The 72089-nt window shown below is 40.5% G+C and overlaps 1 protein-coding gene across 1 annotated transcript; it reads right to left on the bottom strand.

Moving 5' to 3' along the window:
- Positions 1 to 23810: 23810 nt before the first annotated feature.
- On the bottom strand, positions 23811 to 56355 carry LOC127582189 (uncharacterized). Its single transcript, XM_052037263.1, has 13 exons — positions 56132 to 56355; positions 55510 to 55564; positions 49798 to 49902; positions 43634 to 43748; positions 41087 to 41134; positions 40530 to 40577; positions 38972 to 39028; positions 31835 to 31885; positions 30741 to 30789; positions 29569 to 29618; positions 27758 to 27831; positions 26072 to 26144; positions 23811 to 23928 (listed from the first exon to the last, which is right to left on the bottom strand). Exons 3-13 carry the CDS (start codon positions 49839 to 49841, stop codon positions 23905 to 23907), a joined length of 633 nt encoding a protein of 210 aa, XP_051893223.1. The 5' UTR covers positions 49842 to 49902; positions 55510 to 55564; positions 56132 to 56355; the 3' UTR covers positions 23811 to 23904.
- Between the last annotated feature and the right edge of the window lie 15734 nt (positions 56356 to 72089).

Genomic DNA, 72089 nt, shown 5'->3' with positions numbered 1-72089 from the left:
AGGAGAACTGGGACAGTGAGAAGGGAGTTGATGGAGATGTAAGAAGAAAAATTGAATTAGTATTTGATTGTTGGCATTGATTAGCCTCTCTTATCTTATTACTAGGCAGATAACAGACATTTTAAGTAGGGATTTCTTGCATTTGCTAAGTTTATCAAATGTCCTGTTCTCTTTCTCAAGCAGTATACTTTTTCCTGATCTGTTGAACAACATTTTAAATGTCTCCTATTGCTGTTCTCGACCATTGTTTATCAATATTGTTCATACTATTTTCCCAAGTTCTATTTACTATTCCATCCAATCAGCTTTTCTTCATTCTGGTTTTCCTTACATCCTTCATGATTATTTTCTTAAAGGATAAATGTGAGCTGGGAAACATTTCCTTTTGGGTAATATTTCACTGTCACTGGGTAATACAAGTGGGCAATCCTTTAATTTGAAACATTTCATTCCTTCAGTGTAAATCACAATCCAGGATTACTTAACCCTCATTACCTGTGGTCTGCTTGGGTCAGAATCCCCTTCACCACTTCTGGGAATTCATTTCTATGCTCTTTATACAATGGGTGCAGTGTGTCTTTCCATCTCTTGAGGCTCTGCTGTTTTCTGGCAAGGTAAGTGTACGGCTGCCCTCCAGTTGCTGGTTTCTTTTTTGCCTTCTTTTTCTGGGGAGCAGAAAAAATGTGATGTCTGTTCTATGACTCTTGCCAAGGAAATTATAGAGGCAATTTTGGGAAGGCTAGAGGATTTATTTTCACGTGAGGACAAATATATTGATTAATGTGAGACATGAAGGTTGGAAGGTGTAGGATGCATGGAAGGAAAATGATGATAGTCAGTCTTAGAAAAATTAAGTTCCATTTGGTGCTGTTTTTGTGGGGCTAGGAGATAAGTATTTGATTGCTTTTGGCAGAAATACAAAGTCCTTTTTGGCATCACCACAATAGAAAAATGATTATTTAGCGTAACACTCACTGGCAATGCTCTTGGTTGCTGAGTTAGCAGGATGTAAATTTAAGATTCACTCTTGTACAGGGCAATATAAACCAGGCTGACATTCCATTGCAATGCTAATGGAAAGCCACATTGACAAAGTAACATTTTTTTGGTTAGATATCAGACTGAGGTGTCACCTGGCTTCTTAAGTGGACAGAAAAGCAAACCAGGGCCAGTGTTCCGCCTAATATTTATCCCTCAATCAACATCACTGGAAGAGGTCTTTACCTCAATATTCATGGAACTTTGCTGCGTGGAAATTAGCTGCATGCTTCTTTACATTTTATCAAAAACAAAGGTACATTGTTGACTACAAAGCATTGCAATACCTTGGATTTGAAAGGAGCTACATAAGTGTAATTTTTATTTAAAGGAAGCAGCTGATATGCAGTTGCAAACATGCCAGTTGTGCTGAAAGTAACAGAAAACAGCAGCGAGTCCATGGTGGGAGATACTCACCATCTTTTGTTTTTGTTTCTGTTCCACTGACAGTCCAACAAGCTCGTCATACGGCTGACCCTGGAAGCTGATTTCTTTGACAGATACGGATTGTGGAGTTACGATGCTATTTGAAACAGGGAGAAAACTGAAATAAATATCTGTACCCTTAGTTCTATTTTAAAAACGGCCCCGTGGAGAGCTGATCTTCTTTGTTATTTCAAGATTCTGTGTGAAAATACGTACGGCATCACACACTTTTACATGTTCAAATTTCACATTTCGGAAATGAAAAGCAAATAACTGCACATGCTGGTAACTGAAAATAAAAACCAGAAAGATGCTGGGGATTGTCAGCAGGTCAGGCAGCATCTATGCAGACCAAAACAGAGTTACCATTTCGGGTTGATGACCCTTCATCAGGGAAAGAGGGAAATCAGCTGTGGTTTAAAGTGCAGAGAGGGGGGAATGGAGGGAACAAAGGGAATATATGTTTATTTCCTTATGACATAAAAGGAGGCCAGTTCCACCCATATCTATAGGGGCTCACAGAGCAATCCTATTCTCCACTAATTTTCCCTGAAACCTATTCTCCCCACATTCTCATTAACTTCCCCCTGATTCTACCATTCAACTACACACTGGGGCAATTTACTGGTCAATTAATCTACCAACCTGCACATCTTTGGGATGTGGGAGGAAACTGAAGCACCGGTGGGAAACCCAGGTGGTCACAGGGAGAACATACAAACTCCACACATAACACTGGAGGTCAAGACTGAAGCCAGGTCATTGGAGCTGTGAGGCAGCATGTCTACTAGCTGCACTACTGTGCTGCCTTTGTCTGTGATAGGATGGAGACCAAGGTGACCCAGGTGAAGAGGTGCTTTTGGTGCCTTCTACACTGGTAGTAGATCCGTCTGAAGGAGAGTAACTAGAGGCAGGTACATTAATGTTCGAAAGAGAGAAAAAAACCATGTTGGAATTGTGAGATAAAGAACACAGCAGTTGCTGGAAATCTATGCAGAGAGAAGAGATGAGTTAATGTTACTGGTGGATAACTTTATGTTATAACCAGCCAGTTCTGACGCAGGCTGGAAAGGCTGGTTATCTGAAATTGTGGAGTTCAATATTGAGTCCAATGTGCCTAGGTGGAAGATGACATGCTATTTCTTGAGTTGATGTTGGGCTTTGTTGGAACAATGTAGGAGGCCAATAGCAGAGAGGTCAGAGTGGGAGTGGGACAGAGAGTTATAGTGACAGGCAACTGGAAGGTCAGGGTCACCCTTGCAGATGGAACTGAGTGTCCTGCAAAGAGATCACCCAATCTGTGTTTGGTTTCTCCAACCTGGAGGGGAAAACATTCAGAACACCTAACGCAATACATTAAATTGGAAGAACTGCAAGTGGATTATTGCTTCACCTGGAAGTTTGGGAAAGGATTTGGTAACAGTGCAGGTGTTGCCTCTTCGGTGGTTGCATGGGAAAGTGCCATGAAAGTGGGAGTGGTAAATGGAGAGGGAAGAAAGAAACAGGGAGTCACAGAGGGAAGGGTCCTGTCAGAATGCTGAATGGGAAAATGCTGGTGATGGAATCTTATTGAAGACAGTGGAGGATTATCCATTGAACATGGAGACTGACAGGGTGAAAGGCTAGTCCTTCCAGGTGAAGCAGAAATTCACTTGTACTTCAACAATTTAACCTATGGTGTTCAATGCTCACAGTGTTCTCCGTCTCTACAGTGGGGAAACCAAATAAGGATTGGGAGACTGCTTTGTAGAACATTTCTGTTCAGTGCACAAGGGTGACAATGAGCTTCCAGTCACCTGTCAACTTAACTCACCATCCCACTCCCACTCCGACCTCTCTGTCTTTGGCCTCCTATGATGTTCCAATGAAGCCGAATGTAAGCTCAAGGAAAAGCCTTTTATCAGTCTTATAGAGTCACAGAGTCAAACAGCATGGAAGCAGGACTTTTGGCCCACTGAGTCTGCACTGACCATCAAGCACTCTATCTACACAAATTCTATGGTAATCCAATTTTATTCTCTCTACATTCTCATCAACTCTTCCCCCAGGTTCTACCATTCACCTACACTAGGTGCAATTTATAGTGGCCAATTAAGCTACTGATCCGCACGTCTTTAGGATGTGGGAGGAAACTGGAGCACCTGGAGGACCCCTATGTGATCACAGGGAGAATGTGCAAACTCCACGCAGACAGCACCCGAGCTGAGGATTGAATCTGGGTCACTGGAACTGCAGTCCTCGGAACTCGGTATTGAATTCATCAACCAGCTTTTCCTGCTTGTCCAGTCTGGGGTAAGATCATCCCCCTACAATGCTGACTCAGTTTCCCTCTCCACAAATATTACCAGATCTGCTAAGTACTTTCAGTATTCTCTTTTATTACAGATTTCCAGCAACCACTGTGTTCTGCTTTTCAGTTCCAGCATGTTTTTTTTCCGTTCACTGCTGCCCTTGTTTACCTGGCTCTATTTACGCACCTCTAGATAGATTAGCTCCCTCACTTAGACATCACCTGGACCTCGCCCTATAGCAGACATTCCCTCTGTTTTCTCTATTCCTCCTCCTCTGCAACTTAAGCTGTGTTTATTTTCTGAATTTTCCAGTTCTGATGAAGCATGTGGCTGATCATTACCTCTGCTTCTCTCACCACAGATGCTCCCTCACCTAGTGTATCCTCAGAATTTTCTATTTTCACTTCACATTTAGCAAAACTTAATAACAAAAGCAGCCAAAAACCCAAAGCAAAATTAAATCATGTCAACTTATAAAAAATAATCTTCCAACATAATTCAGAGCAAAAGTTATCAATAAAACAAAGAAATTCAATACATAAATTATCATTTTTTGTCCAAGATAAACATTTGTCCAGTAGATAAATTCATTGTCAATTACATGAGTGAATGATGGAGACCAAAGGGTCCAGAATCATTCAATTTCATGCTCACTTGGGTATGGACAACAAATGGGGGCCTTGCTAGTAGTGCCCATATCCCTTAAACAAAAGTTAATTGGAGCCATGATTGTGCCTGAGACTGTAAGGTGAGGTAATAAGGCAAGTTTTCTGCTCCAGTTCACTGTCCTATGATGCCTACTAGAAAGAACGGATGAATGGAAATGATGACTAGCTTGCGCTGTGGTGATTTCATTATTTGATTAGCTGACCATCAGAAAAGTTTAATCTTTATTTAGTTAGAAGGTGTGAAGAAAATGGGAGTAGCTAAGCAGGCTTGAAATTTCAGGTGTGTACTTAAATACAAAAAGATACACAATTAACTCTTGACGTGAAGGTGATATTGTGCTTGTTCAACACAGTAGATAAAAGGATCAAGATCCAGACGTTTTTATATTTTAAAAAAAATCCAATCTCAGTGAGTTCTCACTCAGTGAGCCCTGGGCATTAGTGCTATTATCTGACTCAAGTCACTTCATCTTGTGAAATGGGAAATTTTCACATTTCTGGGAATAATTTCTTAAGCCTCAAGATCAAAGGCACAGAAGGCCCATTCACCCCTTGAACTTGTTCAGCCATTCAACTGGATAATTACTGGACTGTATCTTAACTCAAGTGCTACCTGATATCATTCCCTTAGGGCCTGCCTCTAACTTTAAAGTAATGCTCTCTTTTTCTGGAATTCCCACCAGAATAAATAATTTCTCTTCATATCAAGTCCTTTAAATACCTCACTTAGGTCCCACTGTAATATTCTGCAAGTAAGGGAATACAGGGCTGGTCTCTGCATCCTGCCTTAATTTAACCATTGTAGCCTAGATTTATTCCACCTCATTATGTTGATTGATGGTTGCTATGGACAACCACTCTAACAATTTCATGGTGGCTCCTCCACGCCAACTTGCGTGTCCAGTTTAGAGAAAACAAGCTTGCTGTTCGTCCTTACGATTGTGTGTGCTTTTTTTGCCATTTCCTCTTGTTCAGAAGGTTTGGAACCCAGATAAACATCGTCTTCCCCAAGTACTGGTCACAGCTCGAAGTCTGTTGCTCCAGCTCTATCACCTCAACCTGCAAACAGAGTGAACTCTTAATGGGATCTGGTGTTACTTTTACACTAGCCAACGTAAACTTCTATATTAAAATGGCTGATACTGATTGTTTGTTTTCTTCCCTTATTTAGGTGACAGCCCGGCTGAGAATGATCGATCACTGCATGGAGACTGTACATCCAGCACCTGTGGTACCAGACAGAAGACTGGTGGATTGGCATTATTCTGTCTTTCCCAGTCAGGGAAAACTCTGTACATATAAATACACCATCAATAAAACAAGTCAGTTTGTTACAACATGTGGGAAATTGGGCAGGCATGGTAGTATGGCGGTTAGCGTAATGCTTTACAGCGCCAGTGAGCTGGGTTCAATTCCGGCCACTGTCTGTAAGGAATTTGTATGTTCTCCCTGTGTCTTCGTGGGTTTCCTCCGGGTGCTCCGGTTTCCTCCCACATTCTAAAGATGTACGGGCCAGGAAGTTTTGAGCATTGCTATCTTGGCCCTGGAAGCGTGGTGACACTTGCGGGCTGCCCCCAGAACACTCTACGCAAAAGATGCATTTCACTGTGTGCTTCGATGTACATGTGACTAATAAAGATATCTTATCTTATCTTAAATTGCTGAGTATAGATTGGCTGCCATTTTGTTTTATATATCACAGCAGTCACTTTCTTAAGTATTCCTCTAGCTATAAAATATTCTGGGGGCATCCTGAGGTTGTGAAATGTGCTATAGAAATGCAAGCCTTGTTTTTACAGAATCACACTCTCTTGGGTTGTGTTACATGCCTTTCAGTCACAGAATTTTTTTTATATATTGGTAGACCTGAAATGTTCAGTGAAATGTAAGAGCATGGAACTAGCTCCATTTGCAAAATCATAAACTATTCTGGTAAACTCACTTTTTTCTTTTTAAAATATTGATTCTAGCACAATAAAAATCATAGATTCCACACAAATCCTTCACTAGTATAAGTATACAGCAAATACATCAAACTTTGCTACGTATGACATTTTGATTATGCTTTTCTCAAATACACATTTGGTTCTACAACTGCATTAATCTGCATAGTGTCAGGACATGGGTTTGTGACCACAATATCATCTTTGTCAAGATGCTGATCAATCTGTCAACAGGTGATAGATGGGAAATGCATACCTGAAGATAGATTTTAAGCTTTAAAATAGTTCATTATTTCTCCTTAATGAGTTGTCAAGCATGTCACCCATGGATTACCTGGTCATTAGACACATTTATGTTTGTGGGACAATGCTGTGAAAAAATTGCTGCTGCATTCTCTGCAATTCAACAATGGACATATTGTTTCCAGTGAAATCAATTTATTATGAAATGATTTAGGTTATGAAATGCACTATAGTCCTTCTTTACATTGCAATTGACAAATGAATAATGCATTTGCCTGTTGATCATAGAGAGAAAGCAAAGAATATTAAAGAAAATAGAAATAACCATACCAAAGAATGCAGGAACTCAAAACACAGATGACCAGCATCTTGGGCACATTGCCTCACTGTGGCTGCACAGAAACACAGTAAGAACCCTGCCTACAGAATGAGGCAGCAATACAGTAAACAGAGCAACATGGTTCACATCTTCTTGGTCCTATCCTTTCTCCAATCGGGGACTTCACTGAATAAAGTATACCATGCCGGCAATAGTTTCCCATTTGCTCTCTGAGGTAGTAAGAAGTACCTCCCAGGTTGTCATCCATCCAACATTGTGTATTTCATAATAAATTGAATCCATTTTGTCCAGTGAAAAGACTGTTGAAATGCAGAAAATGCATCACCAATTTTTCCAAGGCATGGTTCCACAAACGCAAACATAACATTATAGAAATTCAGGAAAAAAGTTGACAGGGCAATAAGAAATTGTGCTCTTAAAAATCTCCCTTGAGGATTTTAATTTATTAGTTATAGAAATACTGCAGATGGTTGAAAATGCTACATAACTGACAGTGAGATGGTAACAGCCTACTCACTCTCCAACTGGTAATGGGAGGGCACCTAAAAAGACAGCAATATGTCGATCTGGAATGAGCAGAACCCTGTTGACCCAGGGCTCACCAACACATGAGAATCCCAGTTAAAGGTGAACATGCCGACCTCCAATTTCCAAACAGAGAAAGAGGGGCACCTACACCATGTATCAACCTACAATATTCCAGCCCTCACAACAAGCCCCCTTCACACTAACCTTTTTGAGATTGACAGGTCTGTCCCTTGTTACAGGAGAACAAGAACGACTTCTAGTAAACCGCATAAAATCCAAACTGTAAAAGCAAAGATGTGACATTAGTATCGTAGAAACAAAATACATACCAAACTGAGAATTAAACCTAAACTAATACAGGCAAAAATAATACAGACTGAAACAAGATCTGTTTATTGTAGAGTTCCAGGTCACTGTTTTCAACTACTGACTGCACTGGGATATGGATATTAATTTTTCTAAGTATCCTAAACCAGATTTATCACTTCCAGTCCTTAGATCCTATGAGAACCAGCAGCTATGATCTCCACTGATAATTGCTAAGTTTCTGTGCCTTGGTGGATAGCATGCCTTGATGGAGTGCCTGTTTATACTTTATTTACATGGATGTTGATGGCAAGACCAGCTTTCACTGACCATTCTTATTTGCAATGGAGCCACCTTTTTAACTGCTACATTCTGTGTTATGTTGGCACCCCACAGAACTGTTGGGCAGTGTTCCAGTATGTAGATCCAGTGAAGGAACAGTTACACGTATTTTCATGGCTGGTGCACGATTTGGAGAGGTGTTCCTACTTGAGCACATGACTGTGTGCTTGTGTGAGGTGAGACAGAAGTGTGATATTCCATATGTGAGACTGTATGAAATATGTAATACAAAGATTGGTGCTACACAGATGTAAAGGTGAGCATCACTGCAGCGAAGCAGGCAGAAGAATACAGGCGCTAATCACTTCAGTGAGTGGATAGAATAAAGACATTCATGACCACAGCAAATGGAGAGTTAGAATTAAGGCATTCATGATGGCAGTGAGTAGAAGGCAGGACTAATACAGACATAAGCACATTGAGTAAAGTGGTAGATACAGGCATTTACAACCACAGTAAGTGGAGAGGTAGCATTAAGGCATTCATCAGCACGTGAGTGGAAGGGAAGGTACAGGCACTCGTCACAAAAGTATGTGGAGATATAGGTTACAGAGATTCATCACTGCAGTGGAAGGAGTTGTTGGATAAACACATTCATCAGTGGGATGAATGGAAGTGTGGTACAACAGGCATCCATCAGTACAGTGTGGAGATGTAGGACACACACATTCATTGCTACAGAGAACAGAACTGTAGGATAGAAAAATACATCATTTTAGAAAAATAGAGCCGTATAATGCATTTAGAGTTTATCCATTCTCTCAGATATTTAAATTTCAAGATATCAAAAAATGATATATGAAAGTTTGCAGATGACACAAAGGTTGGTGGTGTTGTGGATAGTGTAGAGGATTGTCGAAGATTGCAGAGGGACATCGATAGGATGCAGAGCTGGGCTGAGAAGTGGCAGATGGAGTTCAATCCGGAGAAGTGTGAGGTGGTACACTTTGGAAGGACGAACTCCAAGGCAGAGTACAAAGTTAATGGCAGGATTCTGGGGAGTGTGGAAGAGCAGAGGGATCTGGGGGTTTATATCCACAGATCCCTGAAAGTTGCCCAAAAGGTGGATAGGGTAGTTAAGAAAGCTTATGGGATGTTAGCATTCATAAGTCAAGGGATTGAGTCTAAGAGCCGCGAGGTAATGATGCAGCTCTACAAAACTCTGGTTAGACCACAGAGTCCTGTGTCCAGTTCTGGTCACCTCATTATAGGAAGGATGTGGAAGCCTTGGAAAGGGTGCAGAGGAGATTTACCAGGATGCTGCCTGGTTTGGAGAGTATGCATTATGAGGAGAGACTGAGGGAGCTCGGGCTTTACTCTTTGGAGAGGAGGAGGATGAGAGGAGACATGATAGAGGCGTACAAAATATTAAGAGGAATAGATAGAGTGGACAGCCAGCGCCTCTTTCCCAGGGCACCAATGCTCAATACAAGAGGGCATGGCTTTAACATAATGGGTGGAAAGTTCAAGGGAGTTATCAGAGGGAGGTTTTTTTTACCCAGAGAGTGGCTGGGGCATGGAATGCGCTGCCTGGGGCGGTGGTGGAGGCAGGTACATTGGTCAAATTCAGGAGATTACCAGATCTATATGGGGGATTTTAAAATAGAGGGATATGTGGGAGGAAGGGGTTCGATAGTCTTAGGCGAGGTTTAAAGGTCAGCACAACATGGTGGGCCAAAGGGCCTGTATTGTGCTGTACTGTTTTATGTTCTATGTTATGTTATGAATCTCAGTCAGACCTGATTGCTGTTCAAATTCAATCCCAGTGAGTGGCTGATGACATTTTGTCCCAACCTCTTTCAGGCCTCACCTGCTTCCCATGCTGGTCCCCACCAAACTGGCAGACTGCAGGTTATCTGGATGGGAGGAAGGTTTATAGGATTGCGAGCAGGCAGCTGTTTTCCTTGGAGTTAGGGGTACAATCGATACATCAATAGCTTGATCTGCACTCCACTGTGGGAGCTCCAGTATATTCAGTGGTGGTAGATCACCTGTAAATTAAAGCAGCAGCTACAGACAGGCAATCACTGATGTGGGTGTCTTCAGAACCCAACCCCTGCTCCAACTTTCTCTGATAGAAAACTATACATCAAAGAAAGCCATTTGGCTCATCGTGTCTGGTGATACTGTGAAAGAAAATTAGCAGTCATTCTATGAAAGAGACATCAAAACAAACTCACTCCTTCACTTTGTCCATAGCCCTGCCATTTTTCCTTTTTAAGTATTTATCCACTTCCTTTTTGGTAGTTATGATTGAAACTTCTTCCACCACCACTTCAGACAGTATATTCCAGATCATAATTCCATAAATTAGAATACCCTCTTCGTCGCTTTTCTGATTCTTTTGCTAATTCCCTTAAATCTGCATTCTCTGGTTGACACTTGTCCTGCTAATGGAAACAATTTTCTAACTATCCACTCCATCAAAACTCTTCACAATGTGATTTGCAGTATCTGAAACATCTGTACATGGTGAGCCGAAGGGCCTGCTTCTGTGCTGTATAACTACGATTCTATGAGAAACGTGTAAATGCCTTGATTGCATGTTCAGAATGGTACTCAACCAGTTCCAAAACATTTACTTCCGGAAATAACCAGCAAATAGTCCTTGCAGAGACAAAATCCAGACTTCACATTGAGGGTATTCTTCATTGCCTTCTGACCATCAACTCTGGTTCCCCTTCCATGAGGACTAACTAACCTGCTGAGTATCTCCTGTATTTTCTGTTTTTATTTTCTTATCCATTGTGTGACATGGTAGCATTACTTTGCGAACTGGAGAAGATTTGGAATAGATTTAACAGCTCAAAATCAGATGTTCCTGAGATGTTTGGGTTGAACAGTAACAGCTGAATCATGTTCCACTGCAATCTGTAAACTTATCACTTGACATATCACTCACTAGATCATTATCATCAAACCAAAGAATCAACTTTGGTTCAGTGAAGAGTGTAGAAGAGCATGCCAGGTGCAGCACTAGGAGTGCTTAAAAGAGGAGCCAACCTAATGGAGTTATAACTTAGGACTACACACATACCAAACAGACAAAACACCATGCAAGAGACAGGGCTAAGTGATCTCATAACCAATGGATCAAATCAAAGTTCTGCAGTCTTGCTACATCTGGTTGTGAATGGCAGGGTGGTTTATTAATAGCTAACGGAAGAAGGAGGCTTGAAGAACATTCCCATTCTCAACAATGGCAGAACCAGTATTACAATGCCAAAGAGAATGCTGAAGTGATGTAACAAGTGTTTGAAGGTTTCCAAACCACAAGATACTGCAAAGGTTATAGGGCTCTCGCATATCCTGGTTAAAGTGTTAAACTCCTGTGGTCCAAGATCAGTTATTCCTCTAGCTTAGCTGTTCCAGTACAGCTACAACACTGGCTCCTTCCTGACATTATGGAAAATTACCCAGGTATGCCCTGTTCACAAAAAGCAAGACAAATCCTATTTCGCTAACTATTTTTAGCTAATCTAGTCACTGACCTTTGTCATTCATTATATGTGAAACCCACAGCACCGAGACACACCAGGAATGTGTTAACACCTCTTCCTGTAAGTTTCTCTCCAAGTCACAAACTGTGCTAAGAAATATGTTGTTTCTCATCCACAGAGATCCAAAACCCAGGAATTTCCTAACCAACAACACCATGGGAGAACCTTCAGCACGTGACTGCAGTGGTTTAGGAAGGTGGCTCACAGAAGATAGGCAATAAACTTCAGCCTTGCCAGCAACAATATCCTATAAGGGAATGTTAAAGAAATGCATAGTAAAATGAACCATGACTGTCTACCAAAAGATAAAAGGTTACAAAAACCCTCGGGAGACATAGTGGTGCAGCTAGTAGAACTGCTGCCTTACTGCTCCAGTGACTCATGTTCAATCCTGACCTCTGCTGCTTTCTGTATCTTGGGACATTGAGGGGTCTAGTTCCACTCACTCTCCATTGCAGAATTATCCTCCCTGTTACTGCACCTTTGTTGTTGTTAGTTCCCTTCCCTCCCAATTCAATTCAGTAACTCCTCTCCCTGCTGTTGATGTTAATCCAACTCAGTAACCTTGTGTGACTAACTGCATCTCTGATCTAAATTAAGCTCAAACGTTGTTGCATAATAACCAAATCTGTGGTGGGAGTGAATCCCTGGGCTGTGGTGGGAGTGAATATCTGGGCCGTGGTGGGAGTGAATCCCTGGGCCATGGTGGGAATTGCTCCATTTACTCTTACCCTCACCAACTCCACCTTATACCTTTACCTTCACTTTCTGGAGGGAGTTTGGGCTCAGACTGCAATCTCATGCGTGGAAGCCCACGCTCCAACCGCCTCATGGTTTCCCAGCACAGCGGGTGTTGGCAGACAACGTGATCACAGAGGGTCTCATCCACAGCGCTAAGGAATCGTTGCAACTCGGCCATGGCTCTAGGAGAAAGAAGAGGTCATATAGCATTTTATCTTATTGTACTGGTTTTCAGAACTCATCCAGCTGGACTCTTAGCTTCTGCAGTCATAAATGGGAAATGAAGGAGGTAGGGTCTGAAAACCTGAGATTAGAATGATCTCTCTACTCCTGTACCATTCTGTACACATTTATTAAAAACAGGTTATCGCTGTTGCTGCCTGCTAAGATGGGCCATACACAGTAGATCAGATATTATCTGTGGAGAGAGAAAATCAGAGTTAATGTTTCTCTCTCCACAGGTCACTAACCTACCAGAAATGTTAGTTCTGTTTCTCACTCAACAGATGCTGCATGACCTTCTGAATATCCCTAGTATTCTGTTTTCATTTTAGATTTCTAGCATGTATGTTTTTTTTGCACATCAAGGATATGTTCAGTCTTTGCATAATAGGATGGATGAATCGAGCCCCCACAGAGTGTACAAATAATTAAAGTAGTTCCCTTGGAGAATGCCAATATTTTCAGGGGTTCATCAGAATGTACCAATAACTGTGGGGGTTCCCTCAGGATCATAGAACAGTACAGCACAATACAGGCCCTTCAGCCCATAATGTTGTGCCGACCTTTAAACCTCGCCTAAAACTATCTAACCCCTTCCTCCCACATATCCCTCTATTTTAAATTCCTCCATATGCCTATCTAGTAATCTCTTGAATTTGACCAATGTACCTGCCTTCACCACTTTCCTATAATGAGGCGACCAGAACTGGACACAGTACTCTAAGTGTGGTCTAACCAGAGTTTTGTAGAGCTGTTTCACTACCTCGTTGCTCTTAAACTCGATCCCACGACTTATGAATGCTAACATCCCATAAGCTTTCTTAACTACCCTATCCAACTGTGAGGCGACTTTCAGGGATCTGTGGATATAAACCCCCAGATCCCTCTGCTCCTCCACACTACCCAGAATCCTGCCATTAACTTTGTACTCTGCCTTGGAGTTCGTCCTTCCAAAATGTACCACCTCACACTCCTCAGGATTGAACTCCATCTGTCACTTCTCAGCCTAGCTCTGCATCCTATCAATGTCCCTCTGCAATCTTCGACAGTCCTCCACACTATCCACAACACCACCTTTGTGTCATCTGCAAACTTGCCAACCCACCCTTCTACCCCCTCATCCAAGTCATTAATAAAAATCACGAAAAGTAGAGATCCCAGAACCAATCCTTGTGGGACACCGCTCGTCACAGCCCTCCAATCTGAATGCACCCCCTCCACCACAACCCTCTGCTTTCTACAGGCAAGCCAATTCTGAATCCACACAGCCAAGCCTCCATGGGTCCCTTGCCCTCTGACTTTCTGAAGAAGCCTACCATGTGGAACCTTGTCAAATAAACTCAGGAATATTTCAGAATGTGTCAATAAATTCAGGAGTCCCTTTGCCATAAGCAGATGTGGATAATTTGCTGAGTATTTGCAGAATTTTCATTTTGCATTTCAAACTTCAAGTTGCTCAGTGAAAAAAAACTTTTTTCATTGGACAGTAGGAGAATGAGGGGTGATCTTATAGAGGTGTAAAAAATCATGAGGGGCATAGATAGGGTGAATGCACTCAGTCTTTTTCCCAGGATTGGGGAATCAAGAACTAGAGGCCATAGATTTAATGGGAGAGATTCAGTGGGAACCTGAGGGGCAACCTTTTCACCCAGAGAGTGATCAGTATATGGAATGAGCTGCCAGGAAAAGTGGTTGAGGCAGTTACATTAACAACATTTAAAAGGTACTTGGACAGGTACATGGATAGGAAAGGTCTAGAGTGAAATAGGCCAAACACAGGCAAATGGGACTAGCTTGGTTAGGAATCTTGGTCGGCATGGACCAGTTGGGCTGAAGGGCCTGTTTCCGTGCTTTATCACTCTCTGACTCTATAATGAAATCAGTTAATGTGCATAATTACACATAATGACTAACTTCCTGACAGTGGTAAAATGCTTTAACAACTGGGGTATCATGGGCTCTATGCCAATAACTGTGAGGGGTTTATCAGAGTGTGACAGCCTTTGGAGTTTGTCAGCATTAGCTGTGGAATGTAGGAATATATCCAGGAAGTTGTGTTGGATTGTTCCAGTAATTGCATGGATTCCAGAATCTGCCAATAGTTGTAAGCATTCCCTTGGAGTTTACCAATACTTGTAGGAGGCCCGTAATGTGTGGGAATATTTGCAATGGTTCTGGAATGTGCCAGTGTGCCAGTAGTTGCAGACTCCCTTGTTGGAACATTTCATTATTTGCAGGTGGTTGTTGGGAGTCTGAATACTTGCAGAATTCAGAAGGCATGTGAAGCAAAGGCTAAAGAAAGAAACAACATAAGTGTGTTTAGCATTATATACCATTGTGGTAGGTAGGTGAAAATAGTCGAGTCATGGGAACCAATAGGTACACGGACATTTGATACAGCTGTTTCTGATACATGACTTAAGGAAGGTCAGAAATATTAGCTTAGTACATTCCTGGTCACAGGTTTTTCAGAAAATTTAGAAAGGAAGTTTAAATAAGAGGAGTTGCAATACTGGCTAAAGAAACAGAGCTCCAAGGAAAATGATTCGCTAGAAGGATGAACAAAGGAAATTGAATGGGTTGAACTAAGGAACAAAAAAAATGCAGCATTCACACTTCTAGGAGCATACTATAGATCTCCAAATGGTCAGGGATAGAAAAAATATGTAAGCAAATTTCTGATAAAGAGAAAAATAACTGGACAGTTGTAATAAGGGATTTCAACTGCTCTGATACTAACTGGTATAGAACCAATGTATTAGATGTGGAAGATGCAGAATTCTTACAATACATTCAGAAAAACCTTCTTTTGGTCAGAAAGTAGCAACCCAGCAAAAGAGGGGGCAATTCTGGACTTAGTGAATGAAGCAAGACCGACAGAAGAGTTATAATGATAAAGCATCTGATGGTAGTGATTGTAATTTAATTACATTTAAAAAGACTATGGAAAAGAACACAGATAGGCTAGGAATAAAAATGAGAGCCAGCTGATTTTACAAGGTTGAGATGCAATTAACAAAAGTGGGCTGGAAATAACTGCAAAGATAAATTGGTGTCAGAGCAGCAAAAGGCACCTAAGAAGTGTTCAAAGCAAGTATGTTTCCACTAAGAAAAAGGGTGAGATTCCTAAATCTTGAACCACCTGAACATCAAGCTGCCTGCAGGTTAGGAAGTTTATATAAAAGAGTGAAAGTTTAATACTGCAAGAAGCTTAGAGGAGTGAAATTATAAGGAAATTAGAAAGGCAAAGCGAATCTATGAAAAGAATACTGGGAAGTAAATCAACGAATATAAGTATGTAAAGAATAAGAGGAAATCAAAGGAAAGAGTAGATCTTATAAAGGACCGAAACGATAACCTGTGTATGAAAGTGTAAGATATGGATATGATTATTAATTAAAACTTTACATATCTCAGAATCGAGAGATGATGCAGAGAGAAAATGAAGGTAAAATGTGAAACATTGCTTGAGAGTAATGCAGGGATTGAAGAACTTCTAAATGTTGCAGGGAGGGTGGTATCTTTGAGAGAAATCTCAAGTCTTCATCTTAGGCTATTACAAGAAGCAAAGAGGCGAGGCTCTGACCATCATTTTTCAAATCCTGTCCAGCCACAGACAAACTGCTAGAGCACTAATGGCCTACGAGTACAGTCGTTTAAAAAGGGGGAATGAGTAAGACTTTAATCTGTCAATTTACATCACTAGTGGCCAAATTAATCAAAACAAATACTGAGAGCAGTGTTAATTGTAAACTTAGACTGATCAAGGAGAGGGAGAGCATGGATTTGTTGAGGGAAGTTGTATCTAATTAATTTGATTAGAATTTTAAGGAGGTAAAAGAAAGGGTCGATGAGAGCAGCAAGGGTGAATGTAATCTACAAGGATTTAGTATGGCTTTTCACAGGATCCACATGCCAGTCATCAGAAGAATAAAAGAGAAAGTAGCAGGCTGAGTTCAAAATCTCACCTATAGTAGAAAGGGAAGGGTAATGGTGTTCTTCAGGTCTCAGTGCTAGGCCCCTTGCTTTTTTTTGCAGAATATACAAATCATTTAAATGTTAGGAGCCTAAAGTAAGAACACTGCAAATAATTCAAAAGTAGTCTGTGGCACAGTACTGCAGCCATTAGTGCTGCTGTGACACAGCTCCAGTTGATGTGGGTTCAATCCTGACTTTGACATGTGGAGTTTGCACATTCTGCCCAAGTCGGCATGCATTAATTCTGGTTTCCTCTGGCTTTCTCCCACATTGCAAAGATGTGCTGGTAGATTCACTGGAGTGGGACAGATGGAATTGCTCTGCTGGGAGATGGCATAGACTTGATGGGCTGAACAGCCTCCTTCTGTGCTAATAAGTAAATAAGTGATTGATGGTGAAGAATGGACTGGTTAAATGGCAGAAAAGTGGCAGAAGGGATTCAATCCAGAAGTATGCTATAATGCACTGGCTATGCAGGTCAGATAAGGAAGTATGGCTTGGAATTTCCTAAGTGTCTGTGGAGACATAGAACAGCACAGCACAGGAATAGGCCCTTCAGCCCATGATGTTGTGCCAAAGTAATTAAGCTAGTAATTAAATGCTTAACTAAATTAATCCCTTCTGCCTACACAATGACCATGTCCCTCCATTCCCTGCACATTCATGTGCCTATCTCAGAGCCTCTTAGACAATCATATTTGCCTCCACTACCACCCTTGGCAGTGCATTCCAGGCACTAACCACTCTCTGTGTGTAAAAAAACTTGCCCTGCACATCTCCTTTGAACTTACCCCCTTTTACCTTAAATGCATGCCTTCTAGTATTAGACATTTTAACCCTGGGGAAAAAGATACCGGCTGTCTATCTATGCCTCTCATAATCTTATAAACCGCTATCAGATCTCCCCTCAGCCACTCTAGAGTAAACAACCCGAGTTTGTCCAACCTCTCCTTATAGCACATGCACTCTAATCCAGGCAGTATCTTGGTAAGCTTCTTCTGCACCCTCTCCAAAGCCTCCACATCATTCCTATAACGGAGTGACCAGAATTGAATGCAGTACTCCAGATGCAACCTGACTAGAGTTTTATAAAGTTGCAGCATAACTTCCTGACTCTTGAAGTCAGTGGCTCAATTATAAAGGCAAGCATGCTATATGCCTTCTTTTCCACCCTGGCAACCCATGCAGCCACTTTCAGGGAGCTATGGACCTGGAGCCCTAGATCTGTCTGTACATCAACACAGTTAAGGGTCTGGCCACTAACTGTGTACTGTCCTTTTACATTTGATCTCCCAAAGTGCAATACCTCACACTTAGCTGGATTAAGCTCCATCAGCTATTTCCCTGCCCATATCTGCAGCTGATCTATATCCTGCTGTATCCTTTGGCAATCTTCTACATGTTGAATGTTCACTGTGGAACACTCCTAGAACTGTTTTGATTATGGATCTGATGCATGGAAATTCAATACTTTCCAAGGCTACAGACAACACCTAATAGACCTCATAAGATGGGGTGAGTGGGAGGGTGATGCACGATGTGAGGGTGGGAAGGGAAGTAAATTGGCACTCTAACCTACAGTTGGTGGAAGGAGTCAGTGGACAGGTGAGGATTGGGATGTTGCAGTGATCAAGTCAGTTGGGAAACAACTGATCAGTGGGTGGTCAAACAAGTGTTCAGAGTTTCTGGGAGATTGGGAATCACTACCAAGGGTATATGGGGATCAGAAGGAGAGTTGGCAAGTAAATAGCTTAAAAAGGACCTGAATAAAATTCTGTGACAAAATGGAAAAATTATCCATCCACAGATGTACATATTCCTAACTGAATATAAAATGTATCCAAATTAAATTCTTAACAAAAGATGATTCTGTTGGTTTGTTTCTATCACTTGTGTCATTCAGAATATAATAAAGGGAGTTATTTTGAATTATTAATGACACAATTGAAGCACAGCCTTGGTGTTGCCACTTGTGACCTGCCACATAGATATCAAGGAGCAGCTCATCCAATCACTTGATGGTTATCTTGCACTTTATCTTGCACTGAAGCATAATTGGCCAAAAGCTGTGAGTGCTGACAGGGTAATGTCACAATGTCTGTATGATGTCACAGACACGTTTTCAAGTGGGTGAAGTTGGTCAGGATCTTCTGACATGAAGTAGCAGTGTAGCAGTGAGAATGCAGTGTAGTAAAACTAGAGTGCTACACTTTCAAATGTGTGAAAGTAAAGAAAGTTTCAAAATCAATAAAACACAATTGAAATATAAAGATTATTGAATGTAAAATAATAACCAACTGTGTTCCAGAACAAAGAGTAATGAAGCTGAAATTGATCTACAAGTACTTATCCCAAGTACAAAAGAGACTTATTTTCATATAGTGCCTTTCATGACATCCCAAAGTTCTATGTTTTCTCAGCTTACCTACATTTTTGAAATGTTGTCCCTAATGTTATGCAGGAACAATGACAATCAAATTTGCACACACCTGGGTTCTGGCAAAACCATAATGACCAAATGATCTCTTTTAGAGATGTTGGTGGGGAGATAAATATTGCCAAATTCACTGGGGAGAATGTCTCTGCTATTTTTCCAAAATGTTGCCATTGGATTTTAATGACTCCCCAAGGACGCAGGCAGGGCAGTTTCATGTCTTATCTGAAAGGTGACACCACCTGATGGGGCAGCACTCCCTCGCTCAAGAAGCAGAAATGTTGCTACTGAATCAGAAAGCGAGAGGAAAGATCCCACAGCTGTAGACCATATAGACCAATGACAAGGATGACCAATACTATTGAAAGAGCAGCAAGGAAGTCCTCCCAAGGTCCTGGCCAATAGTTAACCTCAATCAATAAGACAAAAACTACTTATTTGGTCGTTATGATGTTTTTGGACGGGGTTTCGCTGTACCCAGTCATCCATTCCACACATCAGTGACTGGACCTTCGCTGGCTGGGCAGCTCTTCGGGAAACCCTGAGGACACCCGTCAATGAAAGTCCTTCCTCTCCTCTGGTCTGCAGCAGGCGGTTGCTTGTCGTCGGTGTTTAAAGGGAATAGGAAACCCACGGGGTCTCGAATACATGGAAAAGGCAACCGGCCGCTGACGTTGGTTGAACTTACCGAGGATGGCGCGGGATCAGACGGCGGGCCGCCCGGCTCCACCGCCGCGCCTCACGCCGTCGCCTAGCGACACACGACGGGTCTCTGAGCATGCGCGCCTCGCCGCCGTGGCGGGAACCTCCCGTTCCTCCACGGAAGAGGGAATCCCTCAGTGTAACACTTGTGCAAACCCTCACTACGCAGTGTTTAACAAGAGGAATCGGGTAACCCTTTCACCAGCGCAAATGTATTTCTTTTCCTGAAGAGTCCTTGACTTGTAACCTTAGCTTTGTTTCTCTCTCCATAGATGCTGCCCGGCTTACCGGGGGTACTCAGCATTTTCGGTTTTTATTTCAGACTTCATGCATCTGCAGTTTTATTTTTGCTTTCCAGTTATTTCCTCACTGGAGCACTGGGAATAATCCCTCACCAGTGTATTACAGAAGAACGTAACGTAATAAACTACCCCTTGTGCCTGCTCCGTGATTCAGTAAGATTGTGGGATCATTTACCTTTGTGCTATTTCCCTTCACAAACCTCATATCTCTCGATTCTCTTAAAAAAAATCAATCTCCATCTATTCCAAAGATTCGCTACTTTCTGCGGTCAGAAAATTCTTCTCATCTGTACTGAATGTCCAACCCCTTATTTTCAACCCCAGCCTGTGGAAACACCGACTTCCCCTCTATTCTACAAGCCCTGTAAGAATTTTGTTTATTTCAGTGAGATTATCTCTCATTCCCCTAAACTCAAGAGAGGGCAGACATGGTCTATTTAATCTTTCCTTACGTGACAAACTTCATCCCAAAAATCTATATGGTGCATCTTCACTGCACTCCCTTTATTGAGCTCCCTGCCTTCCTTGGGTAGGGAACTCAATATTCCAGACTTAATTTCACCCTTGTACTCAAATCCTCTTCTGACAACGGCTAATAAACCATTTGCCTTTGAATTGCTTGCTTACTTGCACAGTAAATTTGTGATTCACATACAAGGGCATCCAGGTCCCTCTGAACATCAAGCATCTTTCATTCTCTCAAGATTTAAAACAAGTACTCCACCTTTCTAATTTTTCTTTCAAAATGGTCTTGTATTTTTCCACACTATAAGCTATTTTCTGTTACTTGCCCCTTCATCTAGTCTATATTCTCCCGAACCCTTCCTGTATCCTTGTCACAGTGTGGGCTGTGAGGAGGATGCAGAAAAGTGTTATGATGGCACAGCCATGGAGCTGCAGTGACCTGGGTTCAATGTTATCTTGTGCAGTTTGCACAGTCTCCCTGTGACTGCATGGATTTCCTCCAGGTGCTTTGGTTTCCTCCACATCCCAGACATGCAGGTTGGTAGATTAATTGGTCATGTAAATAGCCTGTCTCTGCAGCAAAGACAGTTACAAAGGCTGGGATGCCTGCCAGGTAATAGGGTTAAGGATATCCCTTCTGGGCTGGAGAAAAACTTGCAATGGAAGGGGGAGGATCCAGTGGTCATGGTCCATGTAGGTACTAATGACATAGCTAGGACCAGGAAGGAGGTTCTGCTGAAGGATTATGAGCTTGGGCAAAATTGAAAAGCAGAACCACAAAGGTGATAACCTCGATTATTATTTGAGCCACAAAGAAGACACACCAGTGGCTCTACTTCATTAGGAGTTTGAGGAGATTTGGTATATCACCAAAGGCTCTTGCAAATTTCTATAGATGCATGTTGGAGAGCATCCTGACTGGTTGCATCATAGCCTGGTATGGAGGCTCCAATGCACAGGATTGCAAGAGGCTGCAGAGGGTTATAGACTCAGCCAGCTTCATCATGGACACCCCCCCCCCCCCACCATTAAAGACATCTTCAAGAGGTGGTGCCTCAAGAATGCAACATCTATCATTAAGGACCCTAATCATCTGGGACATATCCTCTTTCCATTACCATCATCAGGGAGGAGGTACAGGAGCCTGAAGACCCAAGCTCAACGATTGAGGAACAGCTTCTTCCCCTCCACCATCAGATTTCCAAACCATCCATGAATCCTACCTCATTTTATTTTTTTTGCCCTATTTATTTTTGTAATTTATAGATGTCCTTGCACTGTACTGCTGCTACAAAATAACAAATTTCACAACATATGTCAGTGACAATAGATCTGATTCTGATATACCAATTGGAAAGGGTAAATAGGATCAGATAGGTAAATGAGTGGATCAAAGCTTAGTGTGGGAGAAATGGGTTCCGATTCATGGGACATTGGCACTACTACTGAGGAGAGAGCTGCAATTTCATTGGAATGGGCTCCACCTAACAGTGTTGGGACCAGTGTCTTGGTGAATTGCACAACTTGAGATGTAAAGGGGACTTTAAACTAACTCAGAGGGGGATGGACCAATAATGGAAGCTTTAATAAATCAGGAGGAAATGAAAGAGCAGTGGCACAGGATAATGAGGGGGAAACTGACAGTTACAATCTGACAGGCCAGAGAACTACAGGTCACTTAGTTTAACAGCTACTACTGGAAAGATGCTAGAGCCAAAAATCAAAGAGCAAACAGCTAATTGTCTAGTCAATATGGTTTTATGGAAGGACAAATTTGTTTGACAAATTTGCTCTAATTCTTTGAGGATGTAACAGGGAGAGTTGATAGAGTGGAATCTGTAAACATAGTGTATTTAGAGTTCCAAAAGGCATTTGACCGGATGCTGCATAAGAGGCTGGTACATATACTAAAAGCCCATAGTATAGGAGGAGGTGTGTTAGAATTGATTGAAAACTGCCTGTCTCATAGAAAACAGAGTTGGAATAAACGGCTCTTTTTCAGACTGAAAGGAATTAACTAGTTGAATACTGCAAGGATCAGTTCTTGGCCAACAATTGTTCACTATTTACATTAATGACCTGGAGGAAGGAATAGTATACAGGGTTTCTAAATTTGCCGATGATAGAAAAAATAGATTGAAGGGCATGTTGTGATTCTATGATGGGATATAGTTGGAGTGAATGGACAAAAGTTTCATGTGGGAGAAGTGTGAGGTCATGTACTTCAGTAAGATAAATCAAAAGGAAGATTACCTAAATGGAGGGAGACTGCAAATGAATGAAGAATGAGGGTGGGGGGCAGGGGTGGATCTAGGTGTCCTAGTACATGAATCATAAAAAGCTAGCAGGCAGGTCCACCAAGAAGTTAAGAAGACAACACATTTTGGCCTTCATTGCAAAAGGGTTGGAGTTTAAAAATAGGGAGTGTGTTGGTGAGGCCTCACCTGGAACATTGTACACAGTTTTAGTCTCCTTACCTAAAAAAGACATAATTACATCAGAGGCAGTATAAGGGAGATTCATCAGGCTAATTCTAGGAATGAGAGAGTTATTCCATCAAGACAGAGTAAATAGTTTGGGCCTGTATTTTTTGGGAGTTTAGAAGAACAAGGAGTGACCTTATTCAAACATTTAAGATCGTAAGGGGGCTTGACATTGTAGATGTTGGGATATTTCCACCAGTGGGAGAATCTTGAACAAGGGGACACAACTACAAGGGGCTGGTCATTTAAAAGTGAGGTACACAGACATTTCTTCTTGTAGAGGGTGGTGAATCTCCGGTATTCTCTGCTCTGTAGATGGTGGACAAGTGGGGCAGGATAAATATCACTTGAGTAAGTCACTCATTTTCTGCACTCTCCCCCTGCTTTGTACCCCATCTTTGCCCTCTTACAACATCCAGTATTGCATCAATAGAAAATCTCCCCTGTTAGTAGTGGGAAGACCAAAGCTATCACCTTCTTTCCTTGCAGCAAACTGTTCCTCAGCCATCTACTCCATCCCTCTTCTTTCATCCACCTGAAATGGAACCAAACTTTTTGCAACTTTTGAGATATATTTGACAAAAGGAATCAGACTGGACATTGAAAAAGTCCTGTGGCTGGCACTCTGCTGAGGGAAAGGCTGTGCTCTAGAATTGGCTAGTTATAGGCATATCTGTCAGTTAATCTAGTGTGGATGTCAGCGTTAGGTTTGCCCCATTTTGTTCAGGCATAGACCCTATGAAAACTAGCTATCACCAACACAACCTGGGAGGAAACAAGAAATACTATGACAGTGTTATGGAAATAATGTTTTTATTAAAGTTAGCTTAAAAGTTATAACAGAGCAGCTAAATGTATCAACAATCAAAACAATTTACAACATTTTGTGGAACTCCACTTATTATAAAACAGGTTAATAGTTCCATCTTAACAAATCTCTACAGGCAAGAAGTTATCTCTCAAAGAAGTTGGGGGTCTGTTGAAAAACAAAAAAAGGTTCTGAATTTGTTAAAAGTAAACTCAGATATCATAACTTGTCATGTCATACACTAAAACAGTAAACCACCATAAATCTGGCAAGCTTGGCACTTTCGTGGTATTGGACCAGCAGATTTTCTGGACCATCAGATGTTATTCTATTAATACTCCAACACCCTTTTAATTCACTTTTTATTAGATGTCACACAGTAGAATAATAATTTTTCCAGTGAGCCTGGCAAGTTTAAAGGGAGCACAGGAAGTAGGTTCACAGTAAAATTTCAAGGGAGCATGAACCTGGATGGAGGAGTGACAGATTTGAAGGTATTTACCTACAACTGATAAGTGATGCCAAGACAAAATTAACTTAAAATATTTGTGCATCTTAAATTAATATTTGCACAATTTGACTATTATTGGAGTTCTACAATTTGCGATATAGCAGAGCTGCATGCCCTGCTACGTTAAAACAACAGCAAAGACCACATCACTGAAAACTTCCTGGATCATAAGCTATGATCTTAAAGCTAAATTTGTTATGCACCTAAAAGCAAATGTTCAGAGATTCCATAATTGTCCTTAAGTTTTCAATTTGCCAGTGTGAAACAATACAGTATGAGATAAAGGGGTGAACAGTGGGATGGTTGTACATTTTACTAATGACTTTGCTTCAATAAATATTGGTAAAGTAAATAATTTATGAACTTTCACCAAAAAATGGAGCTTAATGTGCAAAAAAATCGACAAGAGTTCTATACATCATGAAAAACCTAGAAACTGTAGTGAGCACTACGGAGATAGCTAGATAGTCATAGTAGCAGCTAGGTTGTGGCCCTGCCACTGCAAACTGTAACAGTGCTGAGGGTAATGAACCTTATTCTGGGACCAAAAATGTGTCACAAGACCAAGGCTGGGGAAGAGTCACAGTCAGTAGCTGCAGATCTGATTATGGTCTGGAATAAGATTGTGGATTGTATAAGTGTTGGGGCAGAGATATGAGGGGTGTTATGAATCTATTGGAACTGAAGACCTTCGTTGAGGAGCAGAGAATTGGAGGATCTTTGGGCTGATTGGAGGGGAGATCACCGAGTTAGTGCTGAGGGGGCCAGGGCCCAGATCCATTAGAGGTTAAGAGAGGGTAGATAAGTAAGACAGAGGGAATCATGGCTTTGGCTGGTTGGAGGGGCCGGGGAAGATTGGAGGGTTGCTGTCCTCCAATCGGAACATCAGGGGAGACTGGTGGGTCATGGAGTTTAGTAACATGGAGTGTGAGGGCCAGAAAGATAAAAATGAGGGTCTTACCTCATCATAGTCATAGTCCATTGCTTTAAAGACCTAATTATCCAAGGAGTACCAAATTATGGTCACTCCTGGGACAAGTTGGTCAAATTTCCTCTAAAATGGTCCAAAAGGAGTGTTGCACAGGGAATGATGCAAGTTGATACGTACATCTGAAGTACAGAATGTGTCACATGTAAGACTATAACAAACACTGGCAAGAGCTCTGTTGAATTTCCAGAGTGACACAAAACAGCCTACATGTAGCCATTATAGCAATTCCATCTGTGTCAAGTCCTCTGAAATAAACAGTCCTACACAATCCACTGAAATATCAATATCTGGAAAAAGACCCCAGTTAAAATTTCAGTTAACAGCAGAAATTAAACTTAACTTTCAAAAGGTATACCTAGATTGCAGATCTTCAGTGTAAGGCCTGTATATTTATATACGATGTACATTTATAGCACCCTATTTGCTTGGTCTTTAAATTCAATATGCTAACAACTAAAATCATCGCAATTTTCCACCTTATACAAAATATATTCCAGCATTCAAATTAAAACAGATCCCTATTCAGTGTGAAAGGGGTCAGAAAACCTGGTGCAAAGCTTCCATCAACTCCTTATTCCCTAACTCTAGCCTGAAGCCTTGAGTTCTGTCAGTAACTTTCAGTGGGACTCTAATGTTAATGGTTCATCATAAACAGAAGATACAGGTGCTAGTCCCCAGACCTACAAATCTATTATATCCTGAAATCAGGTCAATTTTGTTATCTTTTACATTAGTTAAAAGGCAGATTAGCTTTTTATTGTTGAAAATAAAGGTAATTTTACAAAAACAAATGCTTGCCTTTAGCTCACCTTCTGCTCCTTCTCATGCTTATTTCTCCTTCTCCAACATAAGAATGGTAGGCACAGCATTGTTCTTGTCTCCCTAAAAATAAACAAAACTGTGCAAAAAAACACACTACAAAATACTAAGACTTCAGTCAGTGCATATGATCTTTTTCTAAGACTTCCCAAAATGACCTCCCAAAAGCTTTAAATGTAAAACCAAGAATGTTGGAACAAAGGGACAGTATACAAGAGGGAACAACTCAGAAGCTGCCATTTAACTAATTAACATTTAAGAATTTTTCTTCTTTTAACTACCATAAGAACATAAGAAACAGGAGCAAGAGTGGGCCAGCTGGCCCTTTCAGCCTGCTCCGCTTTCATCAAGCCCTTGGCTGGTCTTCTAACTCTGCACCAGTTTTCTGCACTATCACCATATCCTTTGATTCCCTTAATGCCCAAAAACTATCAAACAAACAACAGTCTCTAGGGTAGAAAATTCCAAAGTTCACAGCCCTCTGAGTGAAGATAGTTTTCATCTCAGTCCTATCCAACCTATCCCTTATTCTCAGACGGTGTCCCCTGGTCCCAGAATCCTCAGCTAGAGGAAACATCCTTCCTGCATCCAGCCTGTTAAACTCTAAGAATTTTGTAAGTGTTGATGAGATCGACTCTCATAATTCTAAACTCTAGAGAATACAGTCTCAGTCTATTCAATCTTTCCTCAAGAACTACTCTGGTGAATCTTTAGTAAGGAGACCAAAACAGTACACAATACTCCAGGTGAGGTCTCACCAAGGCCCTGTATGATTGCATTAAGACTTCCTTTTTTCTGCAATCAAACACACAAAAGATTAAAATATGATTTGCCCTCCCAATCTCTAATGATATCTGTGTGTTGGCCTTGTGACCTGCGTTCAAGCAGATCCAGTTCCTTTGAACATCAACTTCACCCCAATCTCTCATCATTTAACAAATACTCTGCTTTTCTGTTATACGGATGACCACACATTTTTCCTTAACAAAATTATTGATTTAGATTGTCAACAGCTGGGACCCAAGCACTAAAGTCTGCAGTGCCCCATAGAGCCCTTCAACTAAGTGCCCAATAAATAATCTCACAATGATTTCTGATAACCAATTTCTCAATCCCCATCAGTTTATCCTCACCAATTCCATGTGCTCTAACCTTGTTGATCAACCTCCTGTGTGGTACCTCATTGAAAACCTTCCAAAGATATACTTCATCCACTGCTTTCCCCTTATATTCTATTACTCACATATTCAAAGAACTCCTAACAGATTAGTCAGGCGTGAATTTCCCTTTATAAATCCACATTATTCTTTGAGCTGTTCTGTTACTTCATCTTTCATTATCAGTTCCAGCATTTGGCTTACCAATGACATTAGTCTAACAGGTCAGTAGTTCCCTCTTTTCTCTCTCCCCCTCCTTTTTTAAATAGTGGGGTTGCATTTGTTACCCAACAATCTACAATTCCAGATCTATAGAGCATACTTTTACATTTGTTTTTTTCCTCATTTTGCCCTAACAATCATGTTGTTATGTAGATGGCCGGCCACAGTTCTTTGAATGATCAGCATTGTCCTGTCATGACTCAGTAACTAGATATTTTCTTGCTTGGTGTATGGTCAATGATGCTTTTAAGCCTTGCTCACTCATTTATACATTGTACATGAAATTACAGTACTTACAGGTTAGCACTATCATCATCGTCATCAATTTCATCAAATAGCTCCTCGGAATATGCGAGGTCCATATCCAATCCCTAATTGTATGAGATTCAGAATTACATTCATTTGTTCCCTTCTTTCCTCATGTCACAAGGACATTGATAAAAAGCAAATTAATTAACTGCATTACCCTTGGCTTTGACAATTCATGGGAAATGGATTGACAGCTTTTTGTGATAAAGAACCCAATGTGGAAACAACTACAAGCCATGGGGTACATGATATAGGTTGCTTCAAAGCACCAGACTATCAGTTTACATGTATAAGTATGCTGTCTCAGCTCTTGCCTAGACACACGCAGTCTGCTGGCCTGTAGATGAAAACGTTAAAAAAAATTCAATTTGATCCCACCCTTGATACAACCATGCTTCCAGATGTGGGCTGTCCTACCTTGATATCACTCATCTTGCATTTCCTTTAAAATCCTCATCACCCACCTGCTTCTCTAGGCATCAACCTCAGCTCTTCAACTAAGTGACGTCTTTAGTGGTTCCTGAGCTCCAGTAACCTCTTTCCACTGAACTCATGTATTCCATAAACCTCTCCTTAAAATAAATGACCACAGCCCTGACCAGAGCCTATCTTGTAGCCTTTCACTCTCAGGGTGCATAATTATCAGTTTCTTGAGTGTCTCTTCTGCAAATTGAGGGGTTTGAGGATCAACCAGTGTAGATAACAATGTGTGTTGCGAATATCAAAGAACTTAGCGTGACATTTAGTTACATGTTCTCACATTTACTCAGCAGCTTTACCACTGTAACATTAGTGGTAACCTGAATTTCCTATCACTAACATGGAGTGATGTAAAAGTGAAGAAGTGGGTCCAGGAACCATGAAATGCATTGGAGTTTAGACCTCTAAGAGTCAAAAACAAAATCAATTCTGCATTTTTATAGTGGATATTGAATCCCAAGAGTCAAGGTGTCAAGGCAACAACCTTTCCCTCAATGACAGCAAAACGAAGGAACTGTCATTGACTTCAGGAAGTGGGGTATAGCACGTCCCTGTGTGTATCAATGGCACTGAGGTGGAGATGGTTGAGAGCTTCAAATTCCTAGGTGAGAGCTTCTATTTGTCCTGATCCAGCCACTTCGACCCTACAGCCAAGAAAGCGCACCAGCGCCTCTACTTCCTCAGAAGGCTAAGGAAATTCGGCATGTCCTCAATGACCCTAATTTTTATAGATGCACCATAGAAAGCATCGTATCCGGATGCCTCACAGCTTGGTATAGCAACTGTTCTGTCCAAGACCACAAGAAACTGCAGAGTTGTGAGCGCAGGCCAGTCCATCACGCAAACCAGTCTCCCCTCCATTGACTCCTTCTACACTTTCCGCTGCCTCAGGAAGGCAGGTAACGTAGTCAAGGGCCCCTCCCACCCCAGTCATTCACTTTTCTCCCCTCGGTCAGAAGATACAAGAGCTTGACAGCATGTACCACCAGACTCTAGGACAGCTTCTATTCCACTGTTATCAGACTCTTGAATGGACCTCATACACTAAAAGATGAACCTTTGAACTCTTGATCCTCAGTTTACCTTGTCATGGCCCATGCATTGCAGTGCAAGTTTGTTTACCTGCACTGCAATTTCCCTGCAACTGCAACACTATATTCTGCATTGTTTTCTTTTTACCACCTTGACGTAATTATGTATGGCATAATCTAGATGGATAACAAGCAAAACAAAAGCTTTTCACTGTACCTCAGTACATGTGACAATAATAACCCAATACCATGTCACACTGGTGCAAGATGCTATCTTGTAAAGCTTACCTGATAGTGCTCCAGAGTAAATTTAGTTTGTTGATTCTTGTAGTCAATCTGTATTAAAACAAAAGAGTAGTTCATTTTGAGTGGATGGATGGAACTATAATCCGTACCAGATATCAAGACCACAAAACACAGGAGCAGAATTAGGCCATTCGGCCCATCGAGTCTGCTCCACCATTCAATCATGGCTGATTTATTTTTCCTTCTCTACCCTTTTGATATTCGGTAGGTTTCAAAGAGATCCCCCCTCATCCTTCTAAACTCCAGCAAGTACAGGCACAGAGCTATCAAATGCCCCTCACGTTAACCCTTTCATACCCAGGACCATTCTCGTAAACCGCCTCTGGGCCCACTCCAACACCAGCACATTCTTCCTTAGATATGGGGCCCAAAACTGCTCACAGTACTCCAAATGTGGTCTGACCAACACCTTATAAAGCCTCAGCATTACATCCTTGCTTTTATATTCTAGCCCTCTCGAAATGAATGCTAACATTGCATCTGCCACTTCTTTGCTCATTCTCCCAACCTGTCCAAGTCCTTCTGCAGACTCCGTGCTTTGTCAACACTACCTGCCCCTCCACCTATCTTTGTATCATCCGCAAACTTGGCCATAAAGCCATCAACTCTGTCATGCAGATCATTAACATATAACATGAAAAGTAGCGGACCCAACACCAACCCCTGGGGAAGACCACTAGTCACCGGCAGCCAACCAGAAAAGGCCCCCTTTATTCCCACACTTTACCTTCTGCCAGTCAGCCAGTTTTCTATCCATGCTAGTACCTTTCCTGTAATACCATAGGATCCTATCTTGTTTAGCAGCCTCATGTGTGGCACCTTGTCAAAAGCCTTCTGAATATCAAGTATAAAGTCAAGACATGTATCAGAAAAGGAAATATAAAAAGAAAATTAAAAGAAAGCACATAAATCGAGGTACTCCTTCCAGAAGATGAAACTAAGTTAAGTTAGGCATTTCAGATAAGCAATGGCAAGTTTTTCTTCTAGCAACACAATATAGAGAAAGAATTTTAAAATGAACACTGAAAAATTATAAATACAGAGTGCACATACAATGATTTATTGATCATCTCGTTTGCAGACATGTTAATAAGAGCCATCTATTAAAATCCTAACTGCCTTTGCCATGGTTAAATTATATTAGTATAGTTACTCAGCCTTATCCTTCACCACAAGTTTCATTTCTTCCTCTGCACAATATGACTATGTAAAAAGAAACTTAGTTATTAAAATAGTCATAAATAATTTTTTATACTATCTGCTAAGTTTTGCAATTTAAGCCCAAAATAACATAGATCTGTGATGGACTTACGTGGAATGAACAAACATTATAGCACGACTTCTGTTTCAAGCTTTAAGGTACATAACCAATGCTAATGCCTCTTATCCACACTGCAAAGAGCCATTCAGTTCAATTCAGACATACTTCAACGATCCAAACTCTGATCAGTCGATATTGTTTTAATTTGAAGTAAACAGGTGAACTCAGGTACGATAGTGCAGTGCTCAAGTTATTGGACCATTAGTCAGAAATCTGGAACACTAACTGTCATATTTCCTTACCACACAGACCTGATGGACCAAAAGGTCTCCTTTGTTGGCTCATAGAAAGCAATCCCATTCTTACTTTCCTGTAATCTACACTCTCACACATGCTAACATTCCCTTGATTTTCCTGTTATCCACTGGCACTGAGTGCAATTTACAGTGGCCAACTAACTTACCAATCAGCACATTTTTAAGAAGTGGGAGCACCAAAGGGAAACCCACGTGGTCACAGGGAGAATGTGCGAATTCCACACAAACAACATAGAAGAGAATGAAGAATCGATAGCTGGAGTTGTAAGGCAGCTACACTACTTCCACTGTGCTGATCCAGGGTGCGAGTTTGAATCCTATTAAGGCAGCCATGGAACTTAAATTCAAGTTATTAGATACATTTGGAATCTTTAAAGTAAGAGCCTAGCCTCAGTACAATGTTGTTAAAAACCAATCTGATTCACTGATGTCCTTCAGGAGAGAACATCTGCCATCCTTGTTCAGTCAAGCCTATATATGGATACAGACAAGCAACGTGGTTAACTCCTAACTCCAGCCCAGTTCAGGAGTAATGTTGCATGCGACGCAAGGCTGGCATTCCACATCCCATGAACAAATAAATAAAAAAAGGTCAAAGTTTTCTGAAAGCTGAAAAGAATGAAGCTATAAATGAGCAGGTCTTAAAATAAACACCAAGATGGACGGTTACCTTTCTTTTTGATTTAGTGAAAGAATATTCAAATGACTCCATGCTTCCAATCTGAAAGAGAGAAGTAATGTCAATCTTTTTAAAATTAGGAAATTCTATTTTTCTTTAAAATGGAACTTCACTGGTTGAATCCTTAAAAAATTTCTGTCCACAGATGTTACGAACCAGCAACAAAAGAAACACACTGTGTCATGATTCAGTGTTAAAAACTACTTTTATTAATAGCTACTCATGATAATAAGAAAAATAAAAGTAAAAATGTTAGAATATTAGAAGTAAAAATGTTAAACCTTAAACATTAACCCCAAAACTAAACTATAGTGTGCGTGTGGCAAATTCCCAAACTCCAAGTCCAGGAATGGTCTTAAAATTCCAGTTAGCAAGCCGTAAGGTGAAACATGAGCAAAAGCTTCTTCAACAACCACTGTTGTCTGAAGATAAAACGTTGATGTAGAGAGAACTGAGAGAGTAATTACAAAATCCAAATGTTCCATCAATAAACCCAAACGACACCTCAGTGTTTACTCGGTAGTGACTTCCTCACCCTGAAAAGCATCCAATCGTGGCCGTCCACACAAATACCTGTTCCTTCTACAGGTCAACAACAAAGTGAACTCCACTGCGTCGTTCCAAAGTATCTGCCACCCCAAAAGCATCGAGATGTGGCCGTCCACACAAACACCTGTTTCCCTCCATAGGTTAACGACAAAGTGGACTCCACCAGATTACTCCAAAAATCCAAATGTGGATTGTAATGACAGACACAATTATGTTTCCCATGCATCGATAGAGAAACTAACAGGCTGGTGTCTCTCGCTCTCTTCTCCCCCCCTCTCTCTCTCCTCTGACTGACTCAACTGACTTCATCAACAACGTCCTTCATCTTCTGTTGATCTAAGCATGCCACACACACACACTATGCCCTATCTTAAAGGGACATTCACCAATAGTAACCTAGTAACACAGGTAAATAGGTAACACAGATCAAACTTTGCCCAACTTTTAAAAATCCAGTAAACAGTCTACAAATCAGATTGCTCCTAAATTGGAAAAACTAAATTTGCACTGTTCTCCCAATTAATTCATGCTGGTGCATGTTGGATTTTGGTCCTTGTCATCATGATCCTTGTGAAACTAATTCCCAAATACTGTTATGAATGTGTAAGAAGCTGTGGAGAAGAGGAAGTATACCCCAACTCTCAGATTCAGAACTCAGCATCATGGCTGAAGAGGTGAAGTCAGGACCCATGTTCTCTGTGCCAGGAGCTTCCAGAAGGGTCTCTAGAGCAGAGATGAAATGCAAATGGCAGAAGCTGATCACAGTGAAAACCTTCAGGAGGAAGGGTGTCCAAACCTGGGAGAAGTGCAGTAAGGAATTCCAGGACCATACAAGATGTGCCAGGTTTAGTACTCAGACACTTTTTGAGCTGTCCTTCATTAATGTTCACTTTAAACACAACCACATAGATACCTACCACAGGTATTTCTCCAACTGCCCTTTAAAGATCACCATGATCCTATGCCTTAACACACACAATTATATAATCAAACGTACCCTGGCAATTCCCCTTTGCCTTCCAGGATACAGTTGTCCACAACAGACACCTGAAGCAACAAACAGAAGCTGGCACTTCAACTCGCAAAACCTCAGCAGGCTGGTGGAGACCCATCCTCCTCCTCCTACTGAGTAGGAAGGTGACTTAGGCCACAGTCCCTGATAAAAACCAGGTTAGCAAGCATTGTCTAGACCTTAACTTTACCCCTTTCCATTAATAGTTTAACGATATCTATTTTTATGTATGCTGGTCATTCTGTCTTAAAGATGCAATCAAGAATACAAACACACTTCACTTTCCCCTATCATTACAGCTTTTAAGGAAATATCCTATCCAGCAAATCCCACTTTGACCCAACCCTTTGTGCATGTGACAGAACCTGGAAAAGGGTGTCTGAGTCTGGTGTTGGGCATGCAAATGGAGCTAACTGAGTACAAGGAAACTGGAAAGTAAACCAATGTCAGTGTCCATTCTCAGGCTGAAATAAGTGAGAAATGTATCTGCTGTGCCAGCTACTTAGAATGTACATTGGTACTATCCCAAATGGCTCAGATTCAGAAACAAGAAGGGGATGGTCATTCTGATGGGATTATATTATAGGCCCCCCAGTAGTCAGTGGGAATTGGAGATGTAGAAATATTGCAGCTAATTGTAAACATGACAGGGTAGTACTAGTGGGAGTTTTTAACTTCCCTAATATTGACTGGGACAACCATAGTGTAAAGAGCTTGGATGGAATGAAATTTGTGAAGTGTGTCCAAGGAAACTTCCTTTATGAATACATAGAGGGACCTACTAGAAAGGGTGCAACACTAGACCTCCTCCTGGGGAATGAGGTAGGGCAGGTGGTAGAAGTGTCTGTCAGCAAGCACTTTGGGTCCAGTGACTATAATTCTATTAATTTTAAAATAGTTACGGAGAAGAATAAGACTGGTTCACAGGTTAAGATCCTGAACTGGGGAAGAGCAAATTTTGGAGCCATTAGGTGGGATCTTGGAGAAGTTGAGTGCAAGGGAAATGAGTGTTCGCCAAGTGGGAGGCCTTTAAAAGTACGATGTCAAGAGTTCAGGGCTCTTGGCAGGTTTTGGGAACCCTGGCTGACGAGAGATATTGAGGTTCTGGATAGAAAAAGAGGGAGCATACACTGCGAGTAAGCAATTGGAAACTAGTGAATCTCTTGATGATTACAAGTGTAGGAGTGCAAAAAGAGGATATGAGAAGGATAAAAATGGCACATTTCTGGAATGAGCTGCCAGAAAAGTGGTTGAGGCAGGCACATTAACAACATTTAAAAGCCATCTAGATAGGTACATGGATAGGAGGGATTTGGAGGGCTTTGGCCAAACGCAGGCATGATAGGACTAGCTTGCTGGGCAACAATGTCAGCATGGACGATTTTGGCTGAAGGGCCTGTTTCTATGCTGTGCGACTCAATGACATAGAAGCCTGCAGGAACTGCAATTCAAAATCTATGCCACATTGTCCAACCTGTCTGTCAGAATATAAATAATGTCAAGAAGCAAGGCAGTGTCAAAAGTACATCACTTGTAGATATAAAAGCAAAGATGTAATGTGGAGGCTTATAAGGTATTGGTCAAACCACATTTGGAGTATTGTGAGCAGTTTTGGGCCCATATCTAAGGAGGGATGCGCTGGCATTGGAGAGGGTCCAGAGGAGGTTTACAAGAATGATCCAGGGAATGAAAGGGTTAACTCATGAGCGAGCATTTGATGGCTCTGTGCCTGTACTCACTGGAGTTTAGAAGGATAGGGGGTGGCGAAATCTCACTGAAACCTACCAAATATTGAAAGGCCTGGATAGAGTGGATGTGGAGAGGATGTCTCCGGTAGTGGGAGAGTCTAGGACCAGAGGGCACAGCCTCAGAATAGAAGGACATCCTTTTAGAACAGAGATGAGGAGTAATTTCTTTAGCCAGAGGATGGTGAATCTGTGGAATTCATTGCCACAGACAGCTGTGGAGGCAAGTCATTGGGTATATTAAAGCCGGGGTTGATAGGTTCTTGATTAGTAAGGGCGTCAAAGGTTATGGGGTGAAGGCAGGATAATGGGTTTGAGAGGGAAAAATAAATCAGCCATGATCAAACGGCAGAGCAGACTCAAAGAGCCGAATGGCCTAATTCTGCTCCTATGTCTTGTGTCTTACTTCTAGTTTGGAAGTCGTGCCCACTTCAACACCAAGTAGCGTAGCCACTTCCATGCTGCTGTAGAAATCCTGTCATCCAAGCCGCACTTGTGGCTTGTCAGTAGTTTTTAAATTAGATTCTTTTTCTTTTAAATGTTTTGACCAATGCAATAAAGAGCAAGTTTTACTTTTTAGGAAGGGAATAAAAAATGAGAACAGTGGAGATTTGAGGAAACATTCTAACACACCAGCTGTGCCTCTACCCAGGATCTTAGTAGTATACATTATAAATAATAGTCATATTTTTTAATGCACTATTTGCAAATAGAAGATATTGCTCTGCAAATAGCTTTTATTACATGCTGATTTGTATCACCAGCACAATCTGCCACAAGCCTGCATCCAGCGATCCTTTCTAACACAGTATGCTTGCTGCACACAGTATTTATAAAGTTATTTTTGTAGAAATTCTTTATCATATAAAAACCTCTTATTTAAGACCTTTCACATCCTCCTAATATTCCAAAGAACTTCTAAGCCAAAGAATTGCTTCTGAAGTATAATCTGCCATATTTTGTAGTTATATGGTATGCTATATCTATGGCTATCTTCTAGGATTTAATTAAAATATTTCTTCATATCTTAACAGTTGAATCAATAAAAATGCAATTCTGCCACCAAAAATCTGCCAAATATATTGTTTAGGAAAGCGATATTTTTGAGTGTAAACTTTAAATGCTGAATAACCCTATCTCCTTATTCTTCTACTACTATCTTCTTTGCTGATTTTTGCCCTCCAACCCACCATCCTCTTTACTCTTCCGATTTGTGCTGTGATATGATTTCTTTAGTAGCTTATCCAAATTACATTTCTTGTTTGCACGAGTTATTTATTGCATGTGGAATGTTACTAATCTGTTTATCATTGACTTCCTTCTCTAATATGAAGGAGAGGCAGTCTGAAGGTGCTCACAGGTGCGTATAAGTAAAAACTTGGTTATCCGCAGTGCCAAGGACTTGCTATATGCTGGTACATGGCACATTAGTAGAACCACTGCCCCACAGTGAGAAAGACCTGGATTCACTCCTGACCTTGAGTGCTGGACATCCCAAAATCCTGGTTTGGTAGGTTAATTAGCCATTGTAAATCACCCTAGTATATAGCAGAGTGGTAGAAACTGGAAGAATTCATGAGAATATAAAAAAAAGGGATTAATGTAGGATTACCATAAATGGGTGTTTGATGGTTGGTGCAGAGTTGATGGGGTGAAAGGCCTGTTTCTGTGTTGTATCTCTCTCTATGACTGAGTGGATTAAGGACAATGTGTTGCTTGCATGGAGGCACAGGCAAAGGCATCACAAAGCCCTCATATCTCACAGACTTGTGTCATTCTACTTGGAACTTTGCTTGATGTCACCCAGGAGCAGATTGTGTTCTGCATTGGCAAAGACCTGCAGCCTGGAGAACAGTTGCCACCAGGAAGCAGATTACTCCCATGCAGAGACGGCTTGTGCTTGTACAGATCTAGAGACTTCGATGACAACTGCACAATCAAGATCAGCAGATACACTGACCTTTATTTCTGGTCCTGGGAGAATTCCACTGGCAATGTTGAGTGTGGAAGTGCTGTCCTCCCTCAGGATGCTGGTGAACATTCATCGTGTTCACCTGCAGTCCAACCAACTGAAAGGAAGTAATCTTCCACCAGCTTGGCTTCATGCATTTTGAGAGCATCATGTAGAAGTTGTAGGAATACGTGGGAGGCTGTCACTAAGAACAAATATACTACAATATTAAAGTTAATTAAGATCTTTTGTCTTTATTCTTCTAGTGTCACCACTTCAATGAAAAGTGCAGATAGATGACTAGGGATCTTCCAGAAGACACAGCACTGCATGTTTGAATGGTCTTTGTGCAACCTTTATTGTTCACTTATTTTCGAATAAGCTTGAAAGCAGATGGACTGTGGAGGCAAACCCACAGTCTGTCATTGTATGCAAGTTCTATTTCACTATATACAAATTTTTGAAGGACCTTGCCATTAACCTTGACAAGAAAATGGAATTTTGGGGATAAATAAGCATGTAAAGTGATCATTACAGAATACACCACTGTTATTCAAGTTGTATGATCTATGCAAGTTCTTATTACCCTTTATTCTGTCAATGGTCGTTTCCTTGTAGACTTGGCCTTGGTCTTTTAGTAAGTTTTTCTTGGAAGTCAAATGTAGTCAACTAAATGGAGATCCAAAAGAGAAGGCATTCTAAAGGCAATGCGATCAGCAGATCTACCACAGAAAATGGTTTCTTTACTGAGCATTGTGCTCAGCACTGACTTAACTGAAATAAGTACAGACCTAAAGCCTTCCATGATTAATCAGAACTGAGATTGGTAGTTGTATGGATGGTAGTCTCTGCTGAGAAAACCTCAAATCATAACTCAGTAAAGAAACTACTTGATTGGAAGGAATTATTTCTCTGGGAATGCAGACAAACCTTCATAAGCGCAGATGCTGATAAAGCTGTCTGGTATTGACTTACTGGGTATTTGGTTGTTTGTATAAACAGGAAGCCCTTGAACCTACTCCATCATTCAACAAGATCTTGAATGATCTACCTCAAGAATTACTTCCCTGCTCTATCCTACCTCCTTTAATATCCAGAAACCTATTGAGCTCCATTTTCACGGCAGACAATGACAGTCTCCACAACCAACCTTCTGAATGAAAATTTTCTTCTCATTTTAGACCTACCCCTTATTTTGTGACAGTGAACCAAATTCTAAATACACAAGAGAAAACATCATCCCCTAATCAACACAATCAAGACCTCTTATACTCAAATCCTCCTGTAATAAAGGCCAACATACTGTATACCTTCCTAAATGCTTGCTACACCTGAAAACTTACTTTCATTAATTTGTATAGGACATCCAGGTCCCTTTGAACACATTTCAATCTCTCACCATTTGAAAAATACTCTGCCTTTCTATATTTTCTATCAAAAGGCATGACCACATTATATTCCCATCTCCTCATCCATTCACTTAGTCTATGTATCCTAAACCTCTCAATTTTCTACATAACCCAATCATCCAGTTTTGTATTATCAGCAAACCAAGATTTATTACATTTTGTAATTTTGAAGACTTTAGTCCCTTGCTTGCTGTCTCACCCTGAAACCAAAACATTAAATTGCAAATTTCTGTTTCTTCCTTTTTCTTCTTCATCACCAGGTACACTTGGGTGGACAGACTTATCCCAAATATTTTAATCAATTAAATAGCAGGCATCTTACTTTCCTATGGAGAATTGCAGCCTTTACTCAAGCTGCAATTTGCTAGATGGGGTACATATAATTAAAGGAAAACCAAATGTTCAAATCCAGAATGAAAGACAGCAATAGGTATGAGTGATTTATTATTGCATTGTATTTACCTGTCCAAGATGTTCAGGTTTTGCAGCTACTTCCATCTTTTTGTATGTTTGATCCACCTGGAAAAAATGGTTTCCTGTAACTGTGATATTTTGGCCCAATGTACTTAACATTTATGCAAAAAATTTTTGATCTTCACACTGGACTAGGATAAACTCATCAGAATATTAAGCTGTGCAATGCGATGCGATTTCTAATTTTGGGGAAGAGGTCTTTCTTCCTCCCCATTCAGCCTTTACTTTCTATGAATAAGATAATTCATACAATCTACAGTAGAATGTGTCAACTATATCTTCATTTTTTGTCTTTAATAAAACCCAATTTCCCATGAGCGCAAGATGATAAACTCTGGTACTTCACATGCCTAATGTTAGCTTAGCTAGTGAGTGTTAACTTAACAATGCCATGCAGCTCAGGACGATATCACACTTTGTATTAACTCCTGGAACTCTTTCTGTATATTCAGGCTGAAAGTGCAAAATAACTCCAAGTTAAAATGAAGTATACGGTTAGCTTAAAAATGTTCATGTTGGCACATTTTGGTTAGGCACCTGCAAGCGGGGCAAAAGCAAAGGCCACTAATATTTGTTCTATTCTAGATAGACAATTTGTTAAACAATGTAAAACAAAACTTCAATTTATATGGCACCTTTCAAGACAGGTTGCAGCAAAACGATTCAGAATGAAGTACCAATACATATAAGAATTCTAGGAACAGGTACTCCTGCACTGGGCCCATTAATAGTTGCACAGATTCAATTACGAAGAGCTAGCAGCTCATCATTCTGCATTTATTTCCTCAGGGGACACGTTACCATGTCAGAGAAGTTAATCCAAGAACAAAATATGAAAATAGTCTTTAAGTAGAGCCTACAACTCTAAGTGGAATATTTCAATCTACGTTAGGCAATGAATGATGTTCATTGATAGACCAAGTTGGATACTGTATTCCATTTTCTGAAAACAGTAATGATTTAAAATAATTGGCCACTAATACACTTACAAGAACTGCAGAGCATAAAATAATAAAAAAAGACAGGGAAACTAACGCTAAAGAAGTTTTTTTAAAACAGTATGTTAGGAACCAACTACCAGATGGCATTGAGGAAGTCAATGGAACTGAAATCAGATGATTTCTCAATGGTTGGGAAAGGTGGCACATGTGGAATGAATCAAAAGTGCTTCTATTCTTGAAACTCCATCATCTACCAGATTAACATTTAGACAATGAAAGTAAAAATTACCTCTCACCTACAAGGAATTTGTTTCATTTGGACTTTTCTAATCAAAAGGACCATGGAGGCTCAGCATATTGAAGAGAGATCAAAAGATTTTTATACCACAGGAATCAAGAAATTATGGTTAGCACAGGAAAGTGAGGATGAAATAAAAGATCAACCATGTTACAGAAAGACAGCAGGCACAAGGGGCCTGCTTTCCAAATGACAAGTCTTAAACCTTGTGTAGGAAATCATTGGATTTTAACATTAGCAAACTATAAGTAAAATTTATATAATTTGTAGTAAATCATAACAATCTCTGAAGTAAATCATGACCAACCTCTTTGTTAGTATCAAAATATTCTGAATGGAAGACATTTCTTCCTGCCTGTGAATATATTTATATAAAGCACATTAGTATTTTAAAATATCTGAAAATTATAAATTGAGTAAACCAGAAATTAAACTCAGTTTTAATTTAGTAAATTGTAGTTTGTGTGATCAGTGATAGGCCAGATGGCCTTTCTCTCACCATGCTTTTGCACATCCATCCATATAGATTAACTTGGGAATTATCCAAAGTACCTTGTATGACTGATTTTATTTTGATCTGGACAGTAATAATTTGGCCATGAAAATTCATTTCAGATTTTAATTATTTGATTGTAATTATTTCAGGTTTCCAAAAATCAAAGCAGAATGCAATTTTTTCCCCAATTCCTTCATTTTGTTTCACCGTATTACCCTGAAATATTAATTTAGGTTAGGTGAAAAGCAAAAATAAATTCCATGGGTGAATACTACCCAACTTACATACCAGCAAAGTGCTCTAGGTGTTTTTTTTACTTCACATTTGGTTAGACACTGGACAAAGTTCCAGGCTATGCAAGGACTTACCAAAGTCTCCTCCATTACCTCAGACCCTGCATTTGTTCCTTGATTCACCTGATTAAGTCAAATAAGAATCATTTAGTAAAATATAATAACACGCAAGACAATTACCTGTTATGAACTTTCCTGAGCTAATCTCCAGATAGGCGAGTACTGCAGACAAAAACTTCTGACGACAAAGTCACACTTAGATTAGTAAGTCTTCAGATGACAAAAATTGGCAGAGTTGTGGATAGTGAGGAAGGCTGTTGAAGGATTCAGCAGCGTATAGACCAGTTGGAAATGTGGGCAGAAAAATGGCAGATTTATCTCTAATATTAGTCTCTAAACCCCAGTTGAAGTGTAGCAATTTAAAGGTTATACAATTATACTTTGTTTCATTCATGGTTCTCTTAATGACATATTGTCTACCAAAACATCTGAAGAATTGATTGTGGTTACCTACTGAGATGCTTTCTAAGTTGTAGCTTGTAAATTCTGGAAGATGAGCAAACATGCAAGCAGCGAGATGAAAGCAAAATGTAGTAACAAACAATTTATTAGCCTGTCTAACAAATGCACAATCAGGATGCAAGGACAGCAAACAAAAACATTTCCTCACAGTATCAGTAGGCAATGAAGTGAGCCACTCAGTCTTGGAAGGTGCAAGCCTTCTCAGTACTGTCGGAGCTGCATACATCTTGAAATTGTTAATGGTATAAAGGCTTTGGGAAGTTAAGAGATGAGGGACTGAATACCCAGCCTCTGATATGCTCCTGTAGCTACAATATTTTATGTGGCTGATCAAGTTTCTGGTCAATGGTGTCAATTCAGGACATTACCTTTGCGAATCCCACAACTTCAAATGTCAATGAATATCAAGAGCAAGTTATTAGATTCTTTCTTTGTTGGAAATTGTCATTTCTTGCTGTTGAGTGGATTCCAGTGTTGTAACTTCATTGGAATACTTGGAAAAAGACTTAATCCAGGATCGCAAGTATCAGTGCAATAGCCAGAAGGTTGTCTGCTCTCATTGTATCCCAGTATTCTCACGCATTTTTGTTTTGCAAACACAGCAAATCAAATTGGCACAATATTGGATTCCATTATTGTGGGCATCTCAGAAGGGAGAGATGGATCAACCACTTGGTACTTCTGGTTGAACATGACAGCAAACGCTTCAGCCTCGTCTTTGAAACTCAAGCTGGGTCTTCACGTAGTTGAGTACGAGGACGTTCTTGGAGACTTCTCCCCCCCATTAGCTGTTTAATTGTCCTCCACTATTCATGACTTTGATCTCATCAATTGGCTGTGCATCATTAGCTCTGCAAATTCACTGGATCATAGAATAGAATAGCACAGCACAGAAACAGGCCCTTCAGGCCAAGATGTTTGTGTCATTCATGATGCCAGTCCTACTCTTCCCATCGGCCTTCACATGGCATATATCCCTACATTCCCTGCCTGTTCATGCGCCTGTCTAAATGCCTCTTATAAGTTTCTATCATATCTGCTTTTCACCACTTTCCTGGTAATATATTCCAGGCACTTACCACTGTGTAAAGAAAAACTTTCCCCCCTCACCTTAAATTATGCCTTCTAATATTTAACATTTTCTCCCTGGGAAAACTGAGTATGTACCATATCCATGCCCCTTATAATTTTATACACTTCCATCAGACTCCAAAGCTCCTCAGCCTCCAACACTCCATTTCAAGTTTGTCCAACCTTTCCTAATAGCTAATATTCTAAACCAGGCAACATTTCTGCATCTGCAGAATCTCTTGCATCTCCAACATACTGGTGACCCTCTGCACCCTCTCTAAAGTCTCCAGATGTGTAACACAGTAACCAGAACTGCACATATTACTCTAAATGTGGCCTAAACAAAGTTTTATACAGTTGCAACACAACTTACTGACTTTTATACTTAACATCCTAACTGATGAAGGCAAGTATGGTGAATGCCTTCATTACCAACCTATTTACTTGTGTTGCCACTTTCAGGGAGATACGGGGTTGGACCCCAAGATCCCCCTGTACATCAATGTTCCTAAAGGTCTGCCATTTACTGTATGATCTCCCAATGTGCAACACCTCACATTTGTTCGCATTAAATTGCATCTGCCATTTCTCTGCCCACATTTCCAACTGGTCTATATCCTGCTGCATCCTTTGACAATCTTCCTCACAATCCATAACTCCACCAATTTTTGCAGCCTCTGCAAACTTACTAATAGCCCACCTACATTTCCATCCAAATTATTTACATACATCACAAAAACAGTATGCTATTTTTGCTGCTAGCTTGCATGTAGTTATAATTTTGGCAAGTTTGCTCCTCATTTTTAGGTACACATTGTTCTCCTCCCAGCATGTCTTTCTTATTCAACCAAGATTGGTCCTCTGACTTGACTGAAATGGTAAAGTGAGGGATATACCTAGCCACAAGAATATATTCTGGTGAAAATTGAGGAACAGCATTTTCATAGGGTTTAGCACAGTCTACCTGGGTGAAGTGAAAAGGGAATAAGAAGTAGGGTCAAATGGGAGAGAAGGGATAAAGAGTCTTACCAGTTTACCAACAGTCACTGTTGGGCTAAGGTAGTCATTTTCCAAAATTAACCCTTCCTTTCCTTCCACCACAAGTTCTTCAAAACCTCGATCTTTAATATTTGACTTTTCAGCTCTAGAAACAGAACTACATTCATTATACAGGCCATCTGTGGTTTATAAACTGGTTCTGTTTTTACAGACATCCATAAGTTGATTTTGTCCACGAGTCGTAAAATACACAAAATCACTTGATACGGTAACCATACCTCCACAGCATTGCAGTGGATGTTGCAAATTAGGGCCAATTTGCATGAATATTTACTTATCGTCTTCTGCTGCCTTGTTACAATGGTCCAGAAGAATCAGAATGTCCCATGCTCATGGCTGGTTTTGATGGGGTTGAAGTATCAGTTCATGTTAAATTGTTTAATTGAGATATCACAGAACATAGAACAGTACAGCAATGTACAGGCTCTTTGGTCCACGATGTTGTGCAGACCTACGTGAACACTAACTCCATGATCAATCTAACCCTTCCCTCCTACACAGTCAATAACCCTTCATTTTTCTTATATCCATGTGCCTATCTAAGAGGGCCTTTTAAATTTCCCTACTGTATCAGCCTCTACCCACAGCAGTGCATTCCAGGCACCCCACTACTGTGAAAAACCTATCTCCCCCAAACTTTCCTCCTCTGACCTTAAACCAATGTACTTTGGTGTTGGCCATTGCTGCCCTGGGGAAAAGGTGCTGGCTGTCCACTCTATCTATGCCTCTCAATCTCATACACCTCTATCAAGTCACCTCTCATCCAGAGTTGTTCCAAAGAGAAAAGCCCTAGCTCGCTCAACCTTTCCTCATAAGACATATTCTCTAAGCAGGCAGCATCCTGGTAGGTCTCCTCTGCACCCTCTCTAAAGCTTCCACATCCTTCCTACAACGAGGTGACCAGAAATCAACATGATACTCTAAGTGTGGTCTAGCCAGAGTTTTATAGAGCTGCAACTTGAACTCATTCCCCTGACTAATGAAAGCCAGCACACCATACACCTTCTTAACCACCCTATCAACTTGTGCAGCAACTTTGAAGGAACTATAGACTTGGACCCCAAGATCCCCCTTCTTCCACACTGTTCAGAATCCTGCTGTTAACCTTGTACTCCACCTTCAAGTTCATTCTTCCAAAGCATATCACTTCACACTCTTCCAGATTGAACTCTATCTGCCACTTCTCCACCCAACTCTGCATCCTATCTATATCCTGTTGTAACTTACAACAACCTTCTACACTATCCACATCTCCAACTTTTGTGTCACTAACCCTTCCCTCCACTTCTTCATTAAAGTCATTTGCAAAAAATCACAAAGAACAAGGGTCCCAGAACAGATCCCTGCAGAACACCACTAGCTCACCGACCTCCAGGCAGAATACTCTCCATCTACTACCATCCTTTAACTTCTGTGGGCAAGCCAACTCTGAATCCACACAGCCAAGTATCCATGAATCCTATGCGTCATGACTTTCTGGATGAGCGTACCATGGGGAACCTCGTCAAACACCTTACTAAAGTCCGTATCACCACATCCACTGCTCCACCTTCATCAATTTGTTTTGTCACCTCCTCAAGAAACTCAAATCAGGCTGTGAGGCATGACCTGCCCCTCACAAAGCCATACTGACTATTCCAAATAAGATTATGCTTCTCCAAATGTTCATAAATCCTGTCCCTAAGAATCCTCTCTGATAGCTTGCTCACCACTGATGCAAGACTCACTGATCTACAATTCCCAGGATTATCCTTATTATCTTTCTTGAACAAGGGAATATTCTTGTACAAGTATCAATATAAGTGAGACAAGAGACTGCATTTCCCTCCATAGATGCTGCCTGACCTGCTGAATTTCTCCAGCATTTTGTGTGCGTTGCTATCAACAGAAGTGACAGCTTGTCAATTTCCGAAGCCACTCTCTCAAGTGGCCTCCTGTGGTGAAACTGGCAGCCAGTATCCTTAAAAGACCAGTATCTGATTACTGTAGACAAATTACATGTAAACAGTTCCTCCTCCCCCACCACCCCCAAGACTGGTTCTCTTTGAATTTAGAACACAGGCAGGTGGATGATAGGTGGAAGCAGACAAGGGGGGAGAAACGACACGTGAAGCCAAATGAGGGGAGGGGAAGGTGTACGTGGAGAGAGGCTAGAGGCTGATAAGCGAGGACGCAAAGGCTACAAGTACTGGGATCTGCCAAATAATGGAAACCATTAAGGGAGAAAGGCAGATGGAATCCCGAAGGCCCGGGGGGGGGGGAGAGAGGCGGGGAAAAGAGGAGGGGGACAAGAGGGGATACAGTGGGTGAAATGCATGGGTAGTAGGTGGATGGATATTGGAAAGGTTACAAGAATGGGATGAACAGTGGTGGACTGGGGGGGGGGGGGGGGGCAGGAAGAAGGATGGGATACCTGAAATTGGAAAGTTCAATGTTGGGTTGTAGATTATCCAGATAGAATACGAGGTGTTGTTCTTTTAGTTTGCATTGGGCCTCATACTTCACCCACTGCATCTCCTTCTCCATCTGCCTTTCACCTTTCCTTTGAAGGTTCCACTTTCCTTGCTTATTAGATTCTAGCTCTTGTAGCCTTTGTTCCCCCCCCACCCTTATCACCCTCCAGACTTTCTCCACTTTCACCCTTTTCTCTCCCCACCTGGTTCCATCTGCCTTTTATGCCCTTGTCTACTTCCACCAATCACCCACCTACCTGCATCTCCCAACTCCACCCTCTCTCTCCGCAAACTGGTCCTTCTGCTCATCCTTCACTCCTCCTCAGTCCATCCATCACCTACCAGCCTGTCTCGCCCTTCCCCTCATGATACTGGCTATCTTTCCACTCTCAATCCTGATATATAGTTCTAATCAGAATCATCAACAATTCTCCTTCCCCCACAGATGCTGCCTGACCCACTGAGTTCCTCCAGTACTTTGTTTTTTGCTCCATATTCCAGTATCTGCAATTTGTGTCTACATTTGTCCATTTTAGTAGCTGATACTTCCAATAACAGAGTCAAATCATCTAAAAGCTACTGGATCATGTTTCTTGGGCAGGCCTTGGATTATATTGGAATGTTGTTAAACTCTAATTACAATGTCTGAAGGACACTGGAACTTAGTTATTGGAATTTATTAGACTGACATTATTCCAGACCAACAGCAAGAGGAGTCTATCATGTGGCCCTTATGTATGCACTCATAATTACAGTATTCTATAAAACAATGAGATAATTACTTATTTCACATACACCACGTTGCTTTCTTGTTTGAAAATGTGCGAGAGCAACCTTTGTATGAAAGCAGAGATCAGAGTCATCCGACTTCTTTTATTGGTCGGATGTCCTCAACTATGTACCCAAATTGGATGTTGTATTAATTCCTGAACTTGCAAACTCTTAGCTTCACCCACTGCTCTTCTGTGACTCTGGGTCAAGATTTATTATTTTGTTTGAGAACAGAATCAAAATTATGGGCTTAATTTTTAATTATGAGGTTAGAGCTAGGCCATATGGGAAATAAATATGAAAGCACTTTTTTTTACATAAAAGGTTGTGATAATCTAACACTTTCTCCAAAGGGGTTGGAGTTACTGGGACTACTGGAACGCTTAAGAGCATGATGATCAGATTTTTGTTAGGCAAGGGTTACAAGGAATATGGAGTTAGCAGAATAAAGAGAACAGAGGTGGGATCACTCATGATTTAGCTAAATGGTGAAGCAGCCTCAGCAGCTTATTGGACAATTTCTGTTCCTAATGTTCTGATGACAGTATGTGCCAGCAGTCCATGTTATAGATTGCTTTTCTTTTACTAATCTGAACATGTAGATTCCCAACAGTGGTCACTAGATTGATTTCTAACTGAAGAAGTCCTGCTCAATTTACCTCAAGTAATTTGGATGCTAACGACTGTGCTTCAAGTGTCATTTCAGCAAACTATGAACAACTAAAGATGCAGGATTCTATTCAAAATGCCTCAAATGCACACATAAAATTTATTTACTTACACCTAGTAGGTAATTAAAAACATTTAATTACTTTTCCTGGAGCAAAGGAGGCTGAGGGATGACATGAGGGGTATATAAAATTATGACAGGCAGAAAGAGTAGATAGCCAGAGCCTGTTTCCCATGGTAGGGGTACTTAAAACTGAAGGGCATAGGATTAAGGTGAGAGAAAGGAGCTTTAAAGGGGAGCTGAGGGGTAAACTTTTCACATGAAGTAGTTGGTATTGGGAATGAATTGCCAGAGCTGGTGGTGGAGGTTGGAACAGTCACAAAATTCAAGAGGCATTTGGACAGAGACTTGAATGAGCAAGGCATAGAGGGGCATGAAATTAATGTAGGCAAGTGGTATTAGTATAGACTGATAGTCAGCATAGACAGTGGTCCAAAGGGCCTGTTTCTATGCTGGATAACTATGTTCACGTTTGTGGTTTTGATCTTCAATGGTTTAAACTTTTATTTATAAGTTATTCAAATCTCAACATCAAAGGCAAAGAGGATTTTGCTGCTTCTACAGTGTATGAAATCCAGAATCTGGTGAATGGAAGAATTGGGTGCAGTGAAGGAAAAGCTTTCCTGGCATTTTATAACAAGAGGAGAAATCTGAGAGAGGAGACAGTGGGAGCCCAGGACCGAAGTCCTGGTATTAATTAAAATTAAATTTTAATAACTATAACCAACTTCTTTAAAAAAAAGGGAATGGAGATTTTCTTTTTAGATCATTGATGAGTAGCTGAGAACTGTTCTTGGAATTTCTGCATTATGTGGGAACTTCAGAACATTTCACATGCCCAGATCACCATGTGCGAAGGAAGAGTCTCTGGTTGTTTGAGTTTAAACTTAAGGTTTCCAAGCTTGAGGAACAACTGGAGTCTCTGCAGAGCACCAGGGAAGCTGGGAGCTTCATGATTAATTCGAATACACAACCCTGCAACCCCATAGGCACTGTGTGATAGTAAAACCAAAATCTTCCAGAAGAGTAAGTGACAGGAAGTACAGCAGTTGTTGGGATGCACATCCCTCTCAAGTCATTACCCAGCAGTGGAGATTGTTCAGAACAACAACACATTGAGGGAGTGCAGTTTACCCCAAGGGAAGGGACTGCACACAGCAAAGTGTAGAAATCCAATTATAAGAGATTTCATATATTGTGGATTAACAGGTGCCTCTGTAATCATCACGTTTTGTGTTTGGGAGAACTTTTCTGACCAAATGTCTGTCCAACTATAAAGTAGGCATTTTTGAATCTGTTGTTGGGGAATGAGGTGGGCCAAGTGATAGTGGGAGAACTTAAGTAATAGTGATCAAAGCATCAGAGCAAAGGAAGATCGAAAGCTGAACTCTTAAACTGGAAAGGAGCCAACTTCAATGGATGAGGGAGGACCTAGCCAAAGTAAAGTGGAACCAAAGTGGCAAGAAAAATTATAATGGAACAACTGGCCATTTTCAAGGAATAGATGTTTCAGGTAGAGGCCAGATACATTCCCTCAAGACAAAAGGTAGGGGAACCAAAGCCAGGGCTCCTTAGATAATGACCAATTTAGAGAATTTGACAAAATAACAAGATTTTATAACACATCAAGTGAATTCTTCAATCAAGAACCAGGATAAAAACAATAAGCTGAGAACGAAAGTGAAAATGTAAATAAGACTGGAGAAGCTGGGTTTGATCTCCTTAGAGCAAAGAAAGTTTGGCAGAATTTTTAGAGGCATACTAGATTCTGACAAAGAAAAACTGTTCTCATTAGCTGATGATACAAAGACTTGGCCAAAACATTAAAGCTGTTTCTCTAAGAGGTAGAGGGAGGAATGTGATCTACAGATGTTTTAAAAAATTCAGTAAGTGGTACTGACCTGGAACTCAGCACCTCTGATGCTGGCTTGTGCACCGATAATCAGTAATTTCAACTGGATTGGCCATTAAAAGAAATAAAATTTAAAGGACTACGAGGATAGAGTGGAAGAATGGAACTGATTGGATCACTCTACAGAGAGCCAGTATGGACCTGGTGGGCTGAATGCCCTCCTGTTATGAATTTATAAGACAGTCATTATAGCCAAAGCCATTCTACATTAAATTTGTCTTAACAGTGAGAAAAGCTACATCTATACATTTACATGAAGAAACATTACCTCTCCAATGCCCAGGAGAAAAATTCATCAGTCTGATCTCGCATTTTATTGTCATCATTACATTGTACTGATTCCAGAGTAAGGGCATCCAGCTCTATAGCTAACCTGATGAAGACACAGATAACTTTTGTTAACAAAGCATGGAAAGCTGACCTTTTCCAATAACAGAAATACAATTAACCAAGTAATACTGGTTCCTATCTTTCTTATGTTCAATAACAAAAATATGGAATATAAAATCCTGAATATCAGGGTACTCCAATATTTGGAAGGTGAACAGTACATGCCACCTGAATAACAGGGTGATCTGGTGTGTGAAAACATGCCTCCAAGTCGGATTTATGCACCAATAATCAATAATTTCAATTGGAAGTTGGATTGGCAGTTGAAAGAAATGAACTTAAAGGACTACGAGGATAGAGTGGAAGTATAAGGACTGAGTGGATTGCTCTTCAGAGAGCTGGTGTGGACCTGATGGACTGAATGGTTTCCTTCTGTTATGACTATGTGATAGTGTCATCATGGCCAAAGCACAGATCTTCTGCCAACTGTTTTTTTTCCCTTAATATTCTCTCTACCCACCCATGACATACTACTGTGTCCAATCCACTCAATCATAATGTTTCATAATATTAAAGATTTCTATTAGGTTACTGCTTAGACTTCTCTCAAAAGAGACCCAGTTTGTCCATTCTTTCCTTATACTGTAATTATACTCTCATTTCTTCTATCATCCTTGAAGATGATCTCTGCAATCCTCTTCATTGTCTCCATGTCCTCTAACAATTCAGCAAACAGAAATATATGCAGTAGTTTAAGTGTGCTCAGTTCTATTCCTCACAAACTAAACTGTAGGTAGTATAGCACATGGTTTGCTTTCTTTATGGTTTTGCTAGCCCATGACTTTTAGTAATAGGTGGATTTGTATTCCAGGATCCATTGTTACTCTACAACATGTAGACTTGCACCTTTTACCAAAATATAGAAACTCATCCACTGATTACTTGCAAGGTTATTATGTCCTCTAGGAATCTGTTGCAGTCCTGACTACTCCCCCTATCTGGTATCATCTGCAAATTTAGAAATTGTATACATCTAAAGTGGTCCCAGCAGTGATCCTTGTGGAAAACCCCTTCCTACCTTCCACTATGAATTGTGCAATTTTCTGCTTTGTCCTACAATCAGTTAGCAATCCATTCTGCTATTTGAGCTGACTTTGTACTGTCTGACCTTGTACACTAGTTTATTACGAGGTAACTTATCAACAGTTTCTGAAAATCTAGATAAATTAACTCTACTACATTGTTGTCCTCTTTCTGTCAGCTCTTCAAAACATTCAGTAGGTCTACTCATGCAAGACTTTCCCTTTTATCATTGAGCCATTTCATGAATGGATATTATTCTATTCTCTCTTTTAACAGGGATTCCCTTATCCTTCCTGCCACCAATATTAATCTGATTGGTCTATAATTTGTTTGATGTTCTAACCCCATTCTTAAGAATTATCACCAAATTAGCTGTCTGCCATTCACTTGGCACTCATCATTTTGGAATCAATTATTAAATATACTTTGTAATGCCTCTGCTATCTCTTCCCCAGATTCTTTTCAAATGCCTGGATGTAAACCATCTGGACCAGGTGTTTTATCTGAGTATTATCTAACTTAATAGATCTATTTTAAATTCACTTCTCATTATCCATCAAATGTCACATCCACCTGTTCTGTCTCCCTGCAAAAAAAAACAAAGCAAAATGAATATTTCTGGCACATTCCAGTTGTTACCTACAGTAGTGTCCTACCCATCCCTTAATTGCTCCTTTTGCATCTCAAAATTGCTTTCATTAAAATATTGGGGCATCTGTAATTTACTATTATGTTTAATGTTCCTTGATATCTTAATTTCATAGTTTCCCTTCTGCCATCATGTTCTTTTGACATCTCTCCATTCATGTTCTCTGTTATCATGGGCTCCTCTGCTGTCAAGGTGTTTTATTTGTGCCTCATTCTTTAACCTCAGTTGTTCCCTTGTGTCTACTCATGCATGGAGGCCCACGAGTGTTTGCTTTCTTGATGTATCAGAACACGTTTTATACCCAAGAGCTAATGGTTATGAGGGATCTTAACATTGTGGCTTTTTCAGACCCAGATTATTAACTTTTGCAAGTCTGAGACAAAAGAGGGGAGAAAATATACAAATTAGAGCCTGCAGACCTCAGAGACTGACAAAAAAATTTGCATTTAAAAATAACATCTTTATAGCATGAATGTTCAAAATATTTTGATATCAAAATTGGATCACAGCAGAGATGGGAAGAACTTTAGCTGAAAAAAAGTGGAAAAATGAAGTTAACCAAATGGATTTAGAATGATTTCCAAAGCAAAGACAATGCAACCTAACAGAGGATGGGGATAAAATGGAGGTGTTTGGGGGGGGGGGGGGGGGGGGAAGAGAGGTGGCAGTGCGGAGGATCTCAGGGCTCTCCATTGATTACAGATATAGGATATTGTTTCTTTTGGGCTCAGGACTTGATCTTTGTAGAGAAAATTAAGGAAAATAGGCTGTCCGTTACAATTTTGTACAGGACACCCTATTTAATAGTGTTAGTCCCTTACAATGAGGGACCCTTGGCAATCCAGGGGTAGAGGGGATGGATGTGGGAAAAGACAGAAGATAGCTTAACCAACGAAGGGCACAGATAGAATGAAGACTAAGACTACAGATCTAGGAAGGATTCAGGATTTCTGTGGATTAGATTTTGCCTGCTTTGTACTACTGCTCATAAATTTTACCTGCCAAGGACCTATTGCAATAAATAGGCTTACTCTTCACACAATGCTCAGCCCCATTCATGATACCACGTGAACCTTTTATCACTTAGGACAGGTTTTATTTGATGGGAAATTCTATGCTTTAAAGAAATTACATTTTTTTTTAAAAAAAGGACCTAGACTTAAAAAGCCAATAAAAAATGAACAGAAGTGTATCTCTGGAATATATCTTTTCCATCAATATTGTACAAGCTGAAATAAAAACAGCACAAATAGAATAGACTTCCATTGGAAAGACTATTTTATCTTCATGAAAACATTCATGTATTATAACTAGTATTCAGCAAGCCACCACACTCAAGCCATGGAACACCCTTATAAATCAGCTAGAACACTGTATCCAGTTCTGTACTCCATACCACAATAGGGATACAAAGCCCATGGAAAGGAGGAGGGGTATCAGATATGTGGAAATACTTGGAGTTGGGTTTATCCTCCCAGATTTAAAGATGTTCAAGAATGAGAGTGATGAAGGAAGATTCTAAATGATCTCATGGTTCAAATTATTGTATAGTCAAAAAGAAAGTGGATAATAGAAGAAATGCAGAAAGCCTGATATAATTACACTCATTGGAGATTTAAATGTTGAACAAAGTCTCCAAAAGTGTCCTGTCTCAATGACTACCAACCAGTAGCTCTAACATTGACCATAATGAAGTACTTAGAGACTGATAACAGCCTACATCAGCACCAGTCCCCCAGACAACCTAGACCCACTGTAATTTGCATTTAGGAAAGAGGTCTACAGATGATGCCATCACCTTTGCACTATATTCAGTTCTGGATCATGTCAACAAGAATACGCATGTCTGGATGCTATCCATTGATTACAGCTCAGCCTTCAACACTATAATACCTAATAAACTCATCTCTAAACCCTTGGACGTTGGCCTTTGGGGGCCCCCATCTGCAACTGGCAGATCTTAGTTGGTTAGAATTGGTCATAACATTTCATCCACCTTAACACTGGTGCTCCCACGGTTGCGTGCTCAGTCCCCTGCTCTAATCCCTGTATTCCCATGACTGTGTGGCCAGATTACAGTGCCAACTCAATCTTTAAATTCACCAATGACACCACCGTTAGAGGCTGGATCAATGATGAGACAGAGTACAGGAAAGAGATTGTAATCCTTGTATCATGGTGTCAGAACAACCAAGCTCTTAACGTCAACAAGATGAAGGAGCTGGTTGTTGACCCAAGGAAGTGGGGAAGGGTTGTGGGGTGAACACACTGTCCTCGTCAATGAAGCTGCTATAGAGACAGTCAACAGCGTCAAGTTCCTAGGCATCCATTTCACCAGCAACTTCACCTGGTCCATCCATACTGATGCAGTGATCGAGAAAGTGGCCTGCATATGTACTTTCTTTGGCATCTGAGAAGATTCAGCTTGCCCACAAGGATTATCTCAAACTTCTACCCTGTGCTATAGAAAGTATCCTGACAGGTTACACCTCAGCCCAGTATGGCAACTACTCTGGACCTACAGAACCTGCAGGGAGCGGTAAACACTGCCCAGTCCATCACAGGTTCATCGCTTCCTTCCATCCAGTCCATCTTTACATTGCATGGCTTCAGGAAGGCCAATATTATCACCAAGGATGCCTGCGACCCTGGCCATTCTCTTTCCTTTCCTTCTACCTTCTGGGAGAAGATACCAGATGATCAGACTCAAGAACAAATTCTTCCCCACTGCTATTAGACTTCTGAACCAATCCCCTTCCTGGTGGTGCTGCCACATTCTCAGACTCAATGACACCTCTCTCAGTTATTCCGTTATTGTCACTTTAGCACTTTTTGCACTACTATCTTTACACCATTTTGTTTTGTACTCGTATTTATTGTTGTAAATATCATTACCATGTATACTATTTTCTATGCGAGCTTTATGCCAACAAGAAATTTCATTGCACCCTGGTGTACATGACAATAAACTAATCTGACCTGAAGTTCAGAAAGTTTAAGCTAAAACAGAAATTAAAATAAAAAAAACAAGGAAGGAAAAGAAAACAGGTTTCTCATCTGCCAAATTTGATACCTAATCAAGCCCCTTCCAATCATTGTTGATGATTGTACCATGAACAAAACCCAACATTGATCCTATGTGACAGATGTCAGGTTACCGTCTCTACTTAACTGTTAGGCCAAACATGCTTCCCCATCAGCTTAAACATCTTCTCATGTTACTATCATTATACCACTCCAGCACATCTGCAAGGCTTCTTTGCAGGACCAATTTAATTTATTGAATTCAATCTGGCAAGACAAACACAGCAGATGTATTGGAATACAATGATCTCAGTCAAGAAACATTCCCTTCACCATCCTTTGTATAAATCCTTTTTCCTCTAATATTAGATTAAAAATCTTGGAACCCCATACCAAAGAGCACTGCAGAACTACCTTTACCATCAGACTGCAGCAGTTCAAGATGACAAATGAGCATCAATTTCACGACTATGAATGGGTGAAGTGCCAGTAATGCCGTCATCAAAAACCTGAACAACAACAAACTAGGGCCTCCACCACTCTACACTGATGACACCCATCTTAAAAACAAAAATCATTTCATTATGCCCTGACTGCTTTGTATACAAATTCTTCTCTAATCTACTACTGCTAACACCAATACTGAATTCTACTATCTCGAGCATCAAGTTGCTGTGCATTCTTAGCATTAAATCTGCAAAGGGTTGAAAATTATATAATTACTCATATAGAGAAAAAAATAAAGGCCACATATTTATTTCATTCAGATTAATGTACTGTTAAATAAAATAGAAATTTGGCTTATTTATTCCTGCAAATTATTATAAAATAGCTTATTCTCTCTTGTTATTAGTAACACCATAGACATGTTCCAGCATTAAAGTTTCAACTTACTGATTTGTTTCCTCACTAGAAACATCTTCAGATTCGTGGGCAATACTTGGAATTTCTGTTAAATACAAGGAACAGGTTAAATTGCACCAAGGTCTTGCTGATTCGGATTCCTAGAAGATTGTAACTAATTTGAATCAGAATTATTTGCATCAGTGACTGTATTAAAATTTAAGTCAGATCAGTCACTCAGGGAGGGCTGAGTATTGTCAGACAAAGAACACATGCTAACAATGGGGTGAAAATGACAATTATCAAATTCCAGTCTAATATACACTTTAACCTGTGCAAAGCAAGAAAATATTGTCCCCCGAGATCTTGTACCTAATTGTTACCAGTGGATTTCCTTTCTGCCATCACAGATCAGATCAAATATTTATATTTTGCTACTTTTTTTTGGAAACCAAATCGAATTTAAGTGATTTAAAATACACATATCTAATAAAGAGTTTTTTCCCCAGAATTTCCAACATTTTGCTTCTAATACAAAATAAGCTTAAAAGTAAATTTAAACCATTTGTAACAGTTCAAATATGTAAATTAAATTCAAATTTAGTTCATGCATAGAAGTAGCAAGGGGCTGGCTAATTTCCCGTGAATATACAGTCTAAAACTTCCATCTAACCTTCACAATGGGATTCAATGACACCATGTGCTGTAAAGGATTCCGGCCTGCACACAAGTGATGGACAGCTCTTGCTAGTTGTAAAGTTCCTTCTAGGATGCAAAAAATGGTCTTCTCCATGCTGATGAAGCAGAACCTCCCATTTTGTAAGTGGTACAGTTGGTAAAGATGTTGGGTGTAAAGTTGTAACTGTATCATAATCTGGGATATCCTTCAATATCCAATTGGTGGTTTCCAGCAGTGTATCCATACTTTTACTTTTTCTCAACAATTTCACAACCCTAGTTGTTGATTCACTATGAAATCTTGCCCACATCGTACTGTGGCTTTTATCAACAGATGTTGCCATACTGATATTTTTCTGTTCAAGAAACAAATGAAACGTTCTTACAATTTATTCAGCACAGACAGTAATAGATCTACAAAAATAAATTAGATCTCATATCCCACTACCTTGAAATGAGGTTAAGATTTACACTATGAAGGGAGCAGCATTATGCTTGGAAATGTACAATTTTGAGCCATGTCCTTTGGCTAGAAAAGACAAGTCCTTAAGTGAATAATGTTCGTTGAAAGGTTACTATATATTCTTTAATATGTTCACTATTAACTGCACAACTTTTTTTTTGCAAAACTGGCAAAGTTTATGGGTGAAATGAAAGAAATTCTCAAAAAACACATCTTCAGAAAATCCCACATACGTCTTAACTATTCAGAAAGAAAATTGTAAGTGAATGATACAGGACATCTTGATTTCACTGAATTGAAACTTAAGCAATTCAGCTGTCACATTACAGAGTCAAATATGTAATTATTAATTCATTTCCAGTTCTCCAAAATCCATGTTACAATCTACATGATTTTAAAGCTATTTTTACATTTTACAGCACTGACAAATGATGGATTTTCAAAAGTACAAGTAGATCACATTTTCACTTATTTGAAATGAGGTTATAATTTTACAAATGCGAAGGGAGCAGCATTATGCCATTATGATAATGACTTTCACTTTTGGAAACTTTTCTGGTTATAATTCACAAGCAATGGAACACAGTGACAGAAGTGGCTAGCCACAATATTCCCAAATGGGAATTCCCAAAAAGCAATATTGTGTTTAGTGCAAAGATGAGATGCTATTCCTCCAGCTTTGCTGGAACAGTGGATGAGACCAAAAATAGAGGTCACAGTGGGAATGTAATGGTGGAGATGGAAGAATGAACCCAAATACAAATAGACCCTTTGGAATCTTGAAAAGAGAGAAGAGTAAATATGTAAATATCACAATGGAAATATCAGAAATTATGTAGAATATACAGGCTATTGGGATGAACAGTGATGAGAAAGGCTTCCTTACTCTTGTTCTGGATGAGAGAAGCATGAAAGCAGAAGTGCAAGAAATGGAGCAGATGTGGTTGACTCAGTAAACTGTAGTGGAGAGAAACCACAACTGAAGAGAAAATAAGACATTTTTGAAAGACTGGTATGGAGGGTACTGGTGAAGGAAAAGTTGGAAGAATGGAATAGAGTCTCTACAGGGTGGAAAGAAGCATATTCAAGGTAACTGGGAGTCAGTGGGCTTGTGGGGGATACTACTTACTAACTCATCTCCTTAAGTGGATAGAGAAACCAAAAGAGGGAAGTATCATAGATGGACCACGTGAGCCCATCTTAAAAGCAAGGTAGATATTGGCAGAAAAGGTGACAAAACTTTCCATTTCTCTCATGATTGGGAACCAGCGCCAATATAGTGATTGATAATGAAAGAATGGGTCGGAACAGGTCTGAAACAAGGACTGCACCACATACAGCACAGGAAAAGGCATAGCATGGACCCAGAGGAGTTCCCATTGTTATATCCGTTTTCCCATAAATTACTCAACACTATTTCAATTACCAATGGTTTCATATTTCCAACAACTTTATTTTCCTTTCGCTTTATTCCCGAGCCTCGCCGACAACCTATTTACATCTAATAGTTAATTAACATGTGAAGTTACAGGCCGTTTGAGGACATCCTCCTAGAGCGGGAAAGAAAATAGCGCGGGAATGAGACCAAGTGGGCCCACTTTCCCCGCTAATCTCACGCTCAGGCAATGGTTCCCTCCCTTCATTCCCCCAAACACCTCAGAATTACTGGACAGTAGTCCTCGGCTCCATTTACAAATCCAAATGATTTGGAATCGCGAAGCCTCGTCCTGCAGCAATTTGTTGGCGGGGCCTGGCCGGAACATGGCCGTCGTCCTGCAGCCCCCACCTCACCTCACGACGACAACTCACCTCAGATAACCTCTCGGGCAAGGTGGCTGGGTCACCGATCGACTACGGCGGAGACTTTATCGGCGACGCTACCCTACTGTCAGCGGCGCCAACATCAGCCGGCTCCGGGGCACTCCCGCAACCGCCGCCAACGCGCTTCGCCCGGCCTCACCCGCAAGCCGGCGACGTCACAGCATCGCCGGAATGGCGCCGCCATGCCGCCCGTGACGTCACAGGGCTGGGCTCCCGCCTTCGCTTCACTGGCAAGACGATGACGTCATGGCAAGGGCCCGGCTGGCGACGCCACGGCCACGCGCTTCCAGCCGCTGGGGATCGCGCCTCGCGCGCGGTCACGCGCATCGACCGTTGGGCGGAGGAAGCCCTAATGGCGGCTGCTGGGCCGCGCAAAACAAAACTCAGCGGGTCGAGCAGCTTCTGTGGCGGGGTAAAGGATGATCACCGTTTCGGATTGGGATCTTGCATTAGGACTGATAGTGTAGAGGGAAGATAGCCAGTATATACAAGTGAGAGGGAGGGGTGAGACAGAAATTCGACGGTGATAGGTGGAACCAGATGGGGGAGGGATAATGAGCAGATGGAACCAGATAGGGTAAGGGCTAGGAAAGGTGAGCTGAGGGTGAAGAAGGAACTCAGGTGGATAGGCATGTGGGGTGATGGGCAAATGGAATCAGGTGGGGAAGGGTGCTGAATCTAAGGGGGTGGGGGTAGGGATGGAAAGGATGAAGGAGAGAGAGAACTGGGTTGGACTGGTGGGCATGCAAAAGAAACACAGAGAAAGGGAAAGCTCAATGTTCATGCCATTGGGCTGTAGTCGAGCCAAGGGGAATGTGAGGTGCTGTTCTTCTAGTTTGTGTTTGGCCTCACCATGGTCGTGGATGAGGATAGGCAAACTGCTGTGGGAATGGGAAAGGGATTTGAAGAAACATGTATCCAGAAGTTCAGGATGGCCATTGTGGACAGGGAGCAGGTGATCTGCAAAATGGTCACTTAGTCTATGCTTGGTCTCACCAACGTAGAAAAGGCAACATCATGAGCACTGAATGCAGTAGACCAGGTTGGAGGAGGTGCATCTCAATCACCTGGAAGGACTGTTTATATCCCTGGATGCTGGTGAGGGAGGATGTGTAGGAACAGATGTTGTGGCTCTAGGAGCAGCATTTCTTTTACCATGAGGTGGCATCAGAGTTTGACCCTCAGATTTGCTATTGAGTGAAATCATCTCGTTTGCCTTTCAAGGTTATTGTTTTTTGTATTGGGGATTAGGGAGAAATTCAAGTAATTCTGTTTAATGTTTATAGCGTTGAATAGGCTCTCCAAGTGTGCTTGGGAAATATTGTGAAACCTAGTGGCTCTCACGGCATAAGATAATTAGCGAGAACAAGCATAAAGTATTTGAGACACCAGCACTACGAGATGGGCGTATTTGGAATTAGGGTATGGTTCTGGTAGCATTTTGGCAGTTGTTTCAAATTTATCACATTCCATTCATCTGCAAAGCCTGCCAACAACGTCTTCCCTCATACCAATGAACTGGGGTAATGTGAGCAGTAATTTCAGTGTATAATAATACATGCTAGGATAAAATGTGAAAGGCATATTTATTTGCATCCCAAAGTCACAGGAGTGCTTTGAGCCTTTCTGCCTTTTCTGGCATTTTACAACACAGTCCAATGAGTGTCACACCCGGCCCTTTCCCCACAATGTACAATCTTTTCCTGCTCAGGTATTTATCTAAAAGCAAATTTGCAGGTACTGGATATCTGAAATACAAACAGGAAATGGTAGAATTACTCAGCAGATTAGGCAGCATCTGTGGAGAGCATTAGAGTTAACAGTTCAACTGTTCTGATAAAAGATCTTCAATCTGAAGTGTAAAGTGTTCTTCTCTCCGCTGATGCTACCTGACCTGCTGAATGTTGTACTATTTTCTGTTTTTATTTTTGAAAATTGCCTTAATTTTGATTTCACCACCCTTTCAGATTGTGCATTTAAGATCATAACATAGAACATAAAAATTCTCTGAATTTTTTCTCAGTTATTAAATTTGTGTGCTTTGTTACCAATGCTTCTGCCAGAGGAAACAGCTTATCCTTGTTTATCAAAGGCCTATATCATTTTGACATTTTTATTATGCGTTAAAGCTTCTCTAAGAACAATCCTGGCTTCTGTAGTCTCTCTGCATCCCTTATCCCAGATGTAATTCTGTTTTCTCTCCAAAGCTTTGACTTCCTGCCTTAAACGCAGTGCCCTGAGATGGCCACATTAGTCTTGCTGAGGCCAAACCAATGATTTATAAAGATTTGGAAAAATGTAATTTATATTACACTCTGCAGTAGAAATCAGTTGTTTGAGCTAGATGCACAGTCTAGCAGTATATTACATTATGCTCCACATCTGAAATTTTGTTCTATTAAATTCAATGGAAACCAACTTTATAAAGCAAAGATCAATGGATATCTGCTACTATATTGCAAGTTTGCTGCGGATGAATTTTTACACTGTCTCTATTTGTAAAGCTTTATTATTAACTGCTGTCCATTTTTACATCTGAGGAACTTTTTAACTATTCCTCACCATTTTGTTTACAATGTGCTCTTCCAAATTCAGATTGTTATCTGTCAGCTGCAAAATAATTCTGAAATTAAGTAGACTAATTCTTTCCATATTTAATAATTCTGCAGGAAAATAAAGATCACTAGTAATTTAACCCCATTCAGAAGGGCAAAACATGCCTTGTATTCTGCCTCTGAATTTCATTATGTTGATTTCAATGTTATTCAGTGTATTTCAGAGGCAGAGTACAACATGGTGATATGATTACAAAGCTGCACAAGGATGATTTTCTAGGCAGGAGTGTCGAGCAGTACACCAGCTGATAGTATTTTAAGGTATTTTATATATCCAGGCAATAAATATTTTTGCTAAGATTTAACCTGTAAGACAAACCTTTTGTGCTATCTGTAGCATCAAAATCCTACTTGAGGTCTTTGTTTTTGAATCTTTTTCCTCTGAGCCAAAGTGCCATGACTGTGAACTATTAGAGCTGACAGGACTATAGAGAGAGGAGAAGGTATTGGCATTAATTTGCACTTGTGCAATAAAAACCTGGTGCAGATGTGATGGTTGGTATTATTCAGACTTTAATGTTCCTTACTGGCTTTTGCATTTTCAATTCTCTTATATGTTACACATATTTTGTCACACATATTTTGTCATCACCAGAATAGACAGTATTTCCTCTGGTGGGTGGAGTATGGGAAAAGAGGACATAGTCTTAAACCATTCTTAAGGCTGATGTCAGGAGGCACTTCTTTATATCACCTTCACATGAGAGGACATTGACCTGAAACATTCACTCTGTTTCTCTCCCTGTAGACAATGGTTGAACTGCTGAATGTTTCTAAAAAATTTTGTGATTTTTATTTTAGCACACATTCACACACATGGTAATGGAAATCTGGAACTCTCAGCCGCAAAAGCACTTTAGATTTGGTCAACTGAAAATTTTAAACAATTGACTTTTTTTTGTTAGTCATTTAAGTTTATGGTTCCAAGACATGTAAATGGAGTTAAGATGAGGATAGGTCATGATTTAGTTGAATGGGGATCAGGCTCTAGGGACTGAACAACCTACTCCTGTTCATATTTTCCTTATGTAATCAGAAGTTCTTTTTCTCCAAAGGCCTGTTAGAAAATACAGTTTTAGAATATGTTAGCTGTGGTTCAGCTGTAGCACTCTAGTCAGTCAGGAGATTGTGATTTTAAATCCCATTCCAGAGAGCACAACAATTCAGACCAACACCCCAGCACAGCACTGATTTAGCTGTATTGTCATATGTGTCTTTTGAATGAGACATTAAATCAAAACACCGTTTGCTCTCTCAGTAGATGTAAGTTATCCTATTATATGAATGGAAACATCAACTTGTTTATAGGAGCTTCTATGTATATTGACTGCTGTATTTCCTACATTACTTTAAAAGTGTTTCATTGGTATGAAAGATGCTCTATCATTATGACCAACTTCCACAAGAGTGAATTGTTGCTGATTCTTACTTGCCCTTGAGGAGTTGATGGTGATCCTGAAACTGCTGCAGTTTGTAAGGTGAAGTGTCCTAAAATACCTTTAGGTAGAGATTTCCAGGATTTTGACCCATTGACAGTGAATTAACCAATTTATATTGTGATGGGTAGTGGAATGTGGAAGTGACGTCATTCTTTTGACCTTCTGTCCTTCACCTAGGTGATGAAGGTTACAGTTTTGGAAGCTGATATTGGAGAAGCCTTAACAACTTTCTGTAATATATTCTGGGTCAGGGTCAAATTGCACCCATAGTATTTCCAATGGTGAAGAGTGTGGATGCTTAAGGCTGTAGATGACAGCCAAGCAAACTGGAATGGTTTAGCGATGAGATGCTTTTGAGAACACTATTTTAAGGTATGACTGTTTGGAAATATGATGTTGAAAATATATATAGGTCATAGGGCATCCTTCTAAGTTTACAGTTTTTCTGTTCTGATACTTAAAAGCATGAATATTATTCAACACCCTTCAAAATTTGCTTCCGTTTTGAAATTCTCACTCTGCAGTACACCTCTGCTGTACTAAGATTTTCTCAAGTATTTGGATAACAAACTGATTTAGTTCAGACGTTCCATGCTTTTTTAAACAGCTTAAGAAGATGTCCTCCCAATGTGCAATTGGGCTTCAGAGAGAGAAGTTGTTGCTTTGACCAGGTCTTTGCACTAACTATGAACATTAAGGCAGGGTTTCCAGCAGCAGATGAAAACTGAAACAGGCTTTGTAGGTTATTATTTGCAAATGACCCTGTCTGACATGAAATTCTAGTATTGAAACATAAAAGAATCATCCAATGCCACATAAATTTCTCAATTATTAGTACCTTGCTGAAAAATTGGCTTTGTCTCTAATGCAAAGAGGATGAAGCTTAAAAGTAGGGAAGTTTTGCTACACTGGTAAAAGGCCACACCTGGAGTACTGCATGGGGTTTTGATCTGATTTAGGAAGGGATATGCTTCTAATGAAGACAGTTCAGAAAAGGTTCACTGCTTTGATTCTGGGATGAAAGGGTTGAGTTATAAGGAAAAGATGAGCAGAATAGGACTATATTCATTGGAGTTTAGAAGAATAAGTTAATCTTATTGAAACGTATATGATTCTGAAGGAGGCTTGACAAGGTAAATGCTAAGAGGATGTTTCTTCTTGTGGAAGAATCTAGAACTTGACTATATGGATTAAGATAAGGGGTAGCTCATTTAAGGTGAAGATAAGGAGGAATATTTTCTCTCAGAGACTCATGAATCTTTGGACCTCTATACCCAGAAAGCTGTGAAGGCTCAGTTGTTGAATATATTCAAGACTGAGATGAGCTGTAAGAGAATCAAGAGTTATGATGCAGGTAGGAAATCGGAGGTTAGGCTAAAACCAGATCACGCATGATTTTTGCTGAATGACAGAGCAGTCACGGGAGCCATACATCCTATTCCACTGCTTATTTCTTACATTCTTAAGTTGCGCGCTATTTTGGCAGTGAGACCAGCTGAACGTGGTCCAGGCACTTGTCAGAACACTGTTGGAGAGCATAGCCAGAACACTGCATTGCTTTGGCTCGTCATCCTGCAATCACCACACACATTTTGCTTATTCTCCCCGCCCCCCCACCCCCATGTTGAGTTAACTGTTACTCTCCTTTTTTTCCATGTGAGGTCAGATCACTGTGCACAGCTGGGGAGTCAATTGGTTCTGAGGGGCTCAAGCACCCCATTGTATATTATTAGGGAACCAATAGTTGAGTAGTTAGGAACATGATTTGGATTTTGTTCTGTATTAATCTTTGACTGCCTGACTGCACCTACATTTGTATGTTATTTACCACTGTTACTTATAATGGATTGGCAATGAGTGAAATTATGATTAGTTGGTAGCTGATGTGGTTTTGTACTCTGCATGTCTGTGCTGTGGATGCAGAGTGCCATGCCCTGTTATCCTCTTGGAGTTGCAGTAGACATTGTGGAGCCATGCCAGGGTGATTAATGTAGGAATAGAGCAGATCAGGCGGAGCATGGAAAACCAGGCCAGTGATCATGACTGAAGGAACTGTCGGAGAAGAGTATTCAGTCTAACGTCTGGTCTGCTGCAAAATCCAGGACATAAGAGGTTTGCCTTTTAAAAATTATTTTAAGCATCTTATGGTCACCTACATTTGAGAAAAGACTTCATTTTTGGCATATAAACCTTGTATTTCACCCTTGTGGACCTGGTACAGGTCATATTCATCTGTGGCAATGTCCTGCCAAAGAAAGCAAGACATTAGAGAAATGGCTAGATGACTACTGTGATCACTACTTTGTGGTAACTTCGTAAAACTTTTCAAAACTTTTTTTAGGTTGACTGTTGGATAAATTTTATAGAGGGTAGGAGGTGATAATTATTGAATGGTTCAAATTAAATATTGTGTTGGATTATTAGTGCACTCAAGTGGCATGGGCATTTAAGGATGTGGAAAGACAGTGTATTGAAAGAAAAGAGAGGAATGGAAACTAAAGAAGATCAGGCAAAGGCAGAAATGTTATGGATGGAAACTTTTACATAAGTTGCTAATGCTGATCAGGACCCTTAGGATGAAGGTCCCCTCTCAAAAGTTGCTCAGGAAGGAAACATATACAGTATTGGACTTCCTATTGAGGAAAAGATGTAAATGCACTTGAAGCAGTTTAGGGAAGTTTAGCTGGACTGCTACCCGGATGGAATGAGTGGATTGCCTTATGAAGAAAGATTGGACAGGCTGGGTTTATATCTGAAGAAGTTACAGAGGAGTGAGAGGGGACTTGAAACATATGAGATCCTGAGTGGTATTGACGAGGTGGATGTGGAGATAATATTTCCTCTTGTGGGAGAATCTTGAGCTTTTGGTCACTGTTTAAAAATAAGGGATGATTTGTTAAGCCTTGGTGAAAGAAAAAGCCTTTAAATATTTTCAAGACTAGGTAGTTCTTGATAAGCAAGGGGACAAAAAGTTCCTGTGAGTAGACAGAAATGTGGAGCTGAGATTGCAGTTGTATGTAGCCTAATCCTGCCCCTAATTCATATGTTCATTATCAATATTGTTTTTCTGGTGGTGTTGGTGAAGCATGTTGGGAGGCATGGGTGGCAATAGAAATAGGAAATCAGTGATCACTTCCTTGGAGTGGCAACGGCTTACATTTTGGTGAACTGAGATATGGCTGGTGTTGTTGGAAAATTGCAGAGATTGAGTGAAAGATATAGGAGATTTCAATGGCTGTTTATTAAAGCAGTATAAATGATGGTTAAGAGTCGGATGCTTGGTGGGGACCATGTGCTGGAGTCATCTGAATTGGGGTCTGGAGATGATAGCCATGCATCCAACTTTAGGATTTGCTAGGGGACATTATGTAAAATGGAGCAAGGATGGTGGTTTTAGAGGGAAGAGCTCATCAGTATTAAGCCAGCTTTTCATTATTCTCAAGATGGCTTCAGCTATTTGTAGAAAAAGTTTTGTCTGAGATAGAGATTGAGTGAGAGAGAGAGAGAGAGAGAGAGAGAGAGAGCAGACAATTTTTAAGGTGATATGTGACACAGCTACAGTTATAGAGAACCGCCCAGGAGATTAAGTCAAAAGGAAGGATGAATGGAAATGTGAATTGATGGATATTGAAATAGTTTGTTCCAAGCGACTGTGTGGGCAAAGATTGGAAGATAAGGCTGTGGATGGCTCCTTTGTGTGTGCAAATAGTAGAGAATAACTAAATTGTTGAAAAGAGATTTGACCAGGGGTTGGTAGAAGGAGAGGACATATGTGTTAAGTTGAAAAAGTATGTGGACAAACATAGAATTATTAGTTGGTTATGGAGAAACTGAATGACAACATGCTGGAGTAGAATTGAGCCAGAGATATTGGAAGATGTGAATTAAAAGCAACACCTGTTGTGTGTATGCAAAAGACACAGAAGTAAATTAATTTTATGTTAGCTGGTCTCATTGAATTTGCATACATAGAAAAATAATTTAGGTAGGAGGCTGCATTCTGCTGCACAGTGCTGAGAAGCTGCATCCTGAGGCTGGTTTAAGACACCAATTGTAAACTTCCTGGCCAAGATCAGAGAGCAGATTCATAAATTATAATGTCAGGGCTGTACAGGCAATTTATTTAGTTTCTGTGGTAAGTGGGTATGTCTGAACAGAGTTAGGTGATGACTTTGTGTATTTGAAAATTTGTAAAAAAAATCTGCCTGTGAAACTGTCGTACTTGGAGGATACTGTTTCACGCTTCTATTATAAAATGCACTCATCAAATATTTGTGAATTATGTTTGGAGTACAGTGTAAACATTGCTTTGGACTGTTGGTCAGAAGGCCTGTTTCTGTGTTGTTAATGCTACATAGTTGTTTAATCATTAGGACAACAGTATCCATCTTGTCAACAGGCAGTTCAGTTAATAATGATAGGAAGTAATCCTGGAGTTTTAGCTTGCTGTCAGTGGATCTGATGACATGAATAATTGATAATCTGGTCTACAGCACCTGATGAGATTGAGGTTTAGTTCTGTGACCACAATGGCGAAAAAAATGTACTGTGTGACAGTTTATTCTACTCTTGTTAAAACAAACTCAGGTCAGCAGAATAGCTTGGCAGTATGTTGGTCCTCATCTGTTCCAGAAAGTTTATGTTTAATTGTGAATAAAATACAAGTGTTTGAAATTGTCTAGGCCAAAACAGACATACGTTAAATGAAAAGTCATTCCTATCCTGTCAGATACATACTCCAATTTTGAAACAAGTAAAAACTCAATTATATGTTCCATAACTAAAGTTATGCCTTTGGAGCAACCCACAACATTGACTGTCCATTTCCCTCCACAGATGCTGCCTGACACACTGAGTTTCTCCAGCATCTTGGTTTTTTGCTCCAGATTCCAGCATCTACAGTCTCTTGTGTTTTTTCTTTAATAATTGGTTGATTTTTATTAGTCTGTAGACATGGAATGAAAGTGGAAAGGAGCAGGCATACATCACTAATGTTATCTAGAACACATTCTGACAGATGGGTAAGGGAAAGGTGGGAACAAAGGAGTGGGGGAATTCAACAAAGGTAATGCCATTGAATGTAAACAGTTAGACTCTCTTGTTGGAAACGGTCATTAGCTAATACTTTAGTAGTTTCAATATTAGTGGTATTTCTGCTTTCCGTTTCCAGTTCTAGTTCTGCCTTTCTCCCTTCTGAATTTATGCTCAGCTTCCCTTCCCTCTGGCAATCTAGTTTAAGCACGCTTCAACCGCACCAACAAACCTGCTCACAAGGGTACTGTCCTGGCCCTGTTGAGGTGCAACTTCTCTGGCCTGTTCAGGTCCCACCTTCCCTACAATGGGTCCCAGTGCCTCAAGAATCTAAAGTCCTCTCTCCTCATACCATCTCTCCAGCTGTGCATTCATATGCACAATCTTTCATTTTCTATATTTGCTGGCATATTACTATCTTTGAGGTCCTGCTTCTTCTTCCATATTCCTAAAATTTGCCTGAAGGACGTCATCTCTTGCTACCTATGTTGTTGCTACTAACATGGGTCATGATATCTGAGTGTTGACCCTCCCCTCTAGAATATTGTGCAGCAGCTTAGAGACATCTTTTTGAAGGGTCATATATATTCAAGACAGAGATTTCCAGATTTCTAATTGCCAGCATCAAGTAGTTAGTGCAAGAAAGTGGTGCGTAGGCAAAAAGTTATTGTGTGGTGGTGGAGATACGAGAGGGTGACTACCCCATTACATCGATCTCTTATGACCCTGGCAGTAGGGAAGCAACATTGTAGAATCACATTTGCAACTACAGAGACATCTATCTGTTCATGTAATAGTAGAATCCCCAATAACTATCTCTGTCTTGTCCTCTCTCCTCACTTACTGTACAGCTGAGTCACTAAGAGTTCTATGATCCCTTCCACGTGTATTCGGAAATGAATACCAGTTAAGAGAGCAAGATTCCCTCAGGGGTTTCCTGAACCACCTACCTTCTCCTTGTCTGTCTGGCAGTCACCCAGTTTTGCACTATCTTGAGTTGCAGGGTGACCGTCTCTTGAAACCTGATATCTATGAAATACTCAGTCATACAGATGGACCACAGTCGTGACATCAGTTGTTCCTCAATCTCCAAAACCCAGAACTCTTCATGTTTTGATTATGGCACCTCCCACACCTCTGGTTATTCAGGACACGGGAAGCATCCCAGAGTTTCCATGTGGCACAAGACGTGTATTCCATGACTCTGAGGTGTTCTGCCATGCCTCAATTAGATTAACTCACTGAGCAGAAACAAAGTAACAGAATAGCACCTCTTCTCCTCCTTGCATGAAGTTCACCAAAACCCTGAGTTTCATATACTGCAGAAACAGTACTCTGGGGAAATGGACTTCATGCTACATAATGCTAAATAAAATTCCAAAGATCTGAGTCAGACTCTGCTAGTAACTAGTTTTAGCTAGCCACTTAATTCATTATATAACTACCACTAGCAAGCAGCTACTTTACCACGAACAATGTGATGAAAGTACATGTTAATGTCAAAAGTAAACCAAGCTAAATGCTAACTGCAGAACTTAACTAGGTTTCCAGACACAGATCAGCTCCTGAAATCCTTAAAATTACCCCACTGACCAAAATCCTGTACATTGCATTGTGCAGAAGCAGTGCTCTGTGGAGCTGGATTTAGTGCTAATTACTGCTTACACTAGCAAGACTCCTGTGTCTTTATGTTAGCTAATTTGGCTTTGCAAAATTACATAAACCTGAGTCAGACCCTGTTGACAGCAAGAAGCTGGTGATTCCCTCCCCCTCCACCACCCCACTAGCCATCTAATTAACTATGTAATTGCCACTTGCATGTATCTTATCAGTGTGAAAGAAACTACAAATTGATGTCAGAATCTTCCATTGGAATCAAGACAAGTGACTTGAACTAGTTGGGTATGAAGCTATTTACAAAATACTTTGCAGAACATCTGTTCAGTCTGATCATCCAGGGCTTCCAGTTGCCCATCACATTAATTTCCCTTCCCAGTCCTGGATTTTATAGATTTTTATAGCACGATACAGCACAAAAACAGGCCCTTCAGCCCAATATATCCATGCCAACCTAGATGCCTATCTACGCTAATCCCATTTGCCCATGTTTGGCCCATGTCCCTCAAAACCTTTCCTATCAATGTACCTGTCTAAATGTCTTTTAAACATTATAACCTCTACCACTTCCTTTGGCATCTTGTTTCATATATACTGACTGCCCTCAGTGTGAAACACCTGCCTTTAGATTCCCTTTAAATCTTTCTCCTCTCACCTTAAACCTATGCCCTCTAGTTTTAGACTCCCCTACCCTGGGAAAAAGATTGACCACTCTGCAATGCACTTGCACCCCAAGGTCTTGCTGTTCAATAACATTGCCCAGGGCCCTGCCATTCACTGTGTATGTTTGGCATGTTTTAACTTGCCAAAATGCATCACTTTGCACTTGTCTGAACCAAATTCCATCAGCCATTCTCTTGCCCGCTTTTTCAGTTGATCTATATACTGTTGTAACCTTAGACATCCTTCTTCACTGTCCACTATACCATTAGCTTTGGTGCCATCTGCAAACCTACTAATTATGCCACCTGCATTTTCTTCCAAAACATTAACATATATGGTGAGCAATAAAGGACTCAGCACCAATCCCTGTGGTGCACCACTGGTTACAGCTATCCAATCTGAAAAGCAATCTTCCAACACTACCCTCTGCCTCCTACCACCAAACCAATGTTGTACTGAATTTGCTATTCCACCCTGGATGCTATGTATTCTAACCATCTGGATCAGCCTACCCTGTGGACCTTGTTAAAGGTCTTGCTAAAGTCCATGTAGACAAGTCCACTGCCCTGTCCTTGTCAATCCTCTTGGTCACCTCAAAAATCTCAGTCAAGTATGTAAGTCATGATGTCCCACAAACTAAGCCATGTGGATTATCCCTAATCAGTCCTTGCCTTTCCAAATGCAAGTAAATCCTGTCCCTCCGAATACCTTCCAGTAAATTTCCCAGCACTGATGTAAGGCTCACCGGCCTGTAGTTTCGTGGCTTGACCTTGCAGCCCTTCTTAAATAAAGGCACAACATTAGCCATCCTCCAGTCTTCCAGCACCTCACCTGTGACTGAATTAAATTTGTTTTAACTAGGGGATGCCACATTAATTTGAAAACCTTTGGGAAGCTGAGGGCAAGTTGCAGTTTTTGTGAGGCAAGTGTCCATCGTTCGTTCAGCAAGAGTATTTTATCCTCACCACATAATGCCATTTCCTTTCACACCATTTAACAGCTTGCATATTAAGTGCTGTGATTTTCATGGCAAATTCTTCACCATCACTTCTAGATCAGAGTAAGTTAAACGTAGATCTGATGGAGTTCCTCAGAATTGTAAAGAGTTTTGATGACTAGGAATAAGGTAAGGGAAAAAAATGCATTGGTCAGTAAAGCCAGTAACTAAAGTTACTTCTGTCTTGTTAATTATTGTTGCCTTTTAGATATAGATTAACATTCCAGAGAGTCAGTGAAAACATTTCAACTACTTCCTGTTCATCATACTTCTCTCACTGAAGACATGGATGCTTTCCTACAAGGAATCCGTTGTGGTTTAGCATACGGATGAATCATTTGCACAGACATAAAAAGCATGATCTCATAAGTTTTGTCTTTGAATTCTGAAAATTTGATGAGGTTTTATTTTACTTAAATACTGCTGCCTAAGGACATGGATAATTTTATGGAAAGAAAAGAAGGCTGGATAAAAGTGGATGAAATCGCTCTTACCATAGATAATATTTTTGGTACCACGTCATGTCAGTTTTTGCATGGAATACAGAGTAATATTACTTGTACATATTTAACATAATTGAAGAAATGCAATTAAAACATCTCGGGGCCTCTTATCAATTAAGTTTGAAAGTTACACCTATCTTTACTGCACATGGATCTCAGACGTTTATTGTGCTGTGGTCATCTATGGTCCACATGTTCAGGCCACTTGCTACCATTCTGTATCCCACTTTATTTATGAGTTGTGGTTCCTTTCAGTGCTTTAAGTAAATGTCTTCTAAAGCTAGTGATTTCCGGTTCATTATATTTACTGAAATCTGAAATGGGCACAGGGATCCTATTTATCTTTATTGCACATAACCACACAAGGATAAAAATGAGAACAAACCACCTTTCGTGACATCAGGACATCTCAAAGCTATATGTAGACAATTAAATACATTTGAAGTGTACTCACTATAGGAAAGTGTGGCAGAAAATTTGCAACATGACAATGACTAGATCATCAGTTTTAGTGACGCTGATTATATGTAAAATGATACATCATCAAGGGAGGATTCTGGGTTGTGTGGAGGAGCAGAGGGATCTGGGGGTCCATATCCACAGATCCCTGAAAGTTGCCTCACAGGTGGATAGGGTAGTTAAGAAAGCTTATGGGATGTTAGCATTTATAAGTCATGGGATCGAGTTTAAGAGCCGTGAGGTAATAATGCAGCTCTACAAAACTCTGGTTAGACCACACTTAGACTACTGTGTACAGTTTTGGTCGCCTCATTATAGGAAGGATGTGGAGGCGTTGGAAAGGAT

The sequence above is a fragment of the Pristis pectinata genome, chromosome 23, assembly GCF_009764475.1.
Source record: "Pristis pectinata isolate sPriPec2 chromosome 23, sPriPec2.1.pri, whole genome shotgun sequence".
NCBI lineage: Eukaryota > Metazoa > Chordata > Chondrichthyes > Rhinopristiformes > Pristidae > Pristis > Pristis pectinata.
Note: the sequence above shows the minus strand (reverse complement) of the source record. Positions and strands in the feature narration are given on the sequence as shown.

Coding starts and splice junctions, on each gene's coding strand:
- LOC127582189 (XM_052037263.1), bottom strand. CDS start 49,841: ATGCGAGATCAGACTGATGAATTTTTCTCCTGGGCATTGGAGAG. Junction 31,886..38,971: donor AACCTGAACATCTTGGACAG/GTAAATACAATG, acceptor TCTCTCTTTCAG/ATTGGAAGCATGGAGTCATT. Junction 30,790..31,834: donor TCACTAAATCAAAAAGAAAG/GTAACCGTCCAT, acceptor CTTTTTACATAG/TCATATTGTGCAGAGGAAGA.